The sequence below is a fragment of the Cherax quadricarinatus genome, chromosome 6, assembly GCF_038502225.1.
Source record: "Cherax quadricarinatus isolate ZL_2023a chromosome 6, ASM3850222v1, whole genome shotgun sequence".
NCBI lineage: Eukaryota > Metazoa > Arthropoda > Malacostraca > Decapoda > Parastacidae > Cherax > Cherax quadricarinatus.
The window spans coordinates 334,238-406,326 of NC_091297.1; the positions used below are offsets into that span (position 1 = coordinate 334,238).

The 72,089-nt window shown below is 41.7% G+C and overlaps 1 protein-coding gene across 1 annotated transcript; it reads right to left on the minus strand.

Annotated features, from left to right (window-relative positions):
• Window positions 1-21,449: 21,449 nt before the first annotated feature.
• LOC128691821 (eukaryotic translation initiation factor 4E type 3-like) lies at window positions 21,450-44,153 on the minus strand. Its single transcript, XM_070079600.1, has 4 exons — window positions 43,770-44,153; window positions 27,371-27,599; window positions 27,008-27,230; window positions 21,450-22,070 (listed from the first exon to the last, which is right to left on the minus strand). The coding sequence occupies exons 1-4, from the start codon at window positions 43,925-43,927 to the stop codon at window positions 22,000-22,002; spliced, it is 681 nt and encodes a 226-aa protein (XP_069935701.1). The 5' UTR covers window positions 43,928-44,153; the 3' UTR covers window positions 21,450-21,999.
• Between the last annotated feature and the right edge of the window lie 27,936 nt (window positions 44,154-72,089).

Sequence of the window (72,089 nt, forward strand, 5' to 3'; positions counted from 1 at the left end):
TTTACTGGTGTGAAGGGTAGGGAAGGGCATGGGCTCCACACTTCATCTGCACTGCTGGTGATATCGAGGTCCTATTGGGTGAGGGGGAAATCACGGCCCTTTCGTGCCTTCTAGTAACTGTCCCTCCGTTGTCCTCTTTTTTTTTTTTTTTCTTTCCTTTTTTTTTCCTTAAAATAATAAGAAAGAAGTACCACCATCATGCAGACTTTGTTCCGTGACCCCCCTCCTCCTACCAGGCCTCTTTTTGTTACCGCATCTTGTCCTGACCCAGCTTTGTTATTGGATCTTTCTTCAGACTTTTCCCACCACCTGCTAGTGACGCCTTGTCACCTGCTCCAGGTGCCAAGGCTCCGCCCGTTTCTTCTAGTGCCTCTGCCTCTTGCACATCTTTAACTATGCGTCTGGCGTCCCCAAATACAGTGCAGTGGTTTTCAGATCGCCCACCTGCCCCAGGTCAGGTCGCCTGCGGTCCTGCGTCTAAACGTTCCAGACCATTTGCTCATGATGGTTCTTCGATTTCTGCTCATTCCACCCAAAAATGACCTATATGACACCCACTTCCTTTATGTACCATGTTTAGAAGTACACAGTGGACCAAATTCTTTTCCTTACAACCAACGTCTGTACTATCTTTCAGATCACAGTATTGGTAAAGCTCTTTTAGGACATGTTGGCCAAAATATATCCTTTCACACTCTTTGGAGTGGTGTGCACATCGTTACAGTTCAGAATGCAGACCAAGCTCATGATCTTTCCCATCTTACTTCCACTGATAACGTTCCTATTACAGTTCACAAGCATGCTACTCTGTTTTTGCAGTGGTACGGTGGTCTTACCATGTACCATTGTACAATGTGATTTTCTGTCTTGGATGATGATATTTTAGAGCAATTAGCCCTTCAGGACCTTCCAATTCTCACAGTGGATGCATAAGTTTTGCCAGCTCGCGGGTGGAGGCACTTTCCCAGTAACATCGCCCACTTAACCTTTGACTGTTGTGAACTCCCCTTCTTCATTTATATCGCGGGACATCGCCTAGGGGCCCATAAAGTGGTCCCTACACCCCAAGTGTCAAAATTGTTGGTGCTTCAGACACCCACTAAATACTGCAGGTCTGTGGCAGAGGGCCCGGTCTGTGGTGCCGCAGATCATGGCGATACATCTTACAGTCTTTCCCCCACTTGTCTTAATTGCAACGAAACTCATCCTTATTTTTCCCGTCTGTGTTAGCTCTATCTTAATGAATGTGAAATCCATTGTCTTAAGGAGAGTGAAGGCCTTACTTATGCTATGGCCTTCTCTCAGCTCCGCCTTCAGGGGAATCTTTGTGTTCCTTATTCTCTAGTAGTTAGGAGACCTCCAATCTTAGCAGTCCCCCCGCCTACTAGCTCCTCTGGTGCCACGTCTTCCGGGGTCACCCCCGTCTCTAATTCTTTTGTGGTTTTACTGTCTGAAACCCCCCACCTCCTTACCTCTTCCTACCTCTTTTCATCTCGCCTGCTAGCTTCTTAATCTGTGAGGCCTCACACGCCTGCACCTTCTTTGCGCCTATCACCTGTGAAGTTGAACCTGTCTCCTAAGCCCAAGTCTCTTTGAATGCCTCCAGTGCTTACAATTCTCCAACAGTTTTTTTTTTTTCAGCCTTGGTGCCTAGTTCTCACCCCCTTTCTAACTCTTGCATGAAAGTGGAGGTTCACCCTACCCTTTCGTGTAATCCCCTCTTCTCCTATTCCCTCCCAACCTTCTTCCAGCCTCCTTCCTCTCCTGTTCCACCGCAGGACTCCTCTGTCCCCACCAGCACATCTCTCCAGGTTCATACTCCCCTCCTCTCTCAGACTTCTTTGGTTCCCTCCATAGTCTCCCCGATCTCTACTTGCTCTACCTCGCCTGTCTCTTAAGTCATGGTATTGGCATCTTCCGTGTCCGCTGAAACACTTGATGCTATCTCTGACTATATTGCAGAGACAAAACCCTTGATGGACACCAGTGAGCCTCCTTTTGCCTCTTTTTAATCTTCACAACCCTCACAGCATTCCAATTCTTCCTTGCTTATACGCTTTCCATTGACTTCACTGACCCGACTAGCCCATAGATTTTATCAGTTCTCATTGTTGGCATACCTATCTTTGTGAATAATGATTTATTTACAATTGATGGAATATTCATGGCCTCAGGAGTAATCGAGAGAGCTCCAGATGTTGCTCTCCCAGTTTTCCCCAGTATGTATTGGGTTACAAGAGCCTAAAGTTCGTTCAGCAGTTATCCGTCTCATTTCGAGCTATGTGCTTTTGCATTCTTCTGATCCCTTTCCTGATGAAACTTTTAATGAGAGTGCTACAGCATCTACATTCTACATGCCTTAAAGTCCTTCTGCATCTTTTCAATCTTGTTTGGATGCAAGGGGTTCTCCCTCAAAAATGGAAATCTACCCTTGTACTACCGTTTCGCAAACCAGGCACTTTGGGGCTTGATACCTCTCACTATCGTCCCATTGCTCTGACCAGTGTAGTCTGCAAGGTGATGGAACGATTGAATAGGTGTCTGATATGGTATTTGGAGACTCTCAATAGTCTTTCTCCTCGCGAATATGGCTTTTGCAAGGGCCACTCTACCTTGGACCCCTTGCTCCACTTAGATATCTAACGTATGTGCAAAATGTCTTTGCTAAGACGCACTCCGTCCTAGCAGTCTTTTTTGATCTCGAGAAGGCATATGACACCACATGGAGGTATAACATCTTAGTCCAGGCCCACTTCTTAGGCCTCCATGGTAATCTATCGACCTTCCTTGCTGCTTTCTTATCTTAGACATTTTCGTGTCCGTGTTGGCGCCTCGCTTTCCTCAGACTTTGTTCAGGCTGTGAGAGTCCTACAAGGTTGTGTCCTTAGCACTATTCTTTTTCTCTTGGCTATAAATGACCTACCTTCCATTCTTCCATCACATATTTGGTCGTCACTTTATGTGGATGACTGCTATAGCTTACACAGGCTCTGACTGTCGCCTGGTAGCAGCTTCCCTTCAGAATGCAATTGACCATGTTTCCCATTGGGCCAATTTTCATGGATTTAAGTTTTCTAGTGCGAAAACCCATTTCATTACCTTCACTAGATGTCGTTTTGTCCCAGATATTCCACTGTAGTATTTACATGGCTCACGTATCCCAGAATGTGATATGGTCAAGTTTCTTGGCCTTCTATTCGATCACCAGTTGACATGGAAACCTCACATTTCATCTTTGAAGGCAGCTTGCCATGGTCGGTTGAATCTCCTTAACCTTTTCAGGGTCAGCAGGCCCTCTCCCAAACCTGTTCTCAGGGTTGATAAAAATTTGAAGAAAAAAAAAAACTATTTTTTCTTATGAAAAGATAGTTTTTTTTTCTAAACATTATAGGCTAAACAAAAAAATTTTTACCATCAATACTTACTGAGATATGGAGGCGTGAAGTGGACAGAAAATGACCAGCATACAGCAACATCGCCGACTGCCGGTCGGTCACCCAGTATTCGTTTATTTTCTTTTTTCGGTACTATTTTCTATTATTTTTAATTTTTTTTTCAAGTAACTTTTATGGCCTGTGAGACCAATATGAGCACTATTTTGTAAGTTATTTCTTTTTCTATACTACACAATAACTGCACAAACACTGTTGTCACTATTTTGTTTACAAAACTTATTTACACAAATGAACAATATAAAATGTTGTTTATTACTATTTTTCTATATTTTATATACACATATACAGTCACAGGGAATGTTTTTAGAAGTTCTGCAGCCTGTGGAAGTTTTTGAAACATGGTGTCATGCACAGTGGTGTTTTACACTCCTCACACAAAACGAGTGTCTCTGCGTTGTTGTGGGTGTTTTTTTGTATGTGCACAGATATAACACCTCTTCTGAGCCTTTTTCTTGAAAGCAGTAGCAGGCAGTTTTACCAGGAAGTGATCACCATGATTCAGACGAGAAGGTAGTTGTTGATAATTTCGTGGGCGGTTTTCTATTGCAGGTGCTGTTCCTTGGTACTTGATTATTTGTCTGATGACAAACAAAATTTGCCATATGTGGTTTGTTTCTGGTCCTCATCTTATATATATTATAAGCATTGAGCATGGAAATGTCTAGAATATGGAAAAAGAGTTTTATGTACCACTTATAACTCTTGCGAACACAATCAGCAAACCCAACCTGCATGTCACATTTGTCCGCTGAACACACATTGAGGGTGTAGTCAATCACAGCTGCAAGTTTTAGAATGGGTTCATTGCTTTCTCTATGCTGCCTGCCAGTGTCTGCCATTTCATTAGGGTGAACTGATGACAACAGTGTGACATCTCCTTTGTCATGCCACCATAATGCCATGATGTCATTGGCAGCAAACGCCTGCACCTCACCTCTACGAGTGCCAGCATCGAACTTGGGCATATGTTTACGATTTGCATGCACTGTGCCACACACATCATGTTCACTTGCAAGAAATCACTAAGGGGCTTGTGTACCAGTTATCAGTATATAATACATGTATATGTCCCTTACCAAGATATGGCTCCATCATTGTTCTAACTACATCACCGGAGATACCCAGTAACTTCCTGGTATCTCGCAATGTGTTACTTCCAGTGTACACAATTATATCCAATACAAGACCACTGTAACAATCACAAAGCACAAACAACTTTATACCAAAGCATTTTCTCTTGCTTGGTATATACTGCTTGAATGAGAGTCTTCATTTGAACAGAATCAAAGACTCATCAGTAACAAGCTTCAGGTATAAAAATATATTTTGAATTTCTGTTTCAGATACACAAACACATTCCTAATCTTATATAACCTATCGTTTCTGTCAGGCCTGGTTTTGTCTGAAAAGTGAAGCATACATAATAGTAGCACAAATCGACTCACTCCTATTATATCACTGATACCTGGGGTTGCAATCAGGCGGTCTGTCAACCAGTATGATCTCACACTGTGCTTATACACATGTGGCATAAGCATTATTGTGGCAAACAAAAGATACATCTTAGCCACAGATGTCTCCTTCCACTGGTGTAGGCATGAGTTTGGTGAAAGTATTGTGTTTGCCTTGGTGTAATTGAAGTATCTGTTGCTTTTCCTGACAATAATTTCCATCAGGGGTTCGTCAAAGAATAACTCGAAACATTTCAGTTCAGCGGCATTGTTCCCAAGTGTACAAGATGGCCGTATTCCACTTTGGCTTTCATCAAACTGATGGGGATTTGGAGCAAAATTGGCAGCTTCCTGCCAATTCCATGTGTGGTCTGCTGGTGGGTACTGGATATTGACAGGTGGTTGTGGTTGTAGAGGTTGTAGTTGTAGAGGCTGGTGTGGTGGGTGGGTGGGGGGTGGTGGCCTTTGTTGTACATCAGCTGAGGCAGTGGCGTGGGTGGCAGCATGGCCCACTGCTGGTGCCTCACAGCCGGCACCACCACTACCACCACCATGCACATTTTCCCTCCCAATTGCAACACTATTATCTTCATTTTCACTATCTGTTCTTGTTGTACAGCCACAGGATGCACTCTGAGATGTACTCCTTCCCCTTGGAATAGCATATAGCACACTACCAGAGCGCATATACCGTCGTATATACTGACGCTTCACTGGAGAATATTCCACTTCACTATCACTACTGGAACTGTTTTCAAGAGCTTGTAGTTCATATTCACTATCACGATCATCACCAATGCTCACATCTGAGTCTGGGATATGGGAAAATAGGAGTTTCCTCTTTGGTTCTGGTACAACTGAACGTGAACAAGACAGCCCAGCACCAGAGGTGGAAGGCTGAGGGTCGTCTGGGTTTTCCTCACTATTACCGGTATTATGGTCATTAGTTTCGGTCACAACCTCATCAAAACCTTGAAACTCATCTTCATTGGCACTTCCATCTGTATTAGAACTGTCACTGGGGAACAAAAGTGTCCCAATTCTCCGAGGAGTGAGGAGCTTCTTACCGCGAGGTATGGTGAACAAGGTGTACTAAAATGGCGTTTCCACAATGTGCCACTGGGTCCCAGAAATTTTCTACCGTGCACACCGACCACGCACACCCATTCTCTCACATCTAGGCCTACCAGCTGTTTCCCGCTTAATTTGAAGCCGCTAGAATTTACGCGTACTAGTACGGCACCAACCCTGGTGCACAAGCCGTACTAGTATGGCACCAACCCTGAAAGGGTTAAAATTCTTGCACATCATTCATGGGGGGCAGATTGTCGCACTCTACTCGGTTTGCATTCTACCCTAGTTTGTCCAAGCTGGATTAGAGCGACCAAGTCTATTCTGCGGCTCCTCCTACAGTTCTTTCTAAGTTAGATCTCCTTCATCATCAGGGTCTATGTTTATGCCTTGGTGACTTTCGTTCGTCCTGTTGAAAACCACTATGCCGAGGCAAATGTTCCTCGATTAGCCGATCATCGTGATGCTCATTGCCTTCATAACTTTGTCTGCTCTCATGACCTTCATGTTCCTTCTATGTATAGGTTGGTCTCAGATGTTAGTTGAAACCCATTATTTGTTTGGCACCCCTGCTTACTCTGACCCTTTTCTCTTCATCTTCATTCCGGTCTTTCTCTCTAATTGTCTTCCTTGTACATGTAGCATCTGCCTTTACCCTTACCCCTTCGGAGGTTCTGACAGTTCGTGTCTGTTTTCCCCTACTGCAGTGCGCCAAAGCTCTCCTATGGCTACCTCTTCCTTTCTTTTTCTTGATCGCTTCTAATCACATGCTCGTGCCATCACTGTTTATACATTATTATTATAATCAAAAAGAAGCGCTAAGCCACAAGGGCTATACAGCACTGTTTATACAGATGGTTCAAATCTTCTGATGGTGTTGGGTTTACGGCGGTGTTGTCCGGGGTCATTTGTTAGACTTGGCTAGTATTTTTACCGCCAAGTTGTATGCCATCTTTATAGCACTTCTCCGTATTACATGCATGTCTCCTTCGGTGTTTGTGATCATTTCAAATTCCCTCAGCACTTCACAGGCCATTAAACAATTTGATTCCCCTCATCCATTGGTCCTTCGTATTCAACTTTGGTTGAGCCATGTGGCTAGCAAAAACAAAGACACTGTTTTCTGTTGAGCCCCTGGACATGATGTACAGGGCAATGAAGAGGCGGATGCTGCTGCGCAGTCAGCTGTGCATGATCTTCCGGTTTCCTGCCCCTCAAGGGAGGTTCCTTGACACTGGCGAGGGGCTCTTGATCTAGGGAATTGGATCTGTGCTTTGGTTCCCTAAATTGAGCCTGAGTACCTTCCATCCCCCCCCCCCCCAGATGCACTGTATAATCCTACAGGTTTAGCGCTCCTCCATGATTATAATATGTAATAATAAATAATAATTCTGGTTTCTTATACTATTCCATTCTGGGATTATTTTAGTCATCTCTGCCCGTCTTCATGGCCGTTGGCAACAACGTTGGTCGGACATGCACCATGACAAATTGCACTCTATTAAACCACTGTTGGGTTTGTGACCATCTTCTTACCACCGTTGCCGTACTCAGGAGACTGCACTCTCCTGTCTGCATTGGCCATACTCATCTTACCCATGGGCATCTCGTGGAACAACGCCATATTCCTCTCTGTGAGGTTTGTCGGGTCCTTATTTTGGTTCTTCGCTTTCTTGTGGATTGTCCGGTTTACCAGCAAGCCTGCAGGATTTACTTCCACTACTGCTGCCGCCCTACTGCTTTTACCTCATCTTTCCTTCTTGCAGACAGCCCTGCCTTTGACTTACGATCACTTTTTGTCAGCAACTGCTTTACTATACGAACTTTGACACAAAGCCCCTAGAGTCCCTTCCAGCCCGTTTCTTCCCTCTCCACCTAGCTGTTTATAGCCCTGGCACTATTTTCTGCCCTGCAGTGCTGCACGACCCTTGTCGGTTTAGAGCTTTATTTGATTATAATAATTTATTCACAATGCACTAAGCAGCACTGTATGACCCTTATGGATTTAGTGCTTAGTTTTGATTGTAATAATAATACAAAGCACTAAACCCATTTGATAATTCAGCACTGTAAACATATTAAGTTTCTAACATTATCAAATAACCATCAATAACTTGCTACTGTCTCGACTAAACATTATGGTACACACAAATCATAATCACACGGCAAGTAAAACTATTGAATTATTTATCACATTCTGCAATTCGTGACCATAATTTGTTCCATGTCATTAGTTGTGTCAGCAAATTTAGACAAAATGAGAAGTATCCCCACCATTTGTGTCAAGAGTTGCTGAACTTTGGTAAGTATCCTTCAGGGAAAGTGACAACCCTCCCAAAGAGGTCTGTACCCAGAGGTACAAATCACTGAAACCCAATCTCATTAAAGTAGTCTAGCATTAGTGTTTCATGCTATTATTGTTCGCTTTAGAGGGAGGTGCTAAACCCATAGGGGTTGTGTATTATAATAAAAAATGAAGTGCTAAACCTACAAGGGTCATACAGCACAGCAGGACAGGGAAAGAAAATGGGTATTGGGTAGCAAGAGGGAGGTGGTACTATTAAGGTCATACAGTGCAGGGGCATAGGGTAGCAATTATTATTATAATCAAAAAGAAGCGCTACCTGGTTACCTGGAGGTTATTCCGGGGATCAACGCCCCCGTGGCCCGGTCCATGACCAGGCCTCCCGATGGATCAGGGCCTGATCAACTAGGCTGTTACTGCTGGCCGCACGCAGTCCAACGTACGAGCCACAGCCCGGCTGATTCGGCACTGACTTTAGGTATCTGTCCAGCTCTCTCTTGAAGGCAGCCAGGGGTTTATTGGCAATTCCCCTAATGCTTGATGGGAGGCTGTTAAACAGTTTTGGGCCCCGGACACTTATGGTGTTTTCCCTTAGTGTACCAATGGCGCCCCTTCTTTTTATTGGGGGCATTTTGCATCGCCTGCCCAGTCTTTTACTTTCGTAGGGAGTGATTTCTGTGTGCAGATTTGGGACCATTCCTTCCAAGATTTTCCAAGTGTAGATTATGATATATCTCTCCCTCCTGCGTTCCAACGAGTACAAGCCAAGTGCTTCCAAGCGTTCCCAGTAGTTAAGGTGCTTGACAGAACTTATACGTGCAGTAAAGGATCTCTGTACACTCTCTAGATCTGCGATTTCACCTGCTTTGAATGGAGATGTTAATGTACAGCAGTATTCTAGCCTAGAGAGAACAAGTGATTTGAAAAGGATCATCATGGGCTTGGCATCTCTCGTTTTGAAAGTTCTCATTATCCATCCTATCATTTTCTTTGCACGTGCGATCGTGGCACTGTTGTGATCCTTGAAAGTGAGATCCTCAGACATTACTACTCCCAGGTCCCTTACATTATTTTTCCGCTCTATTGTATGGCCGGAGTCAGTAGTATACTCTGTTCTAGTTATTATCTCCTCCAGTTTTCCATAACGGAGTAGTTGGAATTTGTCCTCATTGAACATCATATTGTTTACTGTTGCCCACTGGAAAACTTTGTTTATATCTTCTTGGAGGTTAACCGCGTCCTCAGCAGATGACAGCCGCAAGGGCTATACAGCGCTGCGGGGTAGGGAAGGAACCGAGGGTATTGGGCGGCAGAAGGGAAGAGGGATGATCAGTAGGATACAGAGAACAGCGGGGCAGGGGATAGTGTGGGGGTAGAGGGCAGCAAGAGATTGAGGTAGAAAGGGCTGAAGGTATCATTAGAGTTTGTGAAGTAAGTCAGCTGTTGTCAAAAAGTCAATGAGAGAATCCGGATGATAGGTGGGTCCATCAGCGAGAAGGGAAGGTAAAGAGAGAGCAGCGGAGCGAAGACGACGATGGAGGTATATTCTGCGTGCTCGTTGATAAAGTGGGCAGTCTAATAGAATGTGGCTAACCGATAATAAGAACCTGACAATTCTCAGAGAGGAACAGGGCGCCTCTCCATGAGATAACCATGAGTAAGACTAGTATGGCCAATGCGAAGACGGGAGAGAGTAGTCTCCCAACCTCGACACTGGTGACAAGACGACGGCCAGTAACCTATACTCGGTTTAATAGATTGAAGTTTGTTACCGAGCAGAGTAGACCAACGTTGTTACCAACGGGTGTGAAGGTGGGTAGCTATTGCAGCAAAATAGTCCGTAAATGGAACACCTCTATATGAAACTGGTAGGTCATGTATTGCTGACCGCACAGCAGTGTCTGCCTGTTCATTGCCCTGTACGTCAACATGACCAGGGACCCAACAAAAAACAATATCTTTATGCTTGGAAGAGATGCGGCGTAGCCAAAGTTGGATATGGAGGACTAAGGGGTGAGGTGTATCAAATTTCTGTATAGCCTGTAAAGCACTAAGGGAGTCTGAGACAACCACAAATGATGACACAGGCATAGATGCAATATGGATAAGTGCTGCAAGAATGGCATACAATTCAGCAGTAAAGATACTAGCTGAAGATAGTAAATGCCCTCGTACGACGCTGTCCGGAAACACTGCTGTGAATCCTATGCTGTCAGAAGACTTAGATCACGTTGATCCTGATCTAAACCTCCAGAATCTGACACCCAATCAAAACCTATTGGAAAGTAACTGCCTTTATTACACAGCATCACAAGCCAGCACTATCCTAAACAATGCTAAAAGCCTATCAGTACTTAACTACAACATCAGGTCCTTAAGCAAACACTATGATGACCTCCTGGCACTCCTTGAATCACTAAAGACACCCTTCTCCTGCATTATTCTTACTGAGACCTGGCTTAAGCAGGACACAATAGATATCTACCCTCAAATTCAAATTCAAATTCAAACTTTATTCTCTATAAGTATTACAATGCTGAGTTTACAGAATTTGGTTATTGTGTGGTTTACATGTAGTAAAATAATAATTACAGAGTGTACCACTAGAACGCCTAGCATGGCTAGGCATTTTGGGCAGACTTATATTAAATCTTAAGTTTAAAATGTTACAAAATTATGAGAAGTTGGTATTATGGCTAAGTGACTAAATACTAGTTGTGAGTTTAGCAATGTGAACGCTTTTGTTTTGGCACTATACATAGTTTCAGTATTGGAGTATAACAGGCCAACTTATGACTAGTTAAGATTCATTAGTTTGAGATTGAGATTGATATTTCTGTTTATGGTCAAATGGGTGAGTGAGTGTAAGTGTGAACCACCAGGTAGTAATCGTATTATTAGTTGACAGGGTGTATCAGGGAGATAAGATGTTTTCTGATGGTAGTTTTGAAGGTGATGAATGTGTCTGCAGTTTTGGAACTTTCAGGTAGGGTGTTCCAGATTTTAGGGCCTTTGACATACATTGAATTTTTGTAAAGGTTTAGTCGGACACGGGGAATGTCATAGAGATGTTTGTGTCTGGTGTTGTGCCTGTGGGTTCTGTCACAACTATCAAGAAAGCGTTTTAGGTCAAGGTTAATATTGGAATTTAAGGTCCTGTAGATGTAGATTGCACAGTAGTAAGTGTGGATGTACTGAACAGGGAGTAAGTTTAGATCTATGAAGAGTGGGGGGGGGCGTGTTGCCAGGGATGGGATTTAGTGATTATTCTTACTGCGGCTTTTTGTTGGGTTATTATTGGCTTTAGGTGTGTTGCTGCAGTTGAACCCCAAGCACAGATAGCATAGATGAGGTATGGATATATAAGTGAATGGTATAGTGTGAGAAGGGCAGTTTGCGGCACGTAGTATCGTATCTTGGAGAGGATCCCAACCGTTTTGGATACTTTTTTGGTTATGTGTTGGATATGGGTGCTGAAGTTCAGGTTGTTGTCGAGGTATAGGCCTAGGAATTTGCCCTCATTATGCCTGGTAATTAGAGTGTTGTCGATCTTAATGTTAATTTGCGCATCTCCTGCTCTGCTACCAAACATAATGTAGTAGGTTTTGTCAACGTTAAGCCTAAGTTTATTGGCTGTCATCCAAGTTGATATTTTGATCAGCTCCTCATTAACAATGGTGTTGAGGGTTGCAAGATTAGGGTGAGAGATGACGTAAGTCGTGTCGTCAGCAAAGAGAATGGGGTTTAGGTGTCGAGATACGTTTGGAAGATCATTGATGTACATTAGGAAGAGCAGGGGACCAAGGACACTTCCCTGCGGAACTCCAGTATCAAGTGGCTGTGTTGTTGATGCTGTGTCTTTAATGGTGACATACTGATACCAGGATACACAGCAATTCACAACTGCAGACCAAACCAAGTTGGGGGTGGTATTGCAATCTATTACTCTAACCAATTATCTTGTATTAGCACCACTTGCTTTAGTGATGAATATGGGGAATACATTTTTTCTAATTTTACTGTAAAAAACCTTAAGACACCTATAACAATCTGTGCCATTTACCGGATACCTCACACAAACATCCCAAATTTAAGTGAGAAATTAAAGTCACTAATAACAAACAGACAAATGAATAAGCACCACCTTCTCTTAGCTGGAGACTTCAACATCAACCTTGGCTTACTAGATGATCAGCCTGTAACTGATTTCATCAACAATATGAACAACACACTTCTCATACCAACAATAACTAAACCAACCAGGCTCACTGAGACAAGTGCAACCATAACAGACCACATATGGACCAATATACTAGCCCCCCTTAAATCAGGGATAATCACAGATAGCACTACAGACCACTACCCTACCTTCCTCCTGACAAACATTAATAAACCACCACTTGAATACAACAAAGTCTCATTTAGACTCCATGACGAGGCCTCAATAAGGAAGTTCACAACTGACCTAGAGATTGTTGACTGGCCTACAGAATTCTCCAAGGCCAATGGTATTGATGACTGGACAGACATTTTTCTTAACAAATTACTTGGACTATTCAACAAACATTGTCCTATAAAAACGAAACAGATCACAAACAAACGGCTTGGTTGCCCATGGCTAACCAGCACCATTCTGAAATCCATTGACAAGAAACACCAATATGAAAAGCAATATAGACAGGGCTTAATACACAAAGATATTCTTAAACACTATTCATCAGTTCTCACCAAAGTAATAAAGAAAGCCAAACAACTATACTACTCCAGTAGATTCACAGACACTAGAGGAGATATAAAAAAGACCTGGAAAACACTCTCAGATTCTAGGGACCCACAAACTTAAAAAAACCAAGAATATTGTCCTAACTAAACCTAATGAAACACCACTACATCCCACTGACAGCTAACAAGATAAATGACTTCTTCTCAACCATAGGATCTAATCTCGCCAATAAAACCCCACATACTAATGCCCATGCCGGGGACTACCTAGATGGGAATTTCCCAAATTCCTTCTATCTTGCACCAACTGAGCCCTCGGAAGTCACCGAGATTATGAAGTCACTTAAAAACAACTCAGGGAATCTGTCTAATGTCCCACCATTACTGTACAAGCAAGCGGCCCGTATCCTTTCGCATGCTATTTCATTACTTTTTAACAAGTCACTAGAAACTAGCACCTTCCCGAAACTACTCAAGATGGCAAGGGTTACACCAATACATAAAGGTGGTGACCCTACAGACTTAAACAACTATAGGCCAATATCAAACTTACCATTGCTATCCAAAATCTTTGAGAAACTCGTGCACAGGAGACTATATTCATTTATAACAGCACAAAACATACTCAACCCCTGCCAATTTGGATTTAGGAAAAATAAAAGCACTAATGATGCAATCATAAAAATGCTAGATCTGCTTTACACAGCATTGGAAAATAAGGAATATCCACTAGGAATTTTTATTGACCTAAGAAAAGCTTTTGACACAGTAGACCACGACATCCTACTCCACAAACTTGACCATTACGGTATAAGAGGCCATGCGCTTGCTTATTTCAAATCTTACCTTACTAATAGGTATCAGTATGTTACCATTAAAGACACAGCATCAACAACACGGCCACTTGATACTGGAGTTCCGCAGGGAAGTGTCCTTGGTCCCCTGCTCTTCCTCATACATCAATGATCTTCCAAACGTATCCCAACACCTGAAACCCATTCTCTTTGCTGACGATACGACTTATGTCATCTCTCACCCTAATCTTGCCACCCTCAACACCATTGTTAACGAGGAAATGATCAAAATATCGACTTGGATGACAGCCAATAAACTTACGCTTAACACTGACAAAACCTACTATATTATGTTTGGTAGCAGAGCAGGAGATGCACAAATTAACATTAAGATCGACAACACTCTAATTACCAGACATAATGAGGGCAAATTCCTAGGCCTATACCTTGACAACAACCTGAATTTCAGCACCAATATCCAACATATAACCAAAAAAGTATCCAAAACAGTTGGGATCCTCTCCAAGATACGACACTACGTGCCGCAAAATGCCCTTCTCACACTATACCACTCACTTATTTATCCATACCTCACCTATGCTATTTGTGCTTGGGGATCAACTGCAGCAACACACCTAAAGCCAATAATAACCCAACAAAAAGCTGCAGTAAGAATAATCACTAAATCCCATCCCTGGCAACACACCCCCCCACTCTTCATAGATCTAAACTTACTCCCTGTTCAGTACATCCACACTTACTACTGTGCAATCTACATCTACAGGACCTTAAACTCCAATATCAACCTTGACCTAAAACGCTTTCTTGATAGTTGTGACAGAACCCACAGGCATAACACCAGACACAAACATCTCTACGACATTCCCCATGTCCGACTAAACCTTTACAAAAATTCAATGTATGTCAAAGGCCCTAAAATCTGGAACACCCTACATGAGAACTCTAGAACTGCAGACACATTCATCACCTTCAAAACTACCATTAGAAAACATCTTATCTCCCTGATAAACCCCATCAACTTACTACACAAATACCACCTGGTGGTTCACACTTACACTCACTCACCCATTTGACCATAAACAGAAATATTAATCTCAATCTTAAAATAATGAATCCTATGATACTCCAATACTGAAACTATGTACTGTGCCAAAACAAAAGCATTCACATTGCTAAACTCACAAACTAGTATTTAGTCACTTAGCCATAATACCAACTTACCTCATAATTTGTAATATTTTAAAATAAAGAATTAAACTAAGCCTGCCCGAAATGCCTAGCCATGCTAGACGTTCTAGTGGTACACACTGTAATCATTATTTAACTACATGTAAACCACACAACAACCAAATTCAACATTGTGATCTTTATAGAGAACAAACTTTGAATTTGAATTTGAATCTGTGTACACTGCAATGGCATGAGAATGAGAGTGGAAGTGGTAAAGAAAAAGAGAGCAGGAAGCTACCGTAGACAGTTGGGCTTTCGAGCAAGGGAGTGAGAAAGAACAGACTCGAACAGCTGAAACTTCCCAGGGGGGTAGGGAAAAGTGAGATGCTACATGAACATAGAAAGGTAGTAATTGAAGAGAAGACTAAGAGCGAATGTAGGCGAAGGGAGAAGGGACGGAGCAAACGGGTGGCGAACAAATAAAGAATGTCTACTAATATCGGTGACCATTCTATAAATGGAAGGATTGTGGAGATCATGAGAGTGTACATAGTAGCGAAGGCAATGGGCATCACAGCGATTGGATAAGGATGGAACGTTCGCTTCTGCATAGAGGCTCTCAACAGGGAAAGAGCGAAAAGCACCAAGGCATAAACGTAATCCTTGGTGATGAATGGGGTTAAGGCTAGAGAGAGTAGCAGGAGAGGCCGCTGAATAGATCTGGTCACCATAATCAAGTTTCGATAAAATGAGGGCGGAATGTAGGCGAAGGAGAGTTCGACGATCAGCTCCCCATGAAAGATGAGTAAGGGTTTTAAGAAGGTTCAGCCGGCTGTGACAAGTTGCCTTCAGAGAGGTAATGTGAGGTTTCCAGGATAACCTACGGTCAAAGAGGAGGCCTAGAAACCTGACTATCACGTTCAGGGATATGGGAGCCATAGAGGTACAAAGGATGATCTGAGATGACAGAGTGTCTAGTGAAAGTAATTTGGCGAGTTTTGGTACTGGAAAATTTAAACCCGTGTGGGGTGGCCCAATTGGAAACACGGTCGACCGCATGTTGGAGAGAAACTGTAATGAGGCGACAGTCAGCGCCTGCACATGCAATAGCGAAGTCATCAACAGAGTGATGACCAAATATTGGATGGAAGACTCGAGGCCAAATCATTTATAGCAAGGAGAAAAAGTGTTGTGCTCAGAACAGATCCCTGGGGGACACCTTCAGCTTGGATAACGTCTGGGGAGAGCACATTATTAACCCGAACACGGAAATGTCTGTCAGTTAAAAAGTTCTTAAGGAAGTACGGTAGATTGCCTCGGAGGCCTAAGGAGTGGGCTTGGGCCAAAATATTATACCTCCAAGTTGTGTCATATGCCTTCTCAAGGTCAAAAAATATGGCAATAACCGAGTGGTTATTCGCAAAGGCATTACGAACATACGTATCCAAAAGGGGTCTATGGTAGAATGGCCCTTACGAAAGCCATATTGACGAGTGGAGAGACTGTTGTGTGTCTCTAAATACCACACTAAACGTCTATTTACCAGGCGTTCCATCACTTTGCAAACTGCACTGTCCCGTAGTACCCGGTTTGCGGAAAGGGAGAACAATGGCAGATTTCCACAGCTGTGGAAGAACTCCCTGTGACCAAATAAGATTGAAAGGCATAATAGGACTGCAAGGCCTGACTGATGTAAATGTTGTAGCATACGAATATGAATGTTGTCGGGCCCAGCTGCCGATGATCGGCAAGCTGAGAGTGTTGCCTCCAGTTTCTGAAGTGTAAAAGGCACATTATACTGTTCTTCTCTGAGAGAAGAAAAGTCCAAGGGTGCTAACTCTCTGGCAGACTTTGAGGAAAGAAACAAGGGGGATAGATGGAGCCCCTGAGAAATATGGACCAGATGATTGCCAATTTCATTGGCAACATCCAGTGGGTTTGCTATATCAACACAGGCAACCCAAAGAACAGGAGCCGGGTCAGGAGAATATTTACCACTCAGTTTTTGTACTTTTTTCCAGACTGCACTCATAAAGGAAGCAGAGGTGATGGAGACATAATCTCGCCAGCAAGTGCATTTAGCATCACGGATGACACGGCGAGCGATCGCACGCTTGTGCTTAAAATCAAGAAGTCTCTCTGTGGTTCTATTGTACCGGTACCTGCCCCACGCAGCGCGTTTCAAACGTACTGCATGAGCACAAGCAGGAGACCACCAAGGCACGCATTTCTGAGAATGCCTGCCCGAAGTTTGGGGTATAGAATGAGAAGCTGATTAAAACAAAAGAAGACAAGAGGTGTAAAAGCTCATCAAAGGAGGACGAAGAAGGAACCTCACTAAAAACAGTTAGTTGTAAGTAAAGGTTCCAATTTGCCTGATCAAATTGCAAGTGTGGGTTACGAAGAGGTGGTGAATATGAAGGGGAAGTAAGAATGATTGGGAAATGATTGCTGTCATGTAAATCCGGGAGAACAGACCAGGTGAAGTCTAATGCGGCAGAGGAAGAGCAGACTGAGAGATCGATGCAAGAGAGAGTACGAGTCCGAGGATCAAAATGGGTGCGAGTACCTGTATTTAAAACATGGATGGGGTGGGTAGCAAGAAAAGCCTCTAACTGAATGCCACGGGAATCACAGCGAGATCCCCCAGAGGAAATGATGGGCATTAAAATTGCCAAGTAACAGAAGTGGTAGTGGTAATGAAGAAACAAGAAAGGCAATATCTGGGATAGATAATGCCCGAGAAGGAGAGAGATACAAAGAACAGAGTGTACACCACCTATGCAAGTGGATACGGGCTGCTGTGTAATGCAGCGAAGTACGAACAAATAGCTGATGGTACGGAATATCAGTGCGTAGAAGAAGGGCACTTTCATTAAAGGTCCCAGCAGGAAAAGGATCTGAAGAATACAATAAATTATAGCCTGAGATGGGATAGATAACGGCAGAGTGTAATTTTGGTTCCTGTAAGCAAACGCCAACAGGAAAACTGGGAGAGCAACATCTTTAGCTTGCCCCAATTACCCCAGAGGCCGCGAATATTCCACTGTAAATAGGCCATGATTGGCAACGATAAAGATACCTGAAATCCGCAGGTAAGGGTACCTACGGACTAGAGGGGTTAGAAAAGTCCACGTGCAGTGGCAAAGGAAAACGTTCAAGTAGCGAAGGAACGGTGCGTTGTGAAGAAAGGAGTTGCGCAGATGGAGAAGAGGAAAGAGAAGGAACAGAGGGTGGATCAGTGTCCATTGATGGTTTGGTCTCTGCAATATATTCAGAGATTGCTTCAAGTGTTTCGGAGTTCAGAGACGTCGTATGGGAGACGATATTGGAGATGGAAGGAAGAGGAGTTTGAGTAAAGATTGGAGCTGTAATGGACTATACTAAGGTAAGGGGGGGCGAAAGGGTGGAGGGAACTGGAGAAGTGTGGGAGGGGACAGAAGAGGCAGAAACCTGGGAGGTGGCAGAAGAGGGAGAAACTTGGGAGGGGACAGGGGAGGAAGGCACAGTACGAGGAAGAGGATGAACCTCCACACTTGTAACAGAGCCAGTGAAAGGGGAAGACCCAGGTACAGAGGCCGGGAAGGTAAAATGTGGAGGTGGATGAAGGGAAGGAGGGGTTAAAGGAGATTTTTTGGACCTCTGAAAAGTAGAGGGACAATTGGGAGGAGGCGTCGTACGAGGTCTTGTCGATACCGGGGTTTGTGAGGAAGAATATGAAGTGAGGACAGACTGAGGAGTTGAAGTAGAGACATCTGAGCACAGGACAGCAAAAGAATTAGATACAGGAGTGACTATGGGACTGGCAACCGCAGAGGAGGCTGCAGATGTGACCCCAGAAGTGGGGGGACGCTTTGAAACACGAGAATAAGAAACATGGGGCAGTCTCCCTTGGGGATATAGGGTAGCAAGAGGGAGAGTTAGAGGGGGCTGCAAGAAGTGCTAGAGGCAGCATCATCAAAGATTGTGCAGTCAATCAGTTGCTGTCAAAAAGTCAACGATAGAGTCTTGAATTAGAGGAGGGTCCATCAGCAAGTGCCGGTTTAGCGCTTTATTTGATCATAATAATTAGAGCGGTGACAACAAAGGTAAATTCTGCGTGCTCGCTGATAAAGTGGACAGTCCAACAGAATATGGCTAACAGAAACTGGAACCTGACAATTCTCAGAGTGGAACAGGGTACCTCTCCATGAGATACCCACAAGTAAGGCGAGTGTGTATGATATGAAGATGGGAGATGGGAGAGGGTAGTCTCCCAACCACGGCATCAATGGCAAGAAGACAGCCAGAAACCAATACAGCCTCTCCTCAGTGATGTACTCGTTTACTGATGCCTCGGACTTACGACGGGCTCTCTGACCAGTATTCATACCTAAACCATACCCCCGGCCGGGATTGAACCCGCGGTCATAGAGTCTCAAAACTCCAGCCCGTCGCGTTAGCCACTAGACCAGGTAGCCACAATAAGATTCATCCAACTAGGTATATTTCTACACCATAGGAAGGTTAGCACAGGCACCTCTGTGCATGAATGTGGATGAATCTTATTGTGGCTAGCTGGTCTAGTGGCTAACGCGACGGGCTGGAGTTCTGAGACTATGACTGCGGGTTCAATCCTGGCCGGGGGTATGGTTTGTTTGCAATCGTGTCATTACGATTTCTTGAGTCATTCATACCTAAATAATGTATATTAGAGCTGATTTCCTATATTCTGTTTATTTCAATATACAGTACACTACTGTATAAACATTTAAAAATATACCAGAAATGTTATAAATAATGCAAAGGTGACATTAAAACAAAATCAAAGATGGTCAACACAAACTCACTACCATTATAGTACGTTCCTCACCCTGCAACAAATTCATTTACCAATGTGGTCTTAGGAACGGAACTCACGTCGTTGAGGAGAAGCTGCACTTAAAATAAAAGAACAATAATTTGGGATTTTGTTATTCTTGAGCAATTATTCTTTCAAGAAATTCACAAGCGCAGTCACACCAAGCAGTCAATGCAACAGTGAGAACAAATGCTAGTTTATTTTTAAAGGTGACAGTATGATCATCAGGATCATAAGTTCTTCAGAGAAGTGATGTGCTTGCAGCTGACACTTTAAAACATGAACAGATTCCTGACTCTTAATACACTGGCAACCTGTTTACTTATGTAGGAGCTACATAAGAAAAGGCTTTTTCTGTGAATGAAGTATCCAAAAGCACGAGGTTCAATCTAAAAAGGGTTTACAGGAATTTGTAGAAACATTCCCAAGCCCAATGCCAAATGTATAAGCACAGCAGCAAGATACCTGGGTTCATTAAACTCTAAGCAAAGTTTAAATTGCATTCTTGCCTTGACAGGGAGTGCAGCTCATGCTAGTAGGAATCCCACAAAATGTAAGAATTCAATATACAGTATTTGACAATATGGTTTAAAAATATTTACTATAATCTGTAAAAATTCAGTATATTTGACAATATGGTTTAAAAATTATTTACTAAAAATAACCACTATAAATTTTTTTTTTTTTTTTTTTTGCTTTTATTTTGTCAAAGAAACAACTAAACACTAATCTAATTTTTCAATTATCATACCCATGGATCCTTAAATAATCTAATGGAAAAGAACCTTGAGCCTTAGGTAAATTAATACAAATTTTATAAATCAAAAGAGGATATTTTTCTGCTATTGTACTTAAATTTAAAAAAGATCTTAAAAAATAAAAAATAAAAAAAAGCACACAGTGCTCACTATTATAATTCATACATTTAAAGGATAACTTGCTTGTCCTTAGCACTTTTATCACAGAAATGATTTCACACTTTATTTTAAACAAGAAGTTAGATATCAAGGACAACTCCGAGGTATAGTAATGACAATACAGCAATCCCTCGATACCATGGACTAATGATGGGGGGAGGGGGGGGGGGTGAATTATATAAGTGTCCATCACATCAGAATTTAAAAAAAACAGGAGGAAAAATAAATTGTAATTTTAACTACTGTATATACAGAAGTTAAAAATATAATTTAATCAATGCATTTTGCCCATAATTTTAAAAGTCCATTATATTAGGATCCACTCTATCGACAGTTTACTGTACTGTATATTAATATTTAAATAAAAAATGAAAAACTTACTGGAATTAATTTTGTGATGAGGCAAGCTATTAAAAAAAAGTCAAGTTTTTAATACAAAGTGGATAATTAAAACTTTATAAAGTGTAACAAGCTAAAAGAAATGCATAAGCTTTTCAAGTTCGTACTCATATTCTTAATACTTGTTCAGAGGTACAATACAAAAAAAAAAAAAAACTATATAACTGACCTATGTAACATTTCAGACAAAATTGTTTTGTTAGCAGTAGTGCACATGTCCAAAAGGTTCCCCATACAACAGACCACAATTGTTTGCAGTGGGCATTTCGATAATATAGATTTTCGTCTAATGACCAACCCCCCCCCCCTCCTTCAGTCTATTATACTCAGTTTTGATTAATAAAATGTCCACAATTATTAATCAATTAATAAACAATCACCATTAATTAGCAAATCCATACAAATAATAAACCAATTATTTTTCTTATATCGCTGAAAACATATGACAAAGCTTTTTAATAAAGTTATGTTATAATGGCACTACAGCACTGAAATGTGTGTACATAGTTTAAAAAGTCTTGTGTCCCTGAAATCTTCTCAGTCTTCTAGCAAGTTCTACTCAAAAAATATATCAATAAAAAATATGAAAATGTAATTTGAACAAATCAGAATATCATCACATACCACAGTACAGTATAAGAAATATTAACTCTGGGACAACTTCCTATCCATGCCTAACTTTCTACATATACAAAAGATAAATATCTAATACCACTGATCACTTTTAATAACTTACAAAGATACCAGTAGTAGAAAATGGTGAGAAAATTCACCAACATTTGTGCATTTAGACCTATGGAACTATAGCTGAAGGATAAAACGTTAAGCACAAGTAAGCCTATAAAGTGCCATGTTCATGAACTGACCAGCATCATACCACCCATTTGTGATTTTTCTCCTTCATAAGCATGGTGAGTCTGGTGTGCTGTAAAATACATAAAAAGTTTAAGTCTGCATAAATTTAAAAAATTAAGATTAAATAATTATCTTAGTTTCTGCCAAGCATATAGCTGCATTTTTTTTAGTTCTTGTCATGCTGACTTTCTCTGAAATTTACCATGCACATAATTCACAAAGTTAAACAGAAATTAACTTGTAATAAATACTGTATATGCAATGTTGCTTTATACCTAAAATAGTTTAAGTACAAAATATTATTAGGCACAGAAAAGCTGAAAAACTCTAGTATAAAATTTATTAAGTATAAGTAGAGGTAATAATGTATTTCAATAATACAAACTTTTTCAATCATTTGTAAATCTTAAATCTGCATCAACCACTGGAAAGAGGGATAAAGGGAAGAAAATAGAAAAATACACAAATCAAAGAGAAAAGAGCAATACACAGCAATACCTTGCATAGTATGGTTAATGGGTAAAAAAAAAAAAGTACTATGCAATACCATACTGATCAAGGATTTATTGTGAGTTTTAATGTAATGTGTTCCAACAGTACTATTAAACAATCAGATCGCAAAAAAAATTAGCCGTTGACTTAGTACAGTACAAATCAATGCACATGAAACTCTTGTACGCACAACTGTAAATAAATAAATTCCAAAATGATAAACATGAAAAAATAGTAGCAAGAGATTTTTATTACAGTTGTAAATGAACAGTGTACCATGTATACAGAAAAGAAAGATACTTTTCATTTTTTTTAAATAGATGAACAATGTATTTTACAATTTTTTCTGTTGTTTATCAGCATAAATATCTTTATAGCTTATCATTTTGTAACACCTGCCTAACTAATGGGTTATCCTAGGTTCCCTACACATATGCTGCTATGTATGATAATTCTATGTAACTGTATTTGTGTTTACCTGAATAAACTTACTTACTTACTTACTTACTAATTTTAAGCCTGCCCATAATGCTCTGTATACAAGGGGCTTTTGGCATGTTACACTTAACCACTGTATTTCTTTGTACATCTATGTATCATGTCCAAATTAATAATATATAAATAAATAAATAAATAAAAAATGTTTGGATCCACATTCATTACGAAAGCACAGGCATCTTCTACTTTTGCAATTAACGTTGATAGTTCATCCAATTCTCCATGGAGAAGTGGAACAGAATTCTTCCTCTGTAAGCCATGTGTGTCTTAAGAGGTGACTAAAATGCCAGAAGCAAGGGGCTAGTAACCCCTTCTCCTGTATATATTACTAGATTTAAAGAGAGAAACTTTTGTTTTTCTTTTTGGGCCACCTTGCTTCTTGAGATACGGCAGGTTTGTTGAAAGTAGTAGTTCATCCAATGTGAATTCTTTTGTGGGTGCAGTATTTTCTTCTTTATTTTCCTTGTTTCTTCGTATAAACACTGCTGATCCATTTCCACAAGTGGTGCGTCAAGATCACTGGAATGCGAGTCAATGCACTAACACATATTTACACAATCCAAAGCTTCTAATCAGAGATCTTTCCCAAGTTGCACAATGTTTTCACAGTTTCAATCTGTGATTCAAAACAGCAAAAGCATTGGAACAATGCAGTAAAAGAAAATGCCAAACAGCTCTTGTGTTGCTCGCATAATCTTCAAGCCATGATTCACTTAAGTTTTCAACTGCATTTCAGATATTGTAACCTTTCAAAAACTTGTTTAAACTTACGGCATTTTCTCCCTTTGTTACTTTTATGGCTTGTGTAGAGATATGTCTTAAATAATAGTCCTTGAATGTAGCAATGACACCCTGATCCACTGACTCCAATGATGTGTTTGGTGGCAGGAAAATTATATTGACATTTACATTTAAGTCAGAAAAAGAAGTAGGATGACATGGTACATTGTCCAACAACAAAATTTTAAAATCCATGTCATTATCTTCACATTAACAGCACCTTTCAAGGCAGGTGAAATTGTTGACCTAGAAAATGTACAGCGAAATTTCATGGCACACACAACTGTGATAAAATATCTCAATTACTAGGAATGCTTTAAGTTCCTCAACCTGTACTCCCTAGAACGCAGGCGGAAGAGATACACGATCATATGCACTTGGAAAAGCCTAGAGGGATTAGTACCAAACTTACACATGAAAATCACTCCCTATGAAAGCAAAAGACTCCACAGATGATGCAACATTCCCCCAGTGAAAAGCAGGGGTGCCACTAGCACAATAAGAGAACACAATAAGTGTCAGAGGCTCAAGATTGTTCAACTGCCTCCCAGCATACATAAGGGGGATTACCAATAGACCCTTGGTAATCTTTATAGAGAATAAACTTTGAATTGAATTGAATTGGCTGTCTTCAACCAGGCACTGGACAGGCACCTAAAATTAGTATCTGACCAGCCGAGCTGTGGTTCGTACATCGGGTTGCGTGTGGCCAACAGTAACACCCTGGTTGATCAGGCCCTGATTCCACCACGAGGCCTGGTCACAGACCAGGCCATGGGGTCATTGACCCCCGCAATCCTCTCCAGGTATTAATGTTCAACTCTACAGCAAAAACAACTTGCAAGTCAATCTTTGAACAAATGTCTCATTACCCAGGTTTTCTTCTCTGACCGCCATATAACAGGAAGAGGACTGAGGGGAAAATTGTTGAGGTTCAGACATTTAGAGTCTGGAACAAAATAGAATGACTTCGAGAGTGGATAGTGGATAGAAGGTGGGGTAGAGGTCAGCCTAGGAAAGGCTGAAGGGAGGTAAAGGAGGTTTTGTGTGCAAGGGGCTTGGACTTCCAGCAAGCATGAGTGAGCATGTTAGATAGGAGAGAATGGAGACATAGTTTTTAGGACTTGACGTGCTGTTGGAGTTGAGCGGAGTAATATTTATGAAGGGATTCATGGAAGCCAGCAGGCCAGACTCGAGTCCTGGAGACCTGGAGAGAGTTCCGGGGGTCAATGCCCCCGCGGCCCAGTCTGTGACCAGGCTTCATGGTGGATCAGGGCCTGATCAACCAGGCTGTTACTGCTGGCTGCATGCAATCCAACATACGAGCCACAGCCTGGCTGATCAGGTACCGACTTTAGGAGTTTGTCCAGTCCCTGCTTGAAGACAGCCAGGGGTCTATTGGTAATCACCCTTATGTATGCTGGAAGGCAGCTGAACAGTCTTGGACCCCTGACACTTATTGTGTTGTCTCTTAACGTGCTAGTAACACCCCTGCTTTTCAGATGGGAAGTACAGTGCCTGCACTCTGGAGGAGGGGTGTTAATGTTGCAGTTTTGTAACCGTAGTGTAAGCGCGCCTCTGACAAGAAAGTGATGGAGTGAATGATTGTGAATTTTTTTTTTTCAGCCCACCCTAACTTGGTGGGAAATGGCCAATGTGTTAATAATTAATAAAAATAACAGGAAGAGAATTTTTTGAACAGGATTTAAGAGCCCTTGGATATTTTGCTCTGTACACCAGCGTAGGTTTTAATTTGAAGTCATCAGATGCATTGCCACCAAATAAAAGTGTTAAACAGTCTTCGGAAACTTTATGTCTTGGTTATGATGGCTCTTCTTCCATCAAATAAATGCATAACGACATCCTCCAAAACAAATCTGTTCCATCTATGTTAAAACTTTGCTCATCTTTGTAGTCATTTTCTTCAATCAATATTTTTAGATCATTAGGAAGTCTTGCAGCTACCTCATAAGATAAAATACTTCATTGCAGCATGATAATATTTGTACGAAAGTGAAAGCCCTTTAATATGCAGAGCATTTCGGGCAAACTTAAGAATTCTTCTTTCAACGCACTGGCTTTATCTCAGTGAGTCAGAGTGGCCCAAAAAGAATAACAAAAGTTTCTCCCTTTAAATTTAGTGATACATACAGAAGGGGTTACTAGGCTCTTGCTCCTGGCATTTAAGTCACTTCTAACAACACACATGGCTTACAGAGGAAGAATTCTGTTCCACTTCCTCATGGAGAAACTTAAGACTAACTTACAGTATATTAATAAGGCAATGACAAATTTACTAGTTTTATATATACAGTCTCTTAGGTGACTGTAAATATAAATTTAGGAGTCACAATGAATGAGAGAGAATTGAATATATTATTAGTACATGCAATATGGCTTTTTTCAAGTGTAACTGACCAGTAATTTGAACAATGGGTCCCAAACGTTTTTCAAAAGTTGTAAAAAAGCCATGACTTGGCAAAAAACTTCCCCTTACTGCCATATACTTTTTTTTTTCTTTTTAACATTGAATAGAGACTTGTTGCTTTAGCTTGAATTGTCATCCAATTTAATGGAATCCTTTTCTGGCAGCAGTCTTCAGTCTATAACATCAAGACATTCCATATTATCCATTTCAGAACTACAATTTTTAAACGACCAATTTTGACTAAAGATGCTGCCACCATTCCAGGTCTTTATTTTATCTTTAGTCCTTATATGCACACATACCGATGCTTCATTCATTTTCTTGTCAAAAGTATTTCAGCATATGATGCACCAACTTCGTTTTATAATTTCTAGTTTTTCATCTAATGTTTAACCACTTATGTTTACTAAAATGTTCAGCATCATAGCATTTCCTCTTTCCACTCATATTTGTGTATAAAAGGGGCACTAGTACTTTACATAATAAAGAAAAATTGTGTGTACACATGTATAAGACTACACAGTTTCACTGTTCAGAGTCTGGAGTGATACTGATGTTTGCATCACGCAGTCCGGTACATAGCAGCAGTCCAATACATATATTAGTGTGTAATGCAGTTAAATAAAATTTACATTAATTTTTTAAATTCATAAACTATATTAAAACCCATACTGTTCAAAACTGTACTGTGCAAGGTATTACTGTACTGACTTATAGAAAGATCAAGAGTAAATTAAAAATCCTAAGAAAAAATGAAAGTTGGGAGCAACAAAGATAAACAAACATCTCAACCCCAGCTTAATACTCACGTTTATAAAATTCAGCACCGAATACCACATCAGGAACCAAGCTATGAACTTTTTTCATGACGGTGGCTTGATTAGTTAGGGTACAATCGTAGTTCCAGATTTGTAGTATATCATCCCTTTCCCTTACTGAAACTGAGAGGCCACACACTTCATCTCCAGGAGCTAGATGACCCTCAAATTGTTCTCCAATAGCAGCAAGTAACAGTTCTTTCCATACATGTGACTAAAGAATAAAAAAAAAAAAAAAAAAAAAAAAAAAAAGGCAAATAATGGAATCAAAAGTAAGGGAGTAGATGTTTTGAGGACATTGTGCTAAAGTTCAATGCTTAAACTGCAAACTAAATTTAAATTTGTTATACTTACTGTATCTCTTTTGGAAACTTTAATTCTCCACGTTCCACCATTCTGATTTCCTTCATCTTCCCACATAGGACGACGGTCTCCACGCATGAAATGATATGAGTAACGAAGCGAGAGCTCCGAGACATCAGGTATATGATTATACACTGACCAGAAGCTTTGTACTGTTGATACACTATATATTTTCTTCATGTTGGCTTCATATTCTGCAGCAGTGGCTCCTCTTGTAGCTCTGAAAAACAAAAGCAAAAATATTAGCAAAAAAAAAATTACTCAAGATATTTCATAAAATCCTAGGTAGTAGGTTGGTAGACAGCAACCACCCAGGGAGGTACTACCATCCTACCAAGTGGGTGTAAAACGAAAGCCTGTAATTGTTTTACATGATGGTAGGATTGCTGGTGTCCTTTTTTCTGTCTCATGAACATGCAAGATTTCAGGTACGTCTTACTACTTATACTTACACTTAGGTCACACTACACATACATGTACAAGCATATATATACACACCCCTCTGGGTTTTCTTCTATTTTCTTTCTAGTTCTTATTCTTGTTTATTTCCTCTTATCTCCATGGGGAAGTGGAACAGAATTCTTCCTCTGTAACCCATGCGTGTTGTAAGAGGCAGCTAAAATACCGGGAGCAAGGGGCTAGTAACCTCTTCTCCTGTATAAATTACTAAATTTAAGAAGAGAAACTTTTGTTTTTCTTTTTGGGCCACCCTGCCTTGGTGGGATATGGCCAGTTTGTTGAAAGAATTTCATAAAATGACAATCTAAGAATAATATATGGCACAAATTTTTATACATTTTTCCTGTGGTTTATGTAGCAAATTACTAGACGAACTATTTTAAAGAGTGACACTGCCTTGACAAGACAGCCAAAATGTTGAAATACTGTATGAAAAATTCAAATTATGTGGAGTTCTCTAGCATTGTTGCAATCAGTAAAATAATGTCAAATTCTCATTGAAATAAAATGTAAAGGTTTATACAGTGGACCCCCAGTTAACGATATTTTTTCCATTCCAGAAGTATGTTCAGGTGCCAGTACTGACTGAATTTGTTCCCATAAGGAATATTGTGAAGTAGATTAGTCCATTTCAGACCCCGAAACATACACGTACAAACGCACTTACATAAATACACTTACATAATTGGTCGCATTGGGAGGTGATCGTTAAGTGGTGTTCCACTGTATTGTGTTCCTATTTTCTAACTATATTTAACGCCTCTACAAACTTTTGCTATAAATTTTATCAATATTTTTTATTTCCAACTGCGGCATTAAAAAAAATTTACAAGAATCAGACAGCTCATAAGATAACAGCATTTTAGGCAAAACAGTTGTATTAATTATTTAAGAGTATACACAGTATTAAACAATGAAAAGGGGCGAGTGTAACTAATTTATGAAAAGACAATGCAATACAATTTAATGCAATATGTACAATGATTATTCTATGTAAAATTTTTGGTAAAATTTTTTTATTATTATTATCACACTGGCCGATTCCCACCAAGGCAGGGTGGCCCGAAAAAGAAAAACTTTCACCATCATTCACTCCATCACTGTCTTGCCAGAAGGGTGCTTTACACTACAGTTTTTAAACTGCAACATTAACACCCCTCCTTCAGAGTGCAGGCACTGTACTTCCCATCTCCAGGACTCAAGTCCGGCCTGCCGGTTTCCCTGAATCCCTTCATAAATGTTACTTTGCTCACACTCCAACAGCACGTCAAGTATTAAAAACCATTTGTCTCCATTCACTCCTATCAAACACGCTCACGCATGCCTGCTGGAAGTCCAAGCCCCTCGCACACAAAACCTCCTTTACCCCCTCCCGCCAACCCTTCCTAGGCCGACCCCTACCCCGCCTTCCTTCCACTACAGACTGATACACTCTTGAAGTCATTCTGTTTCGCTCCATTCTCTCTACATGTCCGAACCACCTCAACAACCCTTCCTCAGCCCTCTGGACAACAGTTTTGGTAATCCCGCACCTCCTCCTAACTTCCAAAGTACGAATTCTCTGCATTATATTCACACCACACATTGCCCTCAGACATGACATCTCCACTGCCTCCAGCCTTCTCCTCGCTGCAACATTCATCACCCACGCTTCACACCCATATAAGAGCGTTGGTAAAACTATACTCTCATACATTCCCCTCTTTGCCTCTAAGGACAAAGTTCTTTGTCTCCACAGACTCCTAAGTGCACCACTCACTCTTTTTCCCTCATCAATTCTATGATTCACCTCATCTTTCATAGACCCATCCGCTGACACGTCCACTCCCAAATATCTGAATACGTTCACCTCCTCCATACTCTCTCCCTCCAATCTGATATTCAATCTTTCATCACCTAATCTTTTTGTTATCCTCATAACCTTACTCTTTCCTGTATTCACCTTTAATTTTCTTCTTTTGCACACCCTACCAAATTCATCCACCAATCTCTGCAGCTTCTCTTCAGAATCTCCCAAAAGCACAGTGTCATCAGCAAAGAGCAGCTGTGACAACTCCCACTTTGTGTGTGATTCTTTATCTTTTAACTCCACGCCTCTTGCCAAGACCCTCGCATTTACTTCTCTTACAACCCCCATCTATAAATATATTAAACAACCACGGTGACATCACACATCCTTGTCTAAGGCCTACTTTTACTTGGAAATAATTTCCCTCTTTCCTACATACTCTAACTTGAGCCTCACTATCCTCGTAAAAACTCTTCACTGCTTTCAGTAACCTACCTCCTACACCATACACTTGCAACATCTGCCACATTGCCCCCCTATCCACCCTGTCATACGCCTTTTCCAAATCCATAAATGCCACAAAGACCTCTTTAGCCTTATCTAAATACTGTTCACTTATATGTTTCACTGTAAACACCTGGTCCACACACCCCCTACCTTTCCTAAAGCCTCCTTGTTCATCTGCTATCCTATTCTCCGTCTTACTCTTAATTCTTTCAATTATAACTACCATACACTTTACCAGGTACACTCAACAGACTTATCCCCCTATAATTTTTGCACTCTCTTTTATCCCCTTTGCCTTTATACAAAGGAACTATGCATGCTCTCTTCCAATCACTAGGTACCTTACCCTCTTCCATACATTTATTAAATAATTGCACCAACCCCTCCAAAACTATATCCCCACCTGCTTTTAACATTTCTATCTTTATCCCATCAATCCCGGCTGCCTTACCCCCTTTCATTTTACCTACTGCCTCACGAACTTCCCCCACACTCACAACTGGCTCTTCCTCACTCCTACAAGATGTTATTCCTCCTTGCCCTATACACGAAATCACAGCTTCCCTATCTTCATCAACATTTAACAATTCCTCAAAATATTCCCTCCATCTTCCCAATACAGTGGACCCCCGGTTAACGATTTTAATCCATGCAAGAGGGGTAATTGTTATGCGAAATAATCGTTATGTGAATGAATTTTCCCCATAAGAAATAATGGAAATAAAATTAATCCGTGCAAGACACCCAAAAGTATGAAAAAAAAAATTTTACTACATGAAATATACATTTTCCCACACACAAAGAGAAGGATACATGCACAATAGTAGAGTAGTACATGCACAGTATATATTGTGCATGTACTAGTCTACTAAATGAAGAATAAATGACACTTACCTTTATTGAAGATGCAGCAATGACTGATGAGACACTGTGTCCTGGGAGTGCCTTTTCCTCCTGAGTACTGTAGGTCCTGTTTGGCATTTTCTTCCAGAACAGGCCTTATCACACTGTGTATGCCACTACGATTCTTAAATCTCTCAAACCAACCTTTGCTGGCTTTAAATTCACCAATATGAGCACTAGTTCCAGGCATTTTTCCCTGTTCACCTGGGTGTTAGTCGACTTGTGTGGGTTGCATCCTGGGAGACAAGATTAAGGACCCCAATGGAAATAAGTTAGACAGTCTTCGATGACACTGACTTTTTTGGGTTATCCTGGGTGGCAAATCCTCTGGGGTTAATTGTTTCTTGGTATTCTCAATAAGCCACACCAACAACGGTGCTACAGCAGCAGTAGCAGCTGACAGTGCAGCAGCAGCAGCAGCTGTACCACCAATAGTAGCGATGGTTGATTGGGGTTTATTATACAACCTGGCCAGCTCGGAGACATGCACTCCACTTTCATACTTATCAATGATCTTTTTCTTCATCTCTATTGTAATTCTCACCCTTATTGCTGTAGGGTTGGCACTAGAAGCTTTCTTGGGGCCCATGGTCACTTATTTTCCAGAAAAAGCACCGAAAACACTGTAATAATACGAAATATTCCGATTGTATGCTTGGATGTTACCGCGGAGGCTGGCTGGTAAACAATGCCACCGGCGGAACATGTGAGCGTGGCTCAGGCCGCACATTGGACGCGTCTCGGACGAAAATCGGTAAGCGGGTTTTTAAGCGGTATGCGAGGCAAAATTTTTGCGATTAAAGTAAGCGGTATGCGAAATAATCGCTATGTGATGCCATCTATGGAAAATTTCCCAGGGTGCTTGACTATATGTTTACCGTAGTCACCCCGTGTAGACATGTGAGAAAACTTAACCACCTCTGGTCGCGGTAGGTGGTCCCCTCGACCTCACTATCTTATCCATATCTATCCGAGACCAGTATAGATTGGATAGCACCCACAAGTACGGTGCTACCAATTATTTGTGGACTGTATAGATTATATTAGTTTAGCTGAATGAAGGGGGGGGGTAGGATACACATGGATACATCCATCAAGGAAAAACATTTGTACATAATCCCACTACTTACCAGATGTTCTCTGGTGGTCACTTGATGTAGTTGGATCAGTCGTAACCTATCTAATTATAACATACCACTACTGGCCAGTCTAAGGTTGCTATAACTAGAAGGGTTACTTAACTGTGGGTGATTGATATTCCTCATTTCTTGATTCACCATCTCATTTTCGATGTCCTGCTACCGACACGATTCTCATTCCAGCAGGACGAGGTATCCGCTGGTTTGTCCTGCCTTTTAGACGTCGTGACTCAAGGAGTTTCCCTTTCCTCGTCTCGTTAACAACGAGGTCTAGCGTGTTCACTCGGAGCAAACGACTTATCTCACTTCACATATTCTCTTAACTTAGCGTTATTATCATTAATTACATTACAATTCACAAGACGATTTAACGTCTCATAACTATTATACAAACTAGAGGTCACTCCATTAAGATCTGAGACCGATGAGTGATGATTAATCCAAGGGTAATTTTCCCCAGGACACAGTCCATTGCGACGCGTCAGTCCCCGCTCCTTCTCTTAACACACTTTTACCACTCTATTACTGTGGTCCCGTAAATCCCGTTCCCTCACTCTCCACCAGGAACAGTTACGACACTTCTTATTATGAAATGAGGCCTATATTAATCCTTAGGCCACCGTGAACGTCAATTTCGTGGTTCCATGTTTTCCCAGCTTCCTCACCACCATTCAAAACAATACGCGCCTCCCTCCCCCGCACATCCGCGCATGCGCCAAGGGAACTCTTGGTTCTACTCTATTTTCAAATACATTTTGACTCATATCGGCACAAAAAAAACACCTATTAGGCGCTATAGTTTCGGAAAATTAAAAATTTTCCACACTGCGGCCGGGCGGAAGTCGTTGTTAGACGACTTAAATTGCGTCTTCCTCCCGGAGACGGTTCCAGCCCTCTCTAGATTGCGCTGCTGTTTTCCTAGTGGGTCTTACTACAGTTTCTTCTTGCATTACCCGGTCAGTGTCTTCAATATCACTCGTGTCACTTTCCCTTAGGTTTCCATCTGCACTGGATTGAACATCATTTAATTCTAAGGGAATTAATTTATTAATGGTACGCAAACTTTCCTGACCACGACACAACACTTTGACGTTTCTGACAACACCTTGTGCATCTGGGTATAATGTAACTACCTTGCCCAGAGGCCACAGTGTTCGATGTTGTTCAGTATCAATTAACACAATGTCACCTGGTTGAATGTTCTGTCGGTTTACTGCCTCTGGCGCACCATAAAAGTGTTCACGTAATGTAAGAAGATATTCTTTACGCCACACATCAGACCAATGAATAATTACCTTATTTAACATTTTGAACTTGTCACTCAACACCGTCACGTTATTGTAATCCTCATCACTTCCCTCGGGATTATCTCTATAGATAGGCGCAGCTTCTAACCTTTGTCCACATATTAGGTGAGAGGGAGTCAGTATCTCCGCGTCAGGAGTGTCGCTCATGTATGACAGAGGGCGATTGTTCACCCGATTCTCTGCCTCCACCAACACTGCCCGGAACTCCTCCAAATCAATTCTCTTCCTGTGTAGCACCTTACGAAGACATCTTTTCACGGTACCTATCATTCTTTCGTACAGTCCTCCCTGCCAGGGGGCTCTGGGAGTAATAAATTTCCAGACACACCCTCGCTGGGTCAACAAAGACTGTACATCATCACTCTTATTTAATTTCATCAAATGTTGAGCACCCGCTACAAAATTGGTGGCATTATCTGAGATCATCAATCTTGGGCAGGATCGTCTAGCTGCAAATTTCCGGAACAGCTGTATGAACTGTTCTGCAGACAAGTCCTGAGCCACTTCTAGATGAACAGCCCTAGTAGCTGTACAAGTAAATAGACATACATACACCTTCAAGGGGACACCATCTGAAGTACCTGTCAAAATGATTGGCCCACTATAGTCCACTCCGGTCACATCAAATGGTTTTACCAACTGCACGCGTTCCTTGGGCAATGGTGGAGGACCTGGGTACATGTAGGTTCTGGCATCCACCCGGCGACATATTACACACGACTTGATAACCCCCTTTACACTTTGCCGTCCTTGTGGAATCCAGAAGGTTTCCCGAATACAGTTTAATGTATCCTGTACCCCACCGTGCATCACGTTATTATGGGCATTAAAGACAATCAAGGTTGTCAGGTGATGAGTTTTGGGTAGCAAGATAGGGTGCTTAGCATATTCCCCCAATTCAGCATTTTGTAACCTGCCTCTGCACCTAATTACATCATCCTCTAAATACAGCCCCAGCTTTTCTATTATTGAGCCTTTCACAAATTTTCCGTCCATCATGAATTTAATCTCATCCCTGTAGGTTTCTTCTTGTACCCTCTGTAGCCAGTATTTCAGGGGATGGGGAAAATTATGTGAGATATTCATCTTACTTATAAATTTAAACACTAACCTGGTCACACTAATCAGCTTAGGTAAGGAAGAATACCTGTTCATATCAATGGCTAAGGAGGGACTACTGACCGGAGCGGTGCTCACCGTAATTTCGACAGGAGCAATATGTGCCTTTTGCACCGGCCAGTTAATTTTGTCCACCAGCCAACTTGGCCCTTTAAACCACGATAAAGCACTCACAAATTTTCCATAAGTCAAGCCTCGAGACAAGAAGTCAGCTGGGTTCTCGTCACCAGGAATGTGATTAAAGGTTAACATATGTTGACCCAAACTGTTATGTTTCTCCTGCATTTGATGGATTTCAGCGACTCTGTTTTGTACATACACAATCTTACTGTTACCATTACGAATCCATTGTAAGGATACCTCGTTATCAGACCAAATTACGGTGTCGCTGATATTTATCTCTCGCAATTTATTTCTTATATAATTGGCTAATTTGACACCTACATAAATGGCCGTTAATTCCAACTGAGGTAAGGTGCGTGATTTGATTGGAGCCACCTTAGCCTTAGACATAACAAGAGAAATAGCACTATTACATTGAAGGTAAGCGACTGCTCCATAGGCTAATTTCGAAGCATCGCAAAAAATGTGGAGTACATTCTCTCCCTCTTGACTGGCCACATTACGGGGGAACTTCAACATTGGTAATTTTACATATTCCCCCATTAGTTCTTCCCACCTTTCAACAAATTCCTCAGGTAGGGTTTCATCCCAAGCACACTTAAGCTTCCATGCTTCTTGTATCAACAATTTTCCTCTTATGGTAAGTGGGGACACTAAGCCTAGTGGATCGAAGCATTTTGAAACTTCTGCAAGCAAGACTCTCTTGGTTAATTTATTGGGCATGTTGTAGTCATTAGACTTTAACGATAACAAGTCTCCCTCTGTGTCCCAAGTCAGTCCCAGCACATTACTATATTTGGACACTTCAACTCCAGGGTTGTCTTTATTTATTTGAACTCTTAAACTGGACGAATTACTGTTCCATTCCCTCAGGGGCATATTTGCACCTTGCATTATTTCATTAGCCCCTGCGTATATGCTCATTAGTTCCTCTTCAGTAGACGTCACCCCCAGGAAATTGTCCACATAAAATTGTTTACCCATTACTCCACTCAGTGGACCACCCGTACGCTTAAGGTGTGCATTTATCGTTGCCTGGAGTAGGAACGGACTGGAGGTAGCACCAAACAATACACTCCTGAAGCGAAAAGTCTTCAGGGGACTAAGTGGGTCACTAGGATTCTCGGGCCATAAGAACCTAGTGCAGTCCCGGTCAGCCTCCTGCAGACCCACTCTCAGGAAAGCTTTACTTATGTCTGCCGTAAAGGCATAATTCTTAACCCTGAAGTTTAATAGTATGTCTCCCAGTTTTTCCGTCAACGACGGACCTGTCATCAAACAGTCATTCAAACTAGGTACACTTTTATTACTCCTGGCACTACAATTAAACACAATCCTCAGAGGAGTGGTCTTAGAATCTTTCTTCACTCCGTGGTGTGGCAAATAGTGACCATAAATCTGGGTTTGCTCGGGAGGTACCTCCTCTATGAATTTATTATTTAACTGCTCATTAATTATATCATCGTAAGCAGTCAACAGTTCTGGTGTCTTGCTCAATTCGTGGAGCTGAGCCTTTAATTGTCCATACGCCATCCGGTAATTAGTTGGTAGGTCTGGATGGTTCAGCTTCCACGGAAGTCTCACCCAGTATTGTCCAGATTCAAATTTAACATCCTTCTGGTATTGTTCTTGAGTAAAGGAATCATCTGGACTTTCTTCATTTACATTGATCCCTATGCTGTCCAATTCCCATAATTTATACACAGGTTCAACTTCATCCTCTATTGAAGTATATTTATACTGGGGTGATACTTCATGAGTAAGACACACCGTAACTGTATTTATGGATTCCTCCAGTCATTCATTTTCGGTACGAGGAAGCCTGCCATACATCACGTGACCTCCGGCGGTCCTTAGAAGGGTGACTCCGCATTTCTTTGTCATACCCTTTACAAAGGTGGCATAATGGTCACTACCTATCAAAATATCTATTGGCCCCACCGAATCATTATTTATACCGGAAGGTGCCAAATCTACCTTGCTCGAAAGCCTTTCAGTAGCGTTACCAAGCCCTATTGTAGATATTTTCTCTGGGAGCCTATCCACAATTACGGCATTAATACGTTTTCTCTCATTGCCCAGCCGGACAGTTACATAAACAGTGTCGTATGACTGGGCCTTCTTATTCGAGAGAAAGCCAGATAGCTTGAGTATAGCAGGATCTCCCATTTGTACCTTCATCCCATTAAGGCAGTTACGTTTTATGAAGGTACGTTGTGATCCCTGATCCAGCAATGCTGTTACAGTTTTGGATTTACGCCGTTTATCCTTAATCACCACATCCAACACAGGCAAAGCTACCTCAGCTAGGCCATCATTACCGACGTTAGCTGCAATCTTTACGTGGGCTACTGTTGTGTCTGGGTTATTATCACTATCAGTACTATTGTTACCATCATTACGATTAGATCTGCCCTTACACATAGCTATGTGGTGTCTTCCCTTGTTACACTGATAACAATAGTGCAAGTTAGCATGGCAATTTCTTACATTATGATTTCCTAGACACCTGATACATCTAGCAAGCTCTTCCAATCTTTCCACTTTAACATCCCATGAATTATAGGCATTACAGTTCTTAGAGAAATGAGTGCCGTTGCAGAAGATACAATCTCTCCTTTCCTTGCCTGACCTCTTATCAACTGGGCTACCCTTATTGTGGTACTTCCTCCTCTTACTTGGAGGTGGAGAACCACTATAACTGGCACCTGTCACTTGATACGTGCCTACGTAACCCCGTGTAGTAGGTGGCTTAGGATTATTGATATTAGGATAAGGTTTCCCTTTGTGGAACTTGGCAGGTGCACTGGGGTCTGTAGACGTGGTATTCCTAGAGGTAATGGGTTGGCTGGTCTGCAGTTGGACAATTAGCTCTTGCAGTCCCACTCTTATTTCTTCCAACCTGAAGTAACCCTTGTGATATCTGTTAGATAACCACTCTATGGTCTTGTGGTTCAATTTATTCTGAATCAAGGCACTCAACAACCACTCTGCTCCCTCCAGATCATATTTATTACTCAAGGTCTTAAGAGTGCTTTCTAGTTTGATCCTAAATTGCTGTAAACTGCTGCGGTTGTGATCTGGAGTCTTCAAATTAGCCAAATTATCTACTAGGTCCAGCCTACTTTGCTCCAAGTTACCGTAAGTGACCTCCAACAAGTCCACTGCCTCACTATAGGAGTCATCTACATTTGGGAATGCTTGTATGAGAACATGCGCATCTCCCCTTACTTGTCCCTTTAAATAGCATAATTTGGTAACACTTGCAAGATCACTCCTATCATGTACGACTGCTTTAAAGATAGACCAAAACTCCTCCCAGTGTTCTCCCGGATTAAACACAGGCATACATAATTCTGGGAGTTTTGGTAGATGCCTCTGACTTTCCTTACTAGGTTGACCAACAACATTGTTTACACCCTTTACCTTCTCCAAAGCCTTAGTTTTGCAGGACACAATGTTGTCCTCCACTTCATAATGTTGATCCAGCAGTCGCTCCCTTTCAGCATCATCTGCACAATTCTCTAGCAGCTCTTTTTCATAGTCTTTAAACCACAATCTATATGACTCATGTCTATTTCCTAAGGCATCTAGGTGTAGCTTTAATTCATCAGGGTTTACCGTTTCTTGTTTCAGTAACTCCATACACCTCTTGTATGATTTAGTAACATGACCCTTCCGAGCTTGTAGTGACGCTTTCTTTGCTTTGGCATCCATGGACTTGCCAGTCGCACTAACTTCCTCAGACCCAGCCATGGTTAGGGAATTAATAATCACCCATTATACTACTTAAGTAGACGCCTTATAAGAGTAATTCTTGCACTTTACTCTTGTATAAATCCTAGCCACCCATGTGCTAGCAATTTATTGGGCTAATTATCATCCATCACACGATCGATTAAACTTGTGCACCCTACACCGACTTCCTTCAATCAGTCACTTAATTATTAAGTAATTAATTCAATTAATTTTTTCACTGATTGCATCCGGTTCACGAAGGACCAGCGCATAGATATGGAAAATTTCCCAGGGTGCTTGACTATATGTTTACCGTAGTCACCCCGTGTAGACATGTGAGAAAACTTAACCACCTCTGGTCGCGGTAGGTGGTCCCCTCGACCTCACTATCTTATCCATATCTATCCGAGACCAGTATAGATTGGATAGCACCCACAAGTACGGTGCTACCAATTATTTGTGGACTGTATAGATTATATTAGTTTAGCTGAATGAAGGGGGGGGGGTAGGATACACATGGATACATCCATCAAGGAAAAACATTTGTACATAATCCCACTACTTACCAGATGTTCTCTGGTGGTCACTTGATGTAGTTGGATCAGTCGTAACCTATCTAATTATAACATACCACTACTGGCCAGTCTAAGGTTGCTATAACTAGAAGGGTTACTTAACTGTGGGTGATTGATATTCCTCATTTCTTGATTCACCATCTCATTTTCGATGTCCTGCTACCGACACGATTCTCATTCCAGCAGGACGAGGTATCCGCTGGTTTGTCCTGCCTTTTAGACGTCGTGACTCAAGGAGTTTCCCTTTCCTCGTCTCGTTAACAACGAGGTCTAGCGTGTTCACTCGGAGCAAACGACTTATCTCACTTCACATATTCTCTTAACTTAGCGTTATTATCATTAATTACATTACAATTCACAAGACGATTTAACGTCTCATAACTATTATACAAACTAGAGGTCACTCCATTAAGATCTGAGACCGATGAGTGATGATTAATCCAAGGGTAATTTTCCCCAGGACACAGTCCATTGCGACGCGTCAGTCCCCGCTCCTTCTCTTAACACACTTTTACCACTCTATTACTGTGGTCCCGTAAATCCCGTTCCCTCACTCTCCACCAGGAACAGTTACGACACTTCTTATTATGAAATGAGGCCTATATTAATCCTTAGGCCACCGTGAACGTCAATTTCGTGGTTCCATGTTTTCCCAGCTTCCTCACCACCATTCAAAACAATACGCGCCTCCCTCCCCCGCACATCCGCGCATGCGCCAAGGGAACTCTTGGTTCTACTCTATTTTCAAATACATTTTGACTCATATCGGCACAAAAAAAACACCTATTAGGCGCTATAGTTTCGGAAAATTAAAAATTTTCCACACCATCGTTATGCGGGGGTCCACTGTACCTCTAACTCTCCATTTAATAACTCTCCTCTCCTATTTTTAACTGACAAATCCATTTGTTCTCTAGGCTTTCTTAACTTGTTAATCTCACTCCAAAATTTTTTCTTATTTTCAACAAAATTTGTTGATAACATCTCACCCACTCTCTCATTTGCTCTCTTTTTACATTGCTTCACCACTCTCTTAACCTCTCTCTTTTTCTCCATATACTCTTCCCTCCTTGCATCACTTCTACTTTGTAAAAACTTCTCATATGCTAACTTTTTCTCCCTTACTACTCTCTTTACATCATCATTCCACCAATCGCTCCTCTTCCCTCCTGCACCCACTTTCCTGTAACCACAAACTTCTGCTGAACACTCTAACACTACATTTTTAAACCTACCCCATACCTCTTCGACCCCATTGCCTATGCTCTCATTAGCCCATCTATCCTCCAATAGCTGTTTATATCTTACCCTAACTGCCTCCTCTTTTAGTTTATAAACCTTCACCTCTCTCTTCCCTGATGCTTCTATTCTCCTTGTATCCCATCTACCTTTTACTCTCAGTGTAGCTACAACTAGAAAGTGATCTGATATATCTGTGGCCCCTCTATAAACATGTACATCCTGAAGTCTACTCAACAGTCTTTTATCTACCAATACATAATCCAACAAACTACTGTCATTTCGCCCTACATCATATCGTGTATACTTATTTATCCTCTTTTTCTTAAAATATGTATTACCTATAACTAAACCCCTTTCTATACAAAGTTCAATCAAAGGGCTCCCATTATCATTTACACCTGGCACCCCAAACTTACCTACCACACCCTCTCTAAAAGTTTCTCCTACTTTAGCATTCAGGTCCCCTACCACAATTACTCTCTCACTTGGTTCAAAGGCTCCTATACATTCACTTAACATCTCCCAAAATCTCTCTCTCTCCTCTGCATTCCTCTCTTCTCCAGGTGCATACACGCTTATTATGACCCACTTCTCGCATCCAACCTTTACTTTAATCCACATAATTCTTGAATTTACACATTCATATTCTCTTTTCTCCTTCCATAACTGATCATTTAACATTACTGCTACCCCTTCCTTTGCTCTAACTCTCTCAGATACTCCAGATTTAATCCCATTTATTTCCCCCCACTGAAACTCTCCTACCCCCTTCAGCTTTGTTTCGCTTAGAGCCAGGACATCCAACTTCTTTTCATTCATAACATCAGCAATCATCTGTTTCTTGTCATCCGCACTACATCCACGCACATTTAAGCATCCCAGTTTTATAAAGTTTTTCTTCTTCTCTTTTTTAGTAAATGTATACAGGAGAAGGAGTTACTAGCCCATTGCTCCCGGCATTTTAGTCGCCTCATACGACACGCATGGCTTACGGAGGAAAGATTCTTTTCCACTTCCCCATGGACAATAGAAGAAATAAAAAAGAACAAGAGCTATTTAGAAAAAGGAGAAAAACCTAGATGTATGTATATATATATATATGCATGTGCGTGTCTGTGAAGTGTGACCAAAGTGTAAGTAGGAGTAGCAAGATATCCCTGTTATCTAGCGTGTTTATGAGACAGAAAAAGAAACCAGCAATCCTACCATCATGCAAAACAGTTACAGGTTTTTGTTTCACAGTCATCTGGCAGGACGGTAGTACTTCCCTGGGTGGTTGCTGTCTACCAACCTACTACCTATTTGGTAAAATAGCTGTCTTAATAAGGGGGATTTATACATATGATACAATATATGGGAGTAGATTACAAAAAGCAAAAACAAGGACAAGAGGATGAATAATGGATGAAAGCACAACAAGCAGGTGTCTAGACATGTTTGAACACTTATTATCACCATGAATCACACTAGGGAAAATAAGGTGCATTTTAACAGTTGCTTTGAAGCAGTTGGCAGATAAGAGAACATATGGAATTTCTTGGTAAAGGGTTCCAAAATTTTTTTTGGTTATTAAGCGTAACGACTCTTTACTCGGGTCGAATCCTATGTTGAGAATAGCGAGTTGGGTTTATATTCAACTTGACTATTCTGTATATGTAACAGGTGCAGTAGTACTAGAGAATGTCTGTATCTTAAGCTAATTTAAACTTCTGAAGAGTGTGGCATGTTGTCTAGCTTGTGCTTGAGTGATCATTTGTAAATGGTCCAAGTCGGACCGAAACGTCGTCGTAAGCTCCTCTCTTCTATGTGCAGGTTATTTGTGTATGGCAACTTTTTGTCGAGTTACTATTCATTCAAGGTAACTTTTACTGTAACAGATCCCCAGGCATAAATACCATATATGCAGCAAGGATAGACTAGAGATGGTGGTTGCAAGCACAATATTATAGTTAAGCATTGATACATTAACTTTTACTAATTTTCAGAAAAAAATAATTAGGGGATTAAGTAAAGTGAATTTCAAGAACTCGAGTAACACCAACATTCTTAAGTCATCAACTGGTCAGAGGTCTCCAACATTCTTCAGCTTACAAAGCATTCTCCACACAGAGGGTAAATTTAATAAAACTAATCTAAATAATGGTATTGAATAACTTATTTTAACAAGTCACTTACCCTGCTGCCTATACAACTTGCTGACATCAGTGATTTTAAAATTCAACGACTTCATCTTACACCAGATTTTGGTTAGGTAGTTAATAAAAGTCAAATTCAATTTACTAAACAATGAACTTTAGTAACATGACTTGATGTATGTTGGTCCTTGGCAGAACTCTAGCATTATTGTGTATATTACGATACAAATCTGTCTACAACACAGAAATGGTTATTTCCCGTGGAAATTATTTTGAGAGATATTAAAAACAATACCTTTATTTTGGACTAATGCCACATCATAGCAAATCAACAGCCATTATTAGAACTGATGCAACTGACCCATCACAGTGAACATAAACAAACAAGCCAATTCCAATTTTGCAGACAATGGAATTAGAGACATGATTTTGTTCATATATTTAACCCCAGAGGGTTAGCCACCCAGGATAACCCAAGAAAGTCAGTGCGTCATCAAGGATTGTCTTATTTCCACTCGGGCCCTTTAATCTTGTCCCCCAGGATGCAACCCACACCAGCTGACTAACACCCAGGTACGTAATTGATTAATAGATGAACGGAGACAACAGGTGTAAGGAAACACGCCCAATGTTTCCACCCTTCCTGGGGATTGAACCACGACATTGTGTGAAGCGAGAGCATTGCCTACCAGGCCAAGGACACCCAAATTTGGTTTTGTTACAATGGGTTACATTGTTACATTAGTTTTATATTATGCAATCGGGGGAAAACCTTCTATGGCAGAACTCACTAATTTTAGACATTAAACTATAATTTTATTTCCAAAACGAGCTAAGGGCCAATTCTCATTTATCAATAATAGTTATAATAAATACCGATAGTGGACTGCCAGCAGCAACAGCCTTGTTGACCAGATCAGCACCAGACAAGCTAGGGCTGGGCTATGGGAGGAGGAAAACTCTCAAAACACAGCAAAGGTATAATACGTGCCCAGCTTGAGGGGCAGCAGCGAAAAGATTAAGAGACACATATTTAAGTTCAAGAACTTTAGTATATAAAATTATTATATATGACTACAGAATATTAGTACAATTGTGACAAGGCACTAAACCCACAGGGGGCACACCATGCCAGGAGAAAGAGAGGAAACCAGCCTTGATCCAGCTTTTATTTAGGCTTTTGCTAAATATTATGCAATAATATAGATTAATATTACAATTATTGAAATTACTATCACTGGGGTCCCTAAGGAAGAGAAGCTCCAATTTCCAAGATCAAGAGCCCATTGCCGGCATCAAGGCACCACCTCTGGGTAAAGGGGAGAGGGGGTAGTCAGTGTGGTAGATAACGTACTTATCTATCCAGAAGGTCCAGGGTGTGTCTAGGGGCACCCCATCACACTCGTCCTGGCTTAGGGTAGCGTAGGCGTCAGGGTGGAGGGCGGGGGAGCTGGCCACCTCCTCCACACTACCATTATTCACTTCACTCCTGGGGATTGCCATGGATGCCATGGTGTTACACAAGTGCCACCAGTGGCACTCAGCAGCAGTGACTGATGGCAGGCTACTCGCCACTACTGCTACACTTCAACTCTCTACCTCCCGTCAACTCTCCTCTACAACTCCCTCATTACTACTCAATTAACGAACATTTAACGGCAAAATAACGTATAGATAAATCACTTCCAATTTTCCTCACACCTGCACTTGTGTGAAATAATTTTGAGTTTCACTGTATCATACAAGTTTGATCAGCTGTTGTGACGTCACTAACTAGGGTACACAACACCATTTGTTGACCCACATTATTTATTATAATTAATGGAAAATTCTTTTAAAAAATATATACAGTTGTTACAAAGTTGCATAATATTTATATATCATATATTATGAAAGATTCTTAGCTATGAGGAAGAGTTAGACCAGACTAAAACCTGAAACAACTTAACTGCCCTAAAGTATTTCAGACAGACTTAATCCATTTAATTTTCAGTCAATCAATCAAAGTTTATTCTCTGTAAGGATTACAATGCGGGGTTTACAGATTTTGGTTATTGTGTGGTTTACATGAAATAAAATATTAATTACAGAGGGGGCCACTAGACCACCTAGCATGGCTAGGTATTTCGGGCAAACTTAGATTAATTCGTACCTGGAGTTTACCTGGAGAGAGTTTCGGGGGTCAATGCCCCCGCGGCCCGGTCTGTGACCAGGCCTCCTGGTGGATCAGCGCCTGATCAACCAGGCTGTTGCTGCTGGCTGCACGCAAACCAACGTACGAGCCACAGCCCGGCTGATCAGGAACTGACTTTAGGTGCTTGTCCAGTGCCAGCTTGAAGACTGCCAGGGGTCTGTTGGTAATCCCCCTTATGTGTGCTGGGAGGCAGTTGAACAGTCTCGGGCCCCTGACACTTATTGTATGGTCTCTTAACGTGCTAGTGACACCCCTGCTTTTCATTGGGGGGATGGTGCATCGTCTGCCAAGTCTTTTGCTTTCGTAGTGAGTGATTTTCGTGTGCAAGTTCGGTACTAGTCCCTCTAGGATTTTCCAGGTGTATATAATCATGTATCTCTCCCTCCTGCGTTCCAGGGAATACAGGTTTAGAAACCTCAAGCACTCCCAGTAATTGAGGTGTTTTATCTACGTTATGTGCGCCGTGAAAGTTCTCTGTACATTTTCTAGGTAGGCAATTTCACCTGCCTTGAAAGGTGCTGTTAGAGTGCAGCAATATTCCAGCCTAGATAGAACAAGTGACCTGAAGAGTGTCATCATGGGCTTGGCCTCCCTAGTTTTGAAGGTTCTCATTATCCATCCTGTCATTTTTCTAGCAGATGCGATTGATACAATGTTATGGTCCTTGAAGTTGAGATCCTCTGACATAATCACTCCCAGGTCTTTGACGTTGGTGTTTCGCTCTATTTTGTGGCCAGAATTTGTTTTGTACTCTGATGAAGATTTAATTTCCTCATGTTTACCATATCTGAGTAATTGAAATTTCTCATCGTTGAACTTCATATTGTTTTCTGCAGCCCACTGAAAGATTTGGTTGATGTCCGCCTGGAGCCTTGCAGTGTCTGCAATGGAAGACACTGTCATGCAGATTCGGGTGTCATCTGCAAAGGAAGACACGGTGCTGTGGCTGACATCCTTGTCTATGTCGGATATGAGGATGAGGAACAAGATGGGAGCTAGTACTGTGCCTTGTGGAACAGAGCTTTTCACCGTAGCTGCCTCGGACTTTACTCTGTTGACGACTACTCTCTGTGTTCTGTTAGTGAGGAAATTATAGATCCATCGACCGACTTTTCCTGTTATTCCTTTAGCGCGCATTTTGTGCGCTATTACGCCATGGTCACACTTGTCGAAGGCTTTTGCAAAGTCTGTATATATTACATCTGCATTCTTTTTGTCTTCTAGTGCATTTAGGACCTTGTCGTAGTGATCCAGTAGTTGAGACAGACAGGAGCGACCTGTTCTAAACCCATGTTGCCCTGGGTTGTGTAACTGATGGGTTTCTAGATGGGTGGTGATCTTGCTTCTTAGGACCCTTTCAAAGATTTTTATGATATGGGATGTTAGTGCTATTGGTCTGTAGTTCTTTGCTGTTGCTTTACTGCCCCCTTTGTGGAGTGGGGCTATGTCTGTTGTTTTTAGTAACTGAGGGACGACCCCCATGTCCATGCTCCCTCTCCATAGGATGGAAAAGGCTCGTGATAGGGGCTTCTTGCAGTTCTTGATGAACACAGAGTTCCATGAGTCTGGCCCTGGGGCAGAGTGCATGGGCATGTCATTTATCGCCTGTTCGAAGTCATTTGGCGTCAGGATAACATCGGATAGGCTTGTGTTAATCAAATTTTGTGGCTCTCTCATAAAAAATTCATTTTGATCTTCGACTCTCAGTCTGGTTAGCGGCTTGCTAAAAACTGAGTCATATTGGGACTTGAGTAGCTCACTCATTTCCTTGCTGTCATCTGTGTAGGAGCCATCTTGTTTAAGTAGGGGCCCAATACTGGGCGTTGTTCTCGATTTTGATTTGGCATAGGAGAAGAAATACTTTGGGTTTCTTTCGATTTCATTTATAGCTTTTAGTTCTTCCCGCGATTCCTGACTCCTAAAGGATTCTTTTAGCTTAAGTTCGATGCTTGCTATTTCTCTGACCAGTGTCTCCCTGCGCATTTCAGATATATTGACCTCTTTTAGCCGCTCTGTTATTCTTTTCCGTCGCCTGTAAAGGGAGCGCCTGTCTCTTTATATTTTACATCTACTCCTCCTTTTTCTTAGAGGAATAAGCCTTGTGCATACATCGAGTGCCACCGAGTTAATCTGTTCTAGGCATAAGTTTGGGTCTGTGTTGCTTAGTATATCTTCCCAGCTTATATCGGTTAGGACTTGGTTTACTTGGTCCCACTTTATGTTTTTGTTATTGAAGTTGAATTTGGTGAATGCTCCCTCGTGACTAGTCTCATTTTGTCGGTCTGGGGCTCCCCGCATACATGTCTGAACCTCAATTATGTTGTGATCTGAGTATATTGTTTTTGATATGGTGACATTTCTTATCAGATCATCATTGTTAGTGAATATGAGGTCTAGTGTATTCTCCAGTCTAGTAGGCTCTATTATTTGCTGGTTTAAATTGAATTTTGTGCAGAGATTTAAAAGCTCGTGTGAGTGTGAGTTTTCATCAGAGCTGCCTCCTGGTGTTATTACTGCAACAATATTATTTGCTATATTCCTCCATTTTAGGTGCCTTAAGTTGAAATCCCCCAGGAGCAAGATGTTGGGTGCAGGAGCTGGAAGATTTTCCAGACAGTGGTCAATTTTTAACAGCTGTTCCTGGAATTGCTGGGATGTTGCATCCGGAGGCTTGTAGACTACCACAATGACTAGGTTTTGGTTCTCGACCTTTACTGCTAAAACTTCCACTACGTCATTTGAGGCATTAAGCAGTTCTGTGCAAACAAGTGACTCTGCAATGTACAGGCCAACCCCCCCCTTTTGCCTGTTCACTCTGTCACATCTGTATAGGTTGTAACCTGGGATCCATATTTCATTGTCCAAGTGATCCTTTATGTGGGTCTCAGTGAAAGCCGCGAACATTGCCTTTGCCTCTGCAAGCAGTCCACGGATGAAAGGTATTTTGTTGTTTGTTGCTGGCTTTAGACCCTGTATATTTGCAAAGAAGAATGTTATCGGACTGGTGGTATTGTTGGTACTGGGGGGGGATTTTTTTTCCGGCATTAGTATCTGTATCTGTTGGTTTGGAGTGGAGGCCATCGACTGTGGTTCCACTCCAGGAATGACTGGATCTGGTGTACGATTTCTGCCATTTCCTGCCAGTTTTTTTTCCTTCCTGGCACTAAAAAACCTCTCCCTCTTGAGTGGCTGTGGCTACCCAGGTTTTCCCATGGCCTGGATGTTTTGTATCTTTTTGTCCCCTTTAGATGGTATGCCTGGCAATTTAAGTTATAGCACAGTCTTTCCTGTACTGAAGAGGTACACATTTCAGGGTGAAAAAGCTTACAGGAAGGGAGTTTGCATTTTCCTAAATTATTACAAATTGTTCAGTAAGTTGACTAAATACTAAGTGACTAAGTACTAGTTTGTGAGTTTAGCAATGTGAATGCTTTTGTTTTGGCAAAATACATAGTTTCTATATTGGAGTATCACAGGCAACCTTGTGACTAGTTAGGAACATTCTCTGCTCAGACGTTGTGCTGAGCGGTTGTCAGCTGTTGCTCCTCAGTCCCGACACCTGGTGGAGGAGTGTTTACACCATCAACAACAATGGCGACTGCGTTTCGCCGCCGCGTTAATACTGTTTGTATTCAACTAACGCAGGGATCTATCACCGGCGAATCAGTAAATGTGTTACTGCCAGCTATCATTCGTGATACTTATGGTATTCAACGTGAATCCTTGTGTGGCGTCGCCTTGAATGGAACTACACGGATCTTCGTTAAGTTTTGTGACACTCAGATGTACGAGAAGATTGTGACCCAGTACCAGGATATAAGTAAGCAAGTCACCCCAGCAGTTTCTGTCCAGTTGCATGACGTTTCACGGTACTATACGTGGGTACGTGTGCGAAACGTGCCTTTTGAGGCCAATGAAGTTGATATACGTGACGTTTTTGAACGTTATGGGAAGATCCACCTGGTCACCATGGGTAGGTGGTCTGACGGCCACTATAATGGCCTTCAGGAGGGGTCATTTACGTTGAAAATGTCCCTGCGTCAGCCGATTCCTTCGTACATTCAACTGGAGGAGTTTCGTACCCAGGTGTACGTTACGTACCCTGGACAGAGAAGAACTTGCCGCCTCTGCGGCGCTCTGGATCACATAGCGGCTCAGTGTGTCCAGCGCCAGCCGCCATCGGGGTGTGGTCGTCGACCTGACGGTGAGGTACCACGTCAGGCTCTGGAAGAGGAGGTTGTCGAGACATCGCCGCGTATGACATCATGGAGTGCTGAGGTTGATAGGGCCATGCTACTAGAGTCATCTTGTGTGACTCTACCTGGGACTGCCTCCCTTGACGAGGTGGAACATGTGAACAGTGAAATCCCTATAGCAAGAGAGGCAGGTGAGATGGAAGCCGACATTGTATCTGCGTTAAGTGACCTATTAGCGTCGCATGAGTCTGATTCTGTGTTGTGTTCTAATGAGGGGAAATTACGTGCAGATGATGCTGATCAGATAGCTAAAGTGAGAGATTTGGAGAGTTCGAGTTTTCACACTGTTGAGGCAGAAATTCACAAGGAGAATACCCCAAGTACTGACATGTCTGAAGATGCTGTTTCTAGGAAGCGTGCGGCTACCCCGTCCGACTCCGATGATGTCTTGACCCCTGGACAACGTTCAGGGAAGAAGACGTGGTCGGAAATCACGGGTGCGGGGAGGTCGCGCGAGTCCAGGACAGCAGGTAATATCACGGGGATTGCCAAAGGTGCGGGAAGTGCCTTGGGTGCTTGCCGGCGCAAAGAGAAAAAGGGAGTGGTAGCCCCTAGAGGAAAGCCACCTTTAACACAGTTAGGTGTGTAACTATTAATGTTAATGGTTTGAAATCTGTCAGAAAGTGTGTGCAGGTGCGTGAGTGGTTGAATCGTTTTGCAGTGGATGTGTGTTTTTTGCAGGAACATAACCATAAAGTAGGAAGTTTGTTTGAGATGGATGGTTATGACATTTATGTGACTCATTCCAGACGTCTGAAAGGTGGAGTGGCTGTGTTGATAAAAGCGACCAGCCCGTTTGTGCTGAGACATTGGGAGGAAGGGGGGGAGGGTCGCGTGGTGCGAGTCGTGGGGGATTGGGGTAGTAGAAGAGTTGGTTTTGTAGGGGTATATGGGCCGGCTGAACATGATGTTAACATTAAAAATACTTTTGTTAGAGATGTCTTGGTATATTATTTGAGGTCCCTGCCAGAAATTACAGTGGTAGGTGGTGACTGGAACTGTGTAGTGCGCCGTAAAGATGTTGAACCGAGGGGGGCGGGGTTCTGTTCGCTTGTTTTGGGTGACTTGTTGTCTGGTTTGGGGTTGGTAGATGTACGCGGAGGACGTGACTTTGGGATTGAGCATACTTTTGTGCGTAGGGGCTATGCAGCATGTTTAGATAGGGTGTATGTGTCTCGGCGGGTGGTCGTAATCGATGTGCGTGTATTGAACGTCTTTTTCTCCGACCACCAGGGAGTTTTTGTGGAGCTCGACTGGGGAGGTCTCCCGCATCGTTTTAAGGGATACTGGAAACTGAATACGCGGATGCTACAAAGTGCGGATGATAGGGAACTATTCGAGGACTTCTGGGCGTCTATGGGAGTAGACTCCTGGGAGGGATGGGATTTAGTACGACAGTGGGATGAGGTTGTGAAGCCTCGAATTAAGGATTTTTATGTGAATCGGTGTAAAGAGGCCACTCGCATGGAGTATGGTTTTCAGAGGTACCTGGAGGGTCATCTACGACAATGTTATGCACAGGGAGAGGCATCTGGGGTTTACCCAGTGGATGAGATCGATGCTATTAAAGAACAAATCCAAGTAATGAAAAATAAGGTTTTCGATGGGGCGCGCATTTCGAGTGGGGTGGAGGAGGCTTTGTGGGGTGACAAGCCGTCTGCTTGCGTCTTACAAAGTCAGACACAAAGGCGAAAAGCGACTGAAATTGTGAGTTTAGTGGTGCAGGATGAAGTTGACGGGTATAGTGAGGGACAGGTCTTAACAACAACTGAAGGGATAAGTTTTTATGTCGATACTTGGAGTAAGATCCAGATGCAAAGTAAAGACGTGAGTGAGCATGCGATACAGGATTTGGGGAGAGGCGTACGATGCGAGTTAAATGATTATGATCGCCTTCTCATGGGTGGGCCTATATCTGAGGCAGAGGTGTGGGAGGCACTACAAGGAATGAGTAAGGGGAAGGCTCCAGGCATTGATGGCATCCCTTGTGAATTTTATATCAAACATTGGGAGGTAATACGGACTTTTATGGTTCGTTTACTCAATGCGATGAAGGAGGGGGGGGGGTGTTAGGTCTGTCTCAGCGTACGGCGGTGTTGGTCTTAGTTAGGAAATGTGATGTGCCGTTAGCGATTAAGGACTACCGTCCCATATCGTTGATGTGTAGTGACTATAAACTATATGCGAAAATATTGATGAATAGAATTAAGAAAGTGTTTGATAAGGTAATCCATAAGAGTCAGTTTGGTGTGCCAGGTAGGTCAATGTATGATGGTCATGGGAATATCAGGGAGTTTGTTGAGGAATGCGGGGTGAGGGGTGGGGGTGGTGTTTTGGCTTTAGACTGGCGAGCCGCTTTTGATAGTGTGGAAAGAGAGGTTCTGTGGAAATTTATGAGATGGCAGGGTTTTGGAAATGAGGTCATCATGTGGGCCCGTTCGTTGTACAATGGAGCGGGTTTTAAAGTACAAATTAATGGCAAGTTAGGTGTTTTTGTACACATGAGCAGGGGCATTCGTCAGGGATGCCCCATGTCTCAAATGTTTTTTGCATGTATGCAGGACCCTTTTTACTGGGCTGTTTGTGGGAGGGCAATAGAGACATCGTTGGGTCCGAGTAGTGGTCGACCAACCCTTGTGGGTTATGTTGATGATACTACTGTGTTATTACGTTCACGGGAGCAATTGGGTTTTGTTGGGAGACTTGTTGACATATTTGGCAAGGCTACGGGGATGTGTGTTAATAGAGAAAAATCGAAAATTATGGAGTTGGGGGAGTGGGTGGGGGATGGGGTGGATGCAGAGGGGTGGACTGTGGTTGATCGTATCACTATATGTGGTATTCATTATATGCGGGAGGTCGATCAGATGAGGGCGTGCAATTCGGGGAGGGTTGTACATAGTGTCTTGGGGCGCTTAAATAGTTTACGGCCGCGACATTTAACCCTGCATCAGAGGGCGGTGGTCATTAATGTCCTGCTTTATAGCAAAGTATGGCACGTTGCTGCACTGTATCCTCTGTTGCAGGGGGACGTCAAACGTCTTTTGCATAGAATTTATCGATTTTTGTGGGGTTCTGGATGCGATTGGCTCACAAGAGCGGTGGTGGAGACACCACTGCATCAGGGAGGGTTGGGTCTCATTCCTCTAGAGGCTCGTGTCACGGCATGTTACGTGAAGCGTCGTTTTCTCCGACTGGGTGGGATGCATGGCGGGTTAAGCGAATTGTATCACGACCTGCGCAGGTGGTGGAGAGGGAGGAATTTAATTTGGTGCGACGCGATGCTTCGCGTATTATTGAACATGAGGGACGTGCGCTGTGTAAAATTATGTACCTTAGAAAGGGCGGGTAGGGAGGTAGTCGTGGTGCGAGTTGAAGGAATGTATCCCATGTATGCGTGGGGTGATATATGGAGGCGAGTTCAACAGTTGCGTCTGCCTGCTCAAGTACGGGAAGTGGTTTTTAAATTTTTACATGGAATCTTGCCGTCTGGGGTGGTGTTGTATAATAGGCGTTTGGAGGAAGACTGGGGTTGTCCGGTGTGCGGGATGGAGGAATCTGCTTTTCATGTTGTGTATTTCTGTGAGACTTTAGGTATGGTACGAGAGTGGTTCAGTAGGGTTTTGCGTTTGGTAGGGGGGGGGAGGTTTGTCGGTACTCCGGGCGTTGAGTTTTGATGTAGGTGGGGTTGACTTGCGTGTACAGCGTGCGGTGTCGTATGTTGTGGCCGATTATATTTTCGTGTCATGGGCTATGAGGCACGTTGATAGTAACAGTAGAATTAGGGTGTTAGCAGGGACGATTTATAGGACAAAATGTCGAAATAGGTTGGTATATGAGGGGAGATGGGAGAGAGACTTCCCGCCTGAATATAAAGCCTTGGAGTTACGAGATTTGAGATAGTTGTGAGTGTTCAGTGGGTAATCTAATGGGCTGGTCTGCTGTGTCTAATTGTGTTTGTCAAGTGCGTGAATGTTTTGTGTTCTCAGAGTTTATGTGCATCTCCTATGTAACGGTGATGACAAAATATCTTACGTGCTTTGTATATACAACTTTTAGGAATGTTTCTCGTCTTTTATGCCTCAATTACAAGTCATTGGTGTACTTTTTGTATATGGTGTGCTTCCTAGCACAGTTGAAACGTTTTTCTTATTTCCGTTTATACTTTATGCCGTGTCCGTGTGCTTTTCAATAATATGTATATATGCAAGCTTTCGTTTTCCTGTAAGCTGTGATGGAGCTTGAACTATATGTGGAGGTAGTATTTTTCAATGTGTGCATCTTGTCAGTGTATAAGTTCACTTATAGCTGCTGGCATTTGTGTTTTATTGAGATGTCAAATATCACAGTGTATTTTCGTTTTGTTATATTAGATATTTTCATTGTAGTAAATGGTGGCTTCATCCTGATCCACCTTTGAACTGTAATGCCTATTCTTAGTCCATGATAACCCCGTGGTAGTCGCCCAAATTAACGTATTGTTGTGCACTTTAAGGCACATGAGTTCTTAGATTAAGTCTTGGATACGTTGTGTGTTGGCAGGCGGAAGCCACGCCTAGTTATATGCCAGATGAAGTATCCCGTATAATACGTGTATGTGTGCAATTCTGTGTGTATAGTGTTTATTTTCCTGTGTTTTGACTTTATTATTTATTTATATAAGAATCTAGTTAGTGCCTGGTATCTCGTTGACATATTTATTTTATGTACCTGAGTTTTCAATAAAATAAACAATTCTTATTGTATAGGGTAAATTTAGGTAGGTTATTAGTCCGATTATATACTGTGAAGGTTGTGAACCTTTGTCATAAGTCAGTCACAGTATGTTAACTATACAAATCTGAAAGGTTTATATAATTTATATTTTATATAGTTTATATAGTTATAGTTTATATTTTTTATATTATAGTAGTATGTTATATGGAAAATTTGGTGAATGTATATGGGTAATCTCTTTTATGTCCGTTACAATGTGTTGTTAAAACTTGTTAGTGTATGTTGTGTAGGATTGAGGATCCTACTGTACCCATTTTATATCTTTATTTAATATTAATCTGTAAAGTTTTTTAAATAAAATATAAAAAAAAAAAAAAAAAAAAAAAAAAAAAAGTTAGGAATCATTATTTTAAGATTAAGATACGTATTTCTGTGCTTATAGTCAAATGGGTGAGTGACTAAGTGTGAACCACCAGGTGGTTTTTATGTAGTTAGTTGTCGGGGTGTATCAGGGAGATAAGATGTTTTCTAACGATTAGATAGATTTTGCCACCGAAGTGGCTAGTTTATTGTGCACCCCATATCCATCCTGTGGACGGTAGCGCGAGAGCATATGGATACACAAAAGGCCTAGGAGCTAGGCCCCAAAGGGTTAACAGGAATACATATGGATTTATATCTACATATCTATAGTTCACTTATCTGTTACAAGCAAATTTAGGAAATTTGCTTAGTATATCTGGTATCTTATTTTCATTAATAAGATATCTTGACATGTCACATAGGTTATTATACTGTCTGTCTCTGTATTCCTCAATAAGTGGACAATTAAGCACATAGTGTTCAAGAGAGTGACCATATGCCTGATCACATAATTTACATTTAGTTTGATCATCATCTGTGTGTCTCCCAAAAGTACTTGTAACCAAGCCTAAGCCTGGCCACTACAACATCAGTCAGTCTGTTCACATTGCAAGTTGCTCCATAAACATACTTATCTACGTTCATGTTATCATAGTGGGTTATAGATCTACTCAGGCTTCTAACTGCATTCCTATAACAATCATCTTCATTATTTACTTCTCTCCTAATATTATTCCTAATGCTAGACACAGTTATACCAAAGTTATATTCTACGTTCTCCTTCTGGATACTCTTCTTGGCTAACATATCAACTTTATCATGAAGGAGTAATCCAATGTGTGATGGGATCCATAGCAATTGTACATTAATTCCTTTGTCCCTAATTTTTGAGTATCTATACCTGGCTTCCCCAATGAGCATGTTGTTGGAGTCATTATATGAGCCAAGAGCCTTCAATGATGACACAGAATCAGTAATGATGATAGAGTCAAGCTCAGTGTCATAGGTTAGCTTTAGCGCCATTAGGATTGCAAACAATTCAGTTTGCAGTGTAGACGCCCAGTTGTTAATTCTTATGCCTAACTCAATGTTGCAACCCCTGAATGGGTTACAATGATTATTATGTATATATGTAATGTATATTATCTTTTCATATAATTTTATATTGCTTATATTTGCGATAATAGCTAAATCGTAAATGTATGACTTTATATTATTATTTGACTGTTATATTGTTATTTAGCTTATGTTGTTAGGATGTATATAAAATGTGCTCAGTTAGGCTTGATTGTCAAACTACTGTAATTATCGCTTGTCGCTCGTTATACTGCCGGCTTCTGAGCTGCAGTTGTCCACGTAGCTATCACGTGATCGAGGGGGGGGGTGTCCTCACCTCTTGTGAAGTAGTCAGTCTGCTGGAGACTCGCTTGCTGGTTGGACAGATTGTCTGTCTCATTATTCTTGTTAGTTCTGTAGAACTTTGTTCACAGAACATTGTAAAGACTTAGTGATTTTCGACGTTGTACTGAGGTTGTGTGTCACATAGACACTCTGAACATCTCAGGTCCCGAGCTATAGCTTCTGACCTAATTTTGTACTGGTTCCTGTGTATTGTCACAGTCACAGTTTTACCTATGCTGAACAAAGATTCAGTATTATGGGAGTTTTGTAACTTTTGTGGAGGATCTGCAGATGGTCCCTACTTAGTGTCGTTATATTATCTCCTTGATCATGATTGTGTCGTAGTCGCATATTGCATTGCTATTGGGCTTAGCATTCTTTGTTGTTCAAGCAGACTGTTCGGGTTGCCAGTCGGTCAAGAAGTTAGTTTATTTGAGGACTTTGTCAGTCACTTGTTTAAGTCTTATTCGAATCTTGAGACATGACACTCTTCAGGTCACTTGTTCTATCTAGGCTGGAATATTGCTGCACTCTAACAGCACCTTTCAAGGCAGGTGAAATTGCCGACCTAGAAAATGTACAGAGAACTTTCACGGCGCGCATAACGGAGATAAAACACCTCAATTACTGGGAGCGCTTGAGGTTTCTAAACCTGTATTCCCTGGAACGCAGGAGGGAGAGATACATGATTATATACACCTGGAAAATCCTAGAGGGACTAGTACCAAACTTGCACACGAAAATCACTCACTACGAAAGCAAAAGACTTGGCAGACGATGCACCATCCCCCCAATGAAAAGCAGGGGTGTCACTAGCACGTTAAGAGACCATACAATAAGTGTCAGGGGCCCGAGACTGTTCAACTGCCTCCCAGCACACATAAGGGGGATTACCAACAGACCCCTGGCAGTCTTCAAGCTGGCACTGGACAAGCAACTAAAGTCAGTTCCTGATCAGCCGGGCTGTGGCTCGTACGTTGGTTTGCGTGCAGCCAGCAGCAACAGCCTGGTTGATCAGGCGCTGATCCACCAGGAGGCCTGGTCACAGACCGGGCCGCGGGGGCGTTGACCCCCGAAACTCTCTCCAGGTAAACTCCAGGTAAACTTAAGAGCACTTACACGCATACTCACACTTACTTGTACATATTTGTAATATCTTATTAAATGTTAATGTACCTGACGGTACTTATGAATTATAAATGTGATATGTGCTTTCAGCACAATAATATTGAACTCGAGAGATTGATTTTAATTTGATTGCTGTAATTAATTTACTTTGATAATATACCTCTAGACAATTTACTACTTAATAAATTTATTAAATTTTAATATCTCTAGTTAGTAGCCTACCAGTTGTAATCCTAAAGCACTATTGAACCATACTGAATTTTTATGAATAATTGGACAAGGATACTGTGGCCCGGTGGTCTGGTGGCTAAAGCTCCCGCTTCACACACGGAGGGCCCGGGTTCGATTCCCGGCGGGTGGAAATTCCGACACGTTTCCTTACACCTATTGTCCTGTTCACCTAGCAGCAAATAGGTACCTGGGTGTTAGTCAACTGGTGTGGGTCGCATCCTGGGGGACAAGATTAAGGACCCCAATGGAAATAAGTTAGACAGTCCTCGATGACGCACTGACTTTCTTGGGTTATCCTGGGTGGCTAACCCCCCGGGGTTAAAAATCCGAACGAAATCCTATCCTATCCTATCCTACTTGTTACGAAAACCCAGTAACAGGCTGGATGCTAGAAGGGCAGTCCTTTCTAGTATTCACTGGAGATCTCTAAGCTTTTAGAATCGCATTTTTTGTAACAAATGGGGGCCTGTCCGGGAGCCTCTTGATCCAAGGTGTTGGAGAAACTGTCCGGGATGCTCTTGATCCAAGGTGTTGGAGAAATTGTCCAGTTTGACATACTAGTGAATCTATGATCAAACACTTTGAGTACTTTCCTAATCTGAAGACTTTGAGTTTAGTCTTGTACAACATACCAGGTGGATGTATGTACCTGACTGAGTCTCTTGATCCAAGGAGATGGAAATACTGTTTATGAGTTCAAGCTCCAAGACATCCAACAATAAAATTCCTATCAGAATTATAGTTTCCCATAATCACTCTCTCGTAGTACAATTATTTTTGTGATGTATGCCAACGTGAAACAGTTAATTGATACTCTGACTTTGTCTGAGTTAAGTACATTAAAACTTCAGACGTGTTGGCAAGTAGCCAAGTATCTCGGTGTGACGTATAACAGGAATTACACAGCTGAAACTGTCAGAGCGTTAATTAAAGATATATTGTTTCCTGCTCGTACAGAGATGTCTGATTATGATTCAGATTCAGAAAGTCTAGTGTCACAATTGGGAAGTATGACTCTATTTGATGAAGATGAAAGAGCAACTAGAGCAGAAGTGAGCCTAGTGTCTGAGCCTAGTGTAGATCAGTTCTCGCTCACGCCTTCCCTCACTGACACATTAGTACAGAGTATAGCTGGTAGTATGACACAGCCTAATACTAGTACAGTGTATACTACACCTGTATTTACTTATCCTAGACCAGATCTAGACACTCTAGAGACGGCTGGACCAAGTGTCCGACCTAAGGACCGTCCAGACCATGTTAATTTCCCTACTCCTCCATTACCTACTGGTCCTATCTCTCAGGAACAGTTTGAGAGGTTTGAACGCCTCCTTATGTTGCAGACTGCACAAATAGAGGCACAGAGGAGATTGAACGAAGAAGATTTCCAAAGAGAAAATGTTCGTCTGAGAAGACAACAGACTGATAGATCACAGGACACATTTAATGTACAGAAAGCTGCATCCATGGTTCCTAAGTTTTTTGAAAGTGACTTAGACACCTATTTTGATGTGTTTGAGAACCAGGCACGTGCTATGAACTGGCCACGTAAGCACTGGGCAACATTGCTGCATACAGTGTTGACGGGAAGAGCTCAAACGTGTTCTGCAGCCTTACCATTTGCCAAGTACATTAGTTATGACGCTGTCAAACAAACTATTCTAGAGACATATAACTTGTTACCTGTAAGTTATCAAAGAGCATTTCGTACGTTACAACGACGAAAAGATCAAACTTGTGTAGAGTTTGCTCGTGAGAAAAAAGTTGCATTTGAGAGATGGACTAGAGCTGCTAAGTGTAACAACTACGACAGCCTTGTTCAGTTGTTACTACACGAAGAGTTTAACAACTGTATGTCTGCTGACATACAAGAATATCTGATCGATCATACTACCTCAGATATTCTGGAAACTGCAGCATTAGCAGACAATTACGAGATTTCTCACAAACTTGTACGTACTAAAACACAAAGAAACAAGGTAACTAAAGATTGTCCTAGAAGTTGGCAACCTAAATCAGCTGCTTATTGCCGGCCTGATGTACCTGCTACTGTAACTTCTCGTACCTTTACCAGGAAAACTCACAATCCTGAATCTGTCTCTGTGGCTAGACAGAAATCTGATATCGAGAAGAAGAAAGTTAAATGTACCTATTGTAACAGAAAAGGACATACTAGAGAGTATTGCTATAAGTTAGAAAGAGATACGAGATACAGTCGTGCGGCTGGCGCCCCCACACAAGTCGTATCCTCTTCCGAGCAACAAAGACACCAAAATCCTAGCAATTCCTCTGATCCTACTGTTTTAGATAATGTTACTCAGGATAGATGACTAGCGTCAGAAAGTGTATCTGACGAAAAGATTCGTTCAGCGATGAGTCCTTACTTTTCGAGAGATAAAGTAGGATTTGACGAATCACATCTAACTGAGATAATTTCTTTCAGAGACACTGGTAGTTATCTCACGTTATTAAGAGAAGATGTACTGCCCATAACTGACGATACCTATTGCAAGATAGATGTATTGTTAGAAGCCTATGGAGGGGCTGTTATAAAAGTGCCTCTGCACAAAGTTTATATTGAAACAAGCTATTATACTGGTTATATTTCAGTGGGTATATCCAGTGGTGTATTTCCCATCAGGTCAGTGGACTTGTTGATAGGGAACGATATCCTTCATGCTGGTATATGTAAAGAACCACTTGTGATTGATAATACCACTGATGATAATTATGCCATTGAAGCTTGTAGAGAGAAACCTATTTTATTTCCTCTCAGCGCAATTACTAGAGCTATGTCAAAGATTCAACAACCATCCTTGTCTCCTGTTGAGTTAGTTGATGACAATGATTTGGGGTTGAATATGTTGTTTAGTGACGCTCTGCGCCCAGGGTCATTAACACTGACTCCCCCCGGTCATCAACCTAGTCAGGACACAACTGACGTTAAATTTCTAACTCATGATGATTTAATCAAGGATCAGTTTGTTGATCAGTCACTGGAAAGACTGAGAGATATAGCAGTTACTGAGAGTGAAGCAAAGGATCTCGATAATTGTTACTATTATAGTAACGGTGTACTGATGGAGAAAAATACATGTAAGTTGTCAGCTGATAGTGTTTCCAACACAGTCAAGCATCTCGTTGTGTTACCAGTTACATTTCGTGAACAAGCCATTGATTTTGCTCACAATAGTCCCATAGGAGGACATTTGGGTGTCAAGAAGACACTCGGTAAACTGGCAAAACATTTTACTTGGCCAAAGATGAAGGAAACAGTAGCTGATCATGTGCGACGTTGCCACGTGTGTCAAGTGACAGGCAAGCCAGCGCACACACCTCCACCTGCGCCTCTCATTCCTATCACCGTGCATGGTGAACCATTCTCACGTCTTATTATTGATTGTGTTGGTCCTTTGCCTAGAACCAAACTAGGAAACCAATACTTATTTACTATTATGGACGCTGCAACACGCTATCCCGAAGCTATTCCTATGAGAAAAATTAATGCTCGTGCTATTGTGAGAGCGCTGATGAAATTTTTCTCCCAGGTTGGATTGCCACGAGAGATACAATCAGATCAGGGATCTAACTTCACTTCTAAGATCTTTCGAGAAGCATTATCCCACCTAGGAATAAAGTCTGTACTTTCAACCAGTTATCATCCACAGTCACAAGGTGCTCTAGAGAGATTTCATCAGACACTGAAGTCCATGATGAGAGCTTATTGTGAACATTTTTCTAGAGACTGGGATGAGGGTATACCTTTTCTTCTGTTCGCTATGAGAGAAAGTGAGCAAGAAAGTCTCGGATTTAGTCCGTTTGAATTAATATTCGGACACCAAGTGCGTGGTCCTCTTGCAGTGTTGAAAGACGTGTGGACAGGAAAATCAAATCCATCATTGAGTACTTCACCTTCATTAATGCAGCAACATTTGACAGCCGCTAGAGAGCTAGCTTCGAAAAACCTAGTTTCAGCCCAAGCTAGAATGAAGCAACATTATGACAAGCGTGCTGTCTCTCGTTCTTTTAAAGCAGGAGATAAGGTGATGGCTCGGAAATTAGTACCAGGTCATGCTCTACAAGCCAGGTATGATGGTCCCCTGGAAGTAGTGAAAAAGCTTAGCGACGTAAATTATTTGGTACGTACGCCTGGGAAAAAGAAATCTAATCATGTGTACCATGTTAACCAGCTTAAGGCATACTACGCTAGTCCTCTACCTACTACTTCTATTCTTCCTAGGACAGAGGAAGAAAACGTCAGTCTACCTGACATCTCTAGAGGTATAGAGGTTCGTTTAGAAAATTCAGTGACTCTACAATCACTAGACGATTTTCTTAGTAACCTTGGGATTGATAAAGCTGGTGATATTAAAAACATGATTTTGCATTTCCCTGAATTGTTCGGTGATGTTCCTAAACGTTGTACTCTGGGTGTACATGACGTTGATGTACAGGGAGCATCACCCATTAAGCAATCACCATATAGGATGAGTCCAACAAAGCATAAAGCATTGAGAGAAGAGGTTGATTTTCTGTTATCTCACGGACTTATTGAGCGCAGTAAAAGTCCATGGGCATCTCCCTGTATTTTAGTGCCTAAACCTGACGGTAGTTTCAGGATGTGCACTGATTACAGGAAAGTGAACTCTGTCACCTTGCCTGATGGTTATCCTCTACCTCGCATTGACGACCTTATTGATCGTGTGTCAGGAGCCCAGTTTGTCAGCCGTTTAGATCTCTTACGAGGCTATTATCAAGTCCCGCTTACTGAACGTGCTCAAGAAATATCTGCTTTTACTGTTCAAGATGGATTGTTTAACTACCTCGTCACCCCCTTCGGCCTATGTAACGCGGCTTCTTCATTCCAACGTATAATGAACGAGTTGACCCACAACTTAGAAGGAGTAGAAGCCTACCTTGACGACTTAGTGGTGTACAGTGACGAGTGGGAACAGCACTTGACGCGTCTCAGAGCATTGTTTGAGAGACTGGCGCACTACAACTTCACTGTTAACTTAGCTAAATGTAGTTTTGGTCAAGCCAAGATTACCTATCTAGGCTTTTGTATCGGCCAAGGTGAGGTTGCTCCTATTGAGGCTAAGGTTCGTGCAATTTCTGAATTTCCAGTGCCACAGGATAGGAAAGGAGTACAGAGATTCCTGGGTATGGCAGGATATTATCGCAGGTTCTGTCCAAACTTTTCTCAGATTGCAGCTCCTCTCACTGAGCTTACTAGTAGCAAAGTTCAGTTCACCTGGACTAGAGATTGTTCAGACTCGTTCAAAAGGTTGAAGCGCTTGCTATCCTCTGCTCCTGTGTTGAAGAGTCCTAATTTCAATCTTCCCTTCTTTTTACATATAGATGCGAGTGGCTATGCAGTGGGTGCTGTGCTGCTCCAACAGTCAACATCCACTGATATTCTCCATCCTATATGTTACTATTCATCTAAGCTTAAACGACACCAGAAAAATTATGCCACTATTGAGAAAGAGGCTCTAGCTCTTGTGGTGTCATTGGAACATTTTGACGTGTATTTGGGCACTTCCCCATTTAAAATTAACGTTTTTTCAGACCACAATCCACTCACTTATATAAATACTATGAAAAGTAAAAATGCTAGGATCATGAGGTGGGCCCTCAGAATCCAACCTTATTCTATTAGTATAAAACACATAAGTGGTCATTGTAATGTAATTGCTGACGCTCTGTCTCGTCCTTAATAATTATCAGTTACATTAAATTAACGTAATTTTATGCCCAAATACCTTTTGTTACTTGCTATGTCAAATTCAGTAAAGTAACTTAATCCCTCCAGCCCATATTAACTATATATACTCATGTCATGTCTAATTATTATATTTATATATTCACAGTAATGTTGTGTGAGGAGGAGACAAGCTGAGTGTTGAGTGAGTAGTGTGGTGTGGGTGATGTACTGCGTGACGCAACACTGTCCTGCCGCAGACCCCCCCCTCACTACACACCTTAAGCTGTTTCATACTCAGATGTTCATACTGCCTCGCATTCCACAACCACTACTTAAGAGTGGAATGCAGTCTCCTCTACTATGATCGAGCCTCAACGTGCCCTCCTTGTCAGCGCTATCCTGTCTCTACACTGATGTATATAACCACGAGTATGCAGAAATACGATACTGTGTACTGCCCTAGTTAGGGGCATATCCTAGTGACGGACGCTGTGAAATTGTAGAAGTGCTTGGCACAAGAGACTCGGATTAATATTTTATTGATATGAGTAACCAGAAATAATGTGATAGACATTCATGCAACTCCTAGTGCGACCCTCTGTCGTGTTGGGGGGGGGGTGTTGCAACCCCTGAATGGGTTACAATGATTATTATGTATATATGTAATGTATATTATCTTTTCATATAATTTTATATTGCTTATATTTGCGATAATAGCTAAATCGTAAATGTATGACTTTATATTATTATTTGACTGTTATATTGTTATTTAGCTTATGTTGTTAGGATGTATATAAAATGTGCTCAGTTAGGCTTGATTGTCAAACTACTGTAATTATCGCTTGTCGCTCGTTATACTGCCGGCTTCTGAGCTGCAGTTGTCCACGTAGCTATCACGTGATCGAGGGGGGGGGGTGTCCTCACCTCTCGTGAAGTAGTCAGTCTGCTGGAGACTCGCTTGCTGGTTGGACAGATTGTCTGTCTCATTATTCTTGTTAGTTCTGTAGAACTTTGTTCACAGAACATTGTAAAGACTTAGTGATTTTCGACGTTGTACTGAGGTTGTGTGTCACATAGACACTCTGAACATCTCAGGTCCTTAGCTATAGCTTCTGACCTAATTTTGTACTGGTTCCTGTGTATTGTCACAGTCACAGTTTTACCTATGCTGAACAAAGATTCAGTATTATGGGAGTTTTGTAACTTTTGTGGAGGATCTGCAGATGGTCCCTACTTAGTGTCGTTATATTATCTCCTTGTTCCTGATTCTGTGTCGCAGTCGCTTGATATTGCATTGCTATTGGGCTTAGCATTCTTTGTTGTTCAAGCAGACTGTTCGGGTTGCCAGTCGGTCAAGAAGTTAGTTTATTTGAGGACTTTGTCAGTCACTTGTTTAAGTCTTATTCGAATCTTGAGACATAGCTAACTACTTAAGAGCACTTACACGCATACTCACACTTACTTGTACATATTTGTAATATCTTATTAAATGTTAATGTACCTGACGGTACTTAAGAATTATAAATGTGATATGTGCTTTCAGCACAATAATATTGAACTCGAGAGATTGATTTTATTTTGATTGCTGTAATTAATTTACTTTGATAATATACCTCTAGACAATTTACTACTTAATAAATTTATTAAATTTTAATTTCTCTAGTTAGTAGCCTACCAGTTGTAATCCTAAAGCACTATTGAACCATACTGAATTTTAATGGATAATTGGACAAGGATACTGACTACTTGTTACGAAAACCCAGTAACAGGCTGGATGCTAGAAGGGCAGTCCTTTCTAGTATTCACTGGAGATCTCTAAGCTTTTAGAATCGCGTTTTTTGTAACACTCAACAAATTTATTATCGTTCTTAACTAGGGAGGTGGCAACAAGAGCAGATGCAGCCCTGCCAGAAGACTCCTGTTTAGATCCATCAGTGTATATAACTTGTGATAACTTATTACTACCAGCTAGGCGAAAAATTTCTTCTTGAGCAGTTGCTCTAACAAGAGATTTAAGGAAGGGATTACTAGCAATAAGCTTCTTGGGAGGGACTTGAAGGTATGTGATATTAAATGAACACATCTTCCATGGAGGGGTGAAATGCTCTTGTTGGGTACAGTGATACAGTTCATGCAGGTTATAAAACTTAATGCAATTGCACGTTTTCACAATCCATTTAGATCTGTGTGTATTTACCTCTAGACACTTGGTAAGATTCACTGTAACAGTGTCTGGTTCGTTTCTCAACATTCTAATACCGAGTACAGTGTTAATTTCAACAATCCTATCACTGATACGAGAAATACCAAGCTCCTTCCTCATGTTAAGAACTTTTGTAGATCTGGGACAGCCAAGAATAGTCCTGAGAGCTTCATTTTGCATTAACTCCAAGGGTCGGAGGGAACTTTCTCTAGCTAATATCAACATGGGAGCAGCATAATCAATTAAGGACCTAACATAGGCTATGTACATCATTCTCACGATTCTCACATTAGCACCATAGTTGGGATTGTAGCCAGCAACAGCTTTGAGAGCATTTAGCCTAGCTTTACATTTCTTGTTTAGTTGTGGTATAGTGGATTTGTTAAAGGGTACATCTACACCAAGATATCTGTAAGTTTTAACGTAGCTAATGATTTCACCCTGCAAATAGATGGGTGGGGGATGTCGTTTGCTTGTTAATATCTTTGTTTTAGAGGAAGATATTATGAGGCCTAGTCGATTACAAATTGCTTGAACTTCATTAAGAATGGTATTCATCTTCTTATGCCCTGTTGTATGGATCATGATATCATCAGCATAGCTTATAGCTATATGTTTAGGTGAGGCAGGTAGAGCATTTAGGAGAGCATTAATCAGAATATTAAATAGCATGGGACTAAGAACTCCTCCCTGCGGTGTACCTAAAAACATTTCTTTAGAATCACTTCTGAAGCCTTGGTAAAGGACAGAGGATACTCTATTTGACAGGTATCCTATTATCCAGCAGAGTAAGCTACCACCAATATTCATTTTGGCTAGTTCATGTAGTATAACGGTTCTGTTTGCAATATCAAATGCAGATTTTAGATCAAGAAAAGTGGTAAAACTAGTAGAGGTGTGTGCAGTGAGAAAGGTGGAAATACAGTTCTGCACACTTTTACCTTTCATGAACCCATAGAGGTAGGGGGAAAGTTGATGTCTGATTCTGTAGTACAATCTGTTAAGCATCATTCTTTCAAAAGTTTTGCAAAGACAACTAGTTAAGGAGATCGGCCTAAATGTATCAGGCTGTTGGGGCTTAGGGATAGGCACAATGAGACTATTGGTCTAGGAAGTACGAAGAACGCCCTCAATGTAACTGAGATTATACAGTGCCAACAAAGGGTTATCAGGCACGTGCCTTAGAGTTCTGAGAATATCATAGGTTATACCATCCTCTCCAGGAGCAGTTGATCGACCTTTGGTTAATGCATTATCTAATTCATTCTCGGTAAAGAGGCAATCACTCTCATCAATATTTTGGCTCATAAAATTAATCAGTTTCAACATTTCTTCAGAAGTACTCTCTAAATTTTTTCTAATATGAGATGGAAGGCTTTCATGCCTGGATGTTTTGGACCAGTCATTTATGAGGTCATTTGCTTTTTCAAGAGGAAAGGGATGAGCAACATTGCCAGTCTTTTTCCTGGTTATTTTATTTATACCTTTCCAAGCCAAACTCAAAGGGGTGGACCTATTTAATCCGCTAACAAACTGTTCCCATTCCTGTTGCCTAAGTTCTTCCTTTCTATTCCTTGCATTTGTTAGTGCAGCTTGGAACGTTCTGAGCAGGTCTGGGGTTCTACATTCACGGTATGCTTTACCAATCCTCCTAGCTGCATGTGTTAGATTGCGCAGCTGTGGATCATTATAGTATTTACATTGGTTTTTATTGTTATTTATAGTGGAGGGTCTTTGTTTCCTATTCCTGCCCACTTGATCTGTGAGAACACTCTCAATAGTGGTAATTAAATCATCATTAAATTTTTGTGTGCCAGTGGGCTCGTAATTCTTATACCATTGATCCAAGTGGTTAATAAAGTTGTCTCTGTGTTCTGGTTTGAGAATAAGTTTCCTCCTTCTGTATTTAGCTCCTTGATTGCTGGAGATGTGATCAAGATTGACAGTTGTTAGTCTTGGGAATTATTATTATTATAATCAAGGGGGAAGGGCTAAACCCGGAGGATTATACAGCGCCTGGGGGGGGAGGGGGATGTGGAAGGCATTCAGGCTTAATTCGGGGAACTGGAGCACAGATCCAATTTCCTAAATCAAGAGCCCCTCACCAACATCAAGGAACCTTCCTTGAGGGGTAGTCTTGGGAAGTGATCAGATAGAAGATCATCAACTATGACAGAGTCATGCATCGTATATGATGTATTAAATCCAAGACACAGATCTAGTATGCCACCATATATGTGACAGTAGTCTTGAAGTTGATGAATGTGTCTGCAGTTCTAGAGTTCTCAGGTAGGGTATTCCAGATTTTAGGGCCTTTGACATACATTGATTTTTTGTAAAGGTTTAGTCGGACACGGGGAATGTCGTAGAGATGTTTGTGTCTTGTGTTATGCCTGTGGGTTCTGTCACAACTATCAAGAAAGCGTTTTAGGTCAAGGTTAATATTAGAATTTAAGGTCCTGTATATGTAGACTGCACAGTAGTAAGTGTGGATGTACTGAACAGGGAGTAAGTTTAGGTCTATGAAGAGTGGGGGGGGGGTGTTGCCAGGGATGGGATTTAGTGATTATTCTTACTGCAGCTTTTTGTTGAGTTATTATTGGCTTTAGGTGTGTTGCTGCAGTTGATCCCTAAGCACAAATAGCATAGGTGAGGTATGGATAAATGAGTGAATGGTATAGTGTGAGAAGGGCATTTTGCGGCACATAGTATCGTATCTTGGAGAGGATCCCAACTGTTTTGGATATTTTTTTTTGATGTGATGGACATGGGTGCTGAAATTCAGGTTGTTGTCGAGGTATAGGCCTAGGAATTTGCCCTCATTATGTATGGCAATTAGAGTGCTGTCAATCTTAATGTTAAGTTGTGCAGCACCTGCTTTGCTACCAAACATAATATAGCAGGTTTTGTCAGTGTTAAGTGTAAGTTTATTGGCTGTCATCCAAGTTGATATTTTGAGCAGCTCCTCATTAACAATGGTGTTGTGGCAAGATTAGGGTGAGAGATGACATAAGTCGTGTCGTCAGCAAAGAGAATGGGTTTCAGGTGTTGGGATACGTTTTGAAGATCATTGAAGTAAATGAGGAAGAGCAGGGGACCAAGGACACTTCCCTGTGGAACTCCAGTATCAAGTGACCGTGTTTATGATGCTGTGTCTTTAATGGTGACATACTGATATCTATTAGTAAGGTAGGATTTGAAATATGCAAGCGCATGGCCTCTTATACCATAATAGTCAAGTTTGTGGAGTAGGATGCCATGGTCTACTGTGTCAAAAGCTTTTCTTAGGTCAATAAAAATTCCTAGTGGATATTCCTTATTTTCCAGTGCTGTGTAAAGCAGGTCTAGCATTTTTATAATTGAATCATTAGTGCTTTTATTTTTCCTGAAACCAAATTGGCAGGGATTAAGTATGTTTTGTGCTGTTATAAATGAATACAGTCTCCTGTGCACGAGTTTCTCGAAGATTTTGGATAGCAATGTAAGTTTGACATTGGCCTATAGTTGTTTACGTCTGTAGGGTCACCACCTTTATGTATTGGTGTAACGCTTGCTGTCTTGAGTAGTTTCAGGAAAGCGCTAGTTTCTAGTGACTTGTTAAAAAATAATGAAATAGCATGCGAGAGGACATGGGCCGCTCGCTTGTACAATAATGGTGGGACATGAGACAGATTCCCTGAGTTATTTTTAAGTGACTTTATAATCTCAGTGACTTCGGTGGGCTCAGTTGGTACAAGATAGAAGGAATTTGGGAAATTCCCATCTAGGTAGTCCCCGGCATGGGCGTTGGTACGTGGGATTTTACTGGCAAGATTAGCCACCACGCTTCACACACGGAGGGCCCGGGTTCGATTCCCGGCGGGTGGAAACATTTCGACACGTTTCCTTACACCTGTTGTCCTGTTCACCTAGCAGTAAATAGGTACCTGGGTGTTAGTCGACTGGTGTGGGTCGCATCCTGGGGGACAAGATGAGGACCCCAATGGAAATAAGTTAGACAGTCCTCGATGACGCACTGACTTTCTTGGGTTATCCTGGGTGGCTAACCCTCCGGGGTTAAAAATCCGAACGAAATCCTATCTTATCTTATCTTATTCTTGTTATTTTCAGTTTGTGGGTCCCCAGAATCTGAGAGTGTTTTCCAGGTCTTTTTTATATCTCCTCTTGTGTCAGTGAATCTGCTGCAGTAATATATTCATAATACACACACACACATATATATATATATATATATATATATATATATATATATATATATATATATATATATATATATATATATGAGATGAGAATTTTCAGTTACTCCCATATGGAAAACGTGAGGAAATTAAAACTACATCGCCGTATAAAACTAATTTCAACCACACAATAGAGCGAAAAACTAGTGTAAAAGACCTGGGAGTGATCATTTCGGAGGATCTCACCTTCAAGGACCATAACATCAATCGCATCTGCTAGAAAAATGACAGGATGGATAATGAGAACCTTCAAAACTAGGGATGCCAAGCCCATGATGACACTCTTCAGGTCGCTTGTTCTATCTAGGCTGGAATATTACTGCACACTAGAAATTGCTGACCTAGAAAATGTACAGAGAACCTTCACAGCGCGCATAACTGCGATAAAACACCTCAATTACTGGGAGCGCTTGAAGTTCCTGAACCTGTACTCCTTAGAACGCAGGAGAGAGAGATACGTGATTATAAACACTAGGAAAATCCTAGAGGGACTAGTACCAAATATGCACACAAAAATCACTCCCTGTGAAAGTAAAAGACTCTGTAGGTGATGCAATATCCACAATGAAAAGTAGGGGCTCCACTAGCACGATAAGAGACAACACATTAAGTGTCAGGGGCCCAAGACTGTTCAGGTGCGTCTCAGCATACATCAGTGGGATTACCAATAGACCCCTTGCTGTCTTCAAGCAGGCACTGGAGAGGCACCTAAAGTCAGTACCTGACCAGCCCGGCTGTGGTTCGTATGTCGATTTACGTGAGGCCAACCGCAACAGCCTGGTTGATCAGGCCCTAATCCACCATGAGGCCTGGTCACAGACGGAGCCGCAGGGGCGTTGACCCCCGGAACTCTCTCCATCGAACTTAAGCTAAAAGAATCCTTTAGGAGTCAGGAATCGCGGGAAGAACTAAAAGCTATAAATGAAATCGAAAGAAACCCAAAGTATTTCTTCTCCTATGCCAAATCAAAATCGAGAACAACGCCCAGTATTGGGCCCCTACTTAAACAAGATGGCTCCTACACAGATGACAGCAAGGAAATGAGTGAGCTACTCAAGTCCCAATATGACTCAGTTTTTAGCAAGCCGCTAACCAGACTGAGAGTCGAAGATCAAAATGAATTTTTTATGAGAGAGCCACAAAATTTGATTAACACAAGCCTATCCGATGTTATCCTGACGCCAAATGACTTCGAACAGGCGATAAATGACATGCCCATGCACTCTGCCCCAGGGCCAGACTCATGGAACTCTGTGTTCATCAAGAACTGCAAGAAGCCCCTATCACGAGCCTTTTCCATCCTATGGAGAGGGAGCATGGACACGGGGGTCGTCCCTCAGTTACTAAAAACAACAGACATAGCCCCACTCCACAAAGGGGGGCAGTAAAGCAACAGCAAAGAACTACAGACCAATAGCACTAACATCCCATATCATAAAAATCTTTGAAAGGGTCCTAAGAAGCAAGATCACCACCCATCTAGAAACCCATCAGTTACACAACCCAGGGCAACATGGGTTTAGAACAGGTCGCTCCTGTCTGTCTCAACTACTGGATCACTACGACAAGGTCCTAAATGCACTAGAAGACAAAAAGAATGCAGATGTAATATATACAGACTTTGCAAAAGCCTTCGACAAGTGTGACCATGGCGTAATAGCGCACAAAATGCGCGCTAAAGGAATAACAGGAAAAGTCGGTCGATGGATCTATAATTTCCTCACTAACAGAACACAGAGAGTAGTCGTCAACAGAGTAAAGTCCGAGGCAGCTACGGTGAAAAGCTCTGTTCCACAAGGCACAGTACTAGCTCCCATCTTGTTCCTCATCCTCATATCCGACATAGACAAGGATGTCAGCCACAGCACCGTGTCTTCCTTTGCAGATGACACCCGAATCTGCATGACAGTGTCTTCCATTGCAGACACTGCAAGGCTCCAGGCGGACATCAACCAAATCTTTCAGTGGGCTGCAGAAAACAATATGAAGTTCAACGATGAGAAATTTCAATTACTCAGATATGGTAAACATGAGGAAATTAAATCTTCATCAGAGTACAAAACAAATTCTGGCCACAAAATAGAGCGAAACACCAACGTCAAAGACCTGGGAGTGATTATGTCGGAGGATCTCAACTTCAAGGACCATAACATTGTATCAATCGCATCTGCTAGAAAAATGACAGGATGGATAATGAGAACCTTCAAAACTAGGGAGGCCAAGCCCATGATGACACTCTTCAGGTCACTTGTTCTATCTAGGCTGGAATATTGCTGCACTCTTAACAGCACCTTTCAAGGCAGGTGAAATTGCCGACCTAGAAAATGTACAGAGAACTTTCACGGCGCACATAACGGAGATAAAACACCTCAATTACTGGGAGCGCTTGAGGTTTCTAAACCTGTATTCCCTGGAACGCAGGAGGGAGAGATACATGATTATATACACCTGGAAAATCCTAGAGGGACTAGTACCGAACTTGCACACGAAAATCACTCACTACGAAAGCAAAAGACTTGGCAGACGATGCACCATCCCGCCAATGAAAAGCAGGGGTGTCACTAGCACGTTAAGAGACCATACAATAAGTGTCAGGGGCCCGAGACTGTTCAACTGCCTCCCAGCACACATAAGGGGGATTACCAACAGACCCCTGGCAGTCTTCAAGCTGGCACTGGACAAGCACCTAAAGTCGGTTCCTGACCAGCCGGGCTGTGGCTCGTACGTTGGTTTGCGTGCAGCCAGCAGCAACAGCCTGGTTGATCAGGCGCTGATCCACCAGGAGGCCTGGTCACAGACCGGGCCGCGGGGGCGTTGACCCCCGAAACTCTCTCCAGGTAAACTCCAGAGAGGGAGGCAGGAAAAACTGCACCAGTACGGAGCCAAGCTATAAAACAGTCCTAGCAAACAGAAATCAAATCTATGCAAATTCTGTGTTTTGGGTGTATGTAGGCATGGAATACCTGGAAAAACAGGTGGGATGTGCAATTCTGATTGTACAAAAAAAAATGCCGCGACCTCATGACCGAAGGAGTTTGTAATTCTTGTGAACTTTATCACTCTGAGATGTGACATTCATCAATCCTTGAAAGATAATGTTACAACACTTACTGTCAGGCACACTCTTTAATAATAATAATAATAATAATAATAGTGATAATAATAACACAATCTTTATTACTACAAGTACATGTACAAGGTACACAGACCATAGCTGACATCAGTGACATACTACTA

Excerpts from the sequence above, each read along its gene's own strand:
- LOC128691821 (XM_070079600.1), bottom strand. The coding sequence starts at position 43,927 with ATGGCATCCATGGCAATCCCCAGGAGTGAAGTGAATAATGGTAGTGTG. Across the intron at positions 27,600-43,769 it reads TGGACCTTCTGGATAGATAA|AGCTACAAGAGGAGCCACTG; the intron begins GTACGTTATCTA and ends TTTGTTTTTCAG. Across the intron at positions 27,231-27,370 it reads AAGTTTCCAAAAGAGATACA|TCACATGTATGGAAAGAACT; the intron begins GTAAGTATAACA and ends TTTATTCTTTAG.